Below are 72089 nucleotides of genomic sequence, written 5' to 3'. Positions count from 1 at the left end.
GGAAGCCAAGGTTCAGGGCCTTGCACAGGCAGCAACTGCACCTGTCTCCTCCCTGCAGATGTGAAGTCAGAGTTTAGATGCGCAGAGGATGCCTCCCACCAGAAAGTGAGGCCACCCATTACATGTCTGTCAGTTTCCCCGAGTCCTTTCAACCACCGTCCTCCACCCTCCCTACTTGAGGTATTCCAAAAGAACAGGATGAGTCAAAGGACCTGTTTAATCTTTGCGGTATGAAACAGATCTGCGAACCTTCCTGCTGGGACTTATTCTGAAGAGAAAGGTTACAGTCACCTTAAGTCTTCATCTGTATAGGGAAGAGGAAGGCTGTCAATTAGGGAACAGATTCCTCAGGATAAGACAAAGGGGCCCGGTTTCTGCAGTCAGGGGAAGTCCTACTCTACAATTTAAGTCCTTAGGAATGCCATTCCGAGTCATGGTGTTTGAATTGGGGACAGATGGGCCCAGGGCACTTGGTCGCCAGACAGGGGTGGTGCTGTTTAACCTTTGCCTTCCACCCCTCAGGAGAGCAGGCAACACCTCTGTTTTCAAGCTTTCTCAGGAATGATTTCCTGCCTGGTGGATTGACAGGCACTCTGATTATCCACCTGAGGAAAATGAAGGGATAAACAGCCGAGAGATGAAGATCGACTCTCAAGGACTCCGTCGAGGAGTGTGCGTTACACTTGGATAAAGACAAGAGTAGAAGGGGACATGCAGAGAAATGTCAGATGAGCAGAAAAATACATTTCGAAGAGGAGCAGTGTTTTGTCAAAATGGTTGCTTCTTGAATTGTAACGATGGCAGATTGTCACTGTCACAAGCCCCGAGATCTATCTGAAAAGATAAATTATTTTCTCTTTTTGCCGTCTAGAACAGCGCTCCCTAACAGAGGTCTGAGTCATCTCATTTAGCAATTTCTGGTCATGGCCAAGGGTCTGCTTTCTCCTGGCAGGGAATCTGACCAAAGCCAAAGTGGGGAACAAAAATAATATAAAAAGAATGATTTTACATTTAGAAAGAAAGGAGGAAAGAAAGAAAAAGGTGTGCTTTTTTTCCCCCCTGGCATATCAGTACCATCACAAATCCAGACTTGCTGTTCTGTTTGGGCACGGAGGATTTTCATCGGCTCCGTTCTGGTTGGTTGAGGCACTTTTCCCACCTTGCATCCCTCTAGACAACAGAGTCTGAGATGGAACTTGGAATGCCAAGCTTAGTCTTCTTAGATTTAAAACATCTTGCCTGCAGCCATCTATAGCCTCACCCCTTTCTCTCACCTGAATGACCTCTGACGACATCATGTAGTCAGTTCTTGTTAACTTGCATTGGTAGGCATGCAGGCGAGAAGAGGTCAACTTAGGAACAAAAACGGATGAGGCTAATTATAGAAACAAGGTGGATTTTCACCCAGCTGTTACCGTTTGAATGACGATGGTCTCTGTGCTAAAGGTTGAGGCCCCCAGGGGAGACGTGGGTTTTAAAAGGAAGGGTCTAGAGAGAGGTCCTTAGGCCTCTGGGAACATCTTTGAAGGTGACTGTGGGAACCACGCTTGGCCACTCACCTTCTTGCTCTGGTTCAAAGCATGAGTAGATTGTCCGCCACAAGCCTCCATCATGGCTCAAATCCAACGTGGTCACCAAATGCTGAACTTGAACCTCCAGAACCATGGGCCAGCAGCTCACCTCGGGGATTCTCTTGCAGGGCTGTGAAGCTGACTGACGTACTGGCTTTTACTTTTATTTTTAATTAGAACAGATACCTGAACAAGCTGTAGGACTGATTAGTGTCTTCCTTGAAGTAAACAATATTAAGGAAATTTTCAAAAGAAATTTTAGATTTTTTATTTGTTTATTTTCGAGCAAAAGGGCTGTGGAAAGGAACACTGTGGCCATGGCAAGCAAAAAAAACAGCAGCTGCAAGAAATACATGGGTGTGCAGTCCATCTGCTCTAATAATACCCAGCTTAATCATTGGGGGTGTCAGACAATTTCAAAATTATTATTATTATTATTACATGTGTGCGGGTGTGTGCATGCACGTGATATGTCAGGGTCTATGGAGGTTCAGAACACCTGGGGAGTCGGGTTCCTCCTTCCATCTTTCCGTGGGTGCTTGGGATCGAATTCACTTTGTCAGGATTGCAGCCAGGACCTTTACCCTCTGAGCCGACAACTTGCTGGCCCATGTGGACAAGTTTTCTGTCAAAACTAGCCGTAGCGATGAGCGACAAAGTCTTTTGAAATTGCAGAGCGTTGTCTCCTGGCTGAGTTAGAAAACGGAGTCATGAGATCTTTGAGTTGTGTAATGTCTGCTTGTTCTTTGCTACGTCAAGGCTCGCCATGGTGGAGAACTCATCTGTGGCATGGGCAAATGAGGGCATTAAGACTTCTTTTTATCCACCCTTGGCCAGGGACCAACTGCACTAACCCCTAGCTCCCATTGCCACTGAGGAAGGGCAATTTTTTTTTTTTACACCATTGAGGGGATGCGCAGTCTCATGTGCAAGTGAGAACAAGCTCTCCCACTTTACTATTTCAGCATTTACCCTGCAAATTAGAACCCTGGATACCTGTGGCCATGAAAAACACTCTGAGTAGGCATTGCTTTAAAATCTATTACACAGCTGTGTGGTAGCTCTTGGCATTCTATGGAGCTGCTCACTCCATACAGGGCTTGGAGCAGCTTGGGGCTGGGAGATTATACTGCCCATGACGCCGGGACCTTGCATGTACTTGACCTGTGTGGACTGGCTCAGTCTTTCCCCAGCTCTGCTCATCTTCACAGCTGGTTCTCATTCCTTTATGCTTTTTCCTTTCTGCTCCAGAGAGGGGGAATCACTTGCTATTTTTCCCATGGGGAGAGTTTACCATATCCAGGTAGTGTAGGGTGAGGAACACCAAGCTTCACACGAACTTGTGTCAAAATCAACATTTTAGCTTTTTCTTTAAGCTGCATCCTTCAGAAGGGAAAATGTTTAAAGGTCTAAATAGATCTTTGTCTTTTGACTTGAAGACAATGGTCCCAGACAGGACCACTCTGCTGTGTTTATGTGTTGAAGGGGCAGAGAACAATGTAGTCCACACCGTGCAGAAGACAGTAGTCACGCCGGGGGCACTCAGTATGTCTGTCCTCTTGTTAATAGTTCACGTTGCTACCTGCTTTAATGCTGTTCTGAAATGGCTTCTATCTCTCGTCCTCTCCCCTGGCTCACTCCACCTGGTGTTATCGAGGCTGTGCCTCTGGGGTCCTTAAAGTGGTTCTTCTGTGTGAAGGCTCTACTCACTTGACTGGTCCTCCTGCCTCCCTGCTGTCCCTGGCCTTCACACCTGCTGGGGTAGAGGGAACATCATGTGCAGCCTGCTGCATTCCAGAAAGGATGCCAGGCATGTCTTCCTGCAGAGAGATGCCAGGACAACGCTTTCATGACCTCCTCCGCATTCTCTGTGGCTTTATTGGTGCAGGTTTTTCAAGTGCGGAGAAACGGAGACAATGCTGACTTCAACCCTCCCTTTGAAGAGGCCACAGTTATGCTTATATTTCCAAGAGGGAATGCAATCTGAAGCAGAACCCGAGAGAAGTTTCCCCAGGGGTATGGAGTGCCCAGGAGGAGGCCCTAGTTGGCCCCTCCTTACCCCACCTCCTGCTTTTACTAGAGGACACTTGCGAGAAAGCTGACTGCAGCAGCTCTGCTCACCGGCCAGGTCCTTGGCAAAGGCTGCTGCTGGCTGGAGCCAAGAGCTGTGTGTGGCTTCAGGATCAGCAGAAGTTTTATAGCACAGCCTTGGGTAGCTCAGGCGCCTTGCTGTGGCTCCGCAACGCACACGCACCAGGAGCAAGGCAGCTGCCCCGCTCATCAGTTTCCAAGACATAGCTCTCTCTGGAGTGTGGCCAGGGTCCACCGTGCCAGGCCTCTAGCCGATGTGTTAGGAAACACCTTCGGTGTGTATGGGTAAAGAATCATCTAAAGGCCCTTAAGGTGACCAGGCAGCCTGCTGTGTGGGCTCCGCTCCACAAGCCAATGCAGAATTATCAGCACATTCTCCCCTCATCTGTTCCTCCTGGAAACTGACGCTGTGCGTCTGTCCGGCCCTCCCTTGTTTGCCGTATCGACTATGGATGCAGCCAATGGATTTCTCATTTTACAGATGAGTTGCTTTGAAGGCCGGAATTAAAACATGAGAGGCTCATCAGATAGTAGCCACGAAGGTGGCCGGTAGTGTAGGGTAGTGTAGAACTGGACCTCATCTTCGTTCCTCTCCCTTCCTCTCCCTTCCTCTCCCTCCTCCTCCCCTGTTTCCTTCCAAAGGGTCGCCGTTTGTTCCCTTCACCCCTTTAAGCTGATTCCCACATGGCTTTTGTCTGAGCGTGCAGATTCATTTTGGTAGGAAGTGTGAGCACTGGCCACGCCCCGCTGCTGGAGGAAGCCGCTGCTGTGATGTCATGTCTGCTTTACGGCTCTTGGGTAGCTCTGTGCCCCTGGTGCCTATTGTGGCTGATTAGACGATGTGGGTTTTCAGACTTTGCCTCGTCTTAATTGTCTCAGTTGAAACAGAAACTTGTTACTACGTTTTTTGGGATGGTAAAGTCTTATGGACCAACTCGCTCATTTTGTCCCAGGAATGTGAAGCTCAGGGAGGTGACTTGGGCTCACCACAGCAATTTATCCAAGTCATCCAAAAAGTGAGTGAGCAGCTTTGGCCTCTAAAAAAAATACCTTGTGGTGGTTGTTGTTATTTTAGCACAATGTTAGGAAACTTTTTTTTTTCATTTTTCATTTTTCGAGACAGGGTTTCTCTGTAGCTTTGGTGACTGTCCTGGAACTAGCTCTTGTAGACCAGACTGGCCTCGAACTCACTGAGATCTGCCTGCCTCTATCTCCCAAGTGCTGGGATTAAAGGCGTGTGTGTGCCACCACCATCTGGCTAAGAAGCATTTTTCATTACTAGCATGTATTACTTGTAAAACCAGCTTCTCTGTGACTTCATAATGCAAAGCCTTTTGCCCCATTGTCTTCTCTTCCTCTGATCCGATTCCTTTCCCGGTTTCATTTTCTTGTTTTAGTCCCCTTGGCTATTTTTGTATCTTTCCCCCACCTAGTTTCTATATATAAGAAAAAAAATACCATCATAATGTTTTTAAACCCTCGTGTTTTAAAGAAAAATGAGTCAAACCAGGGACTCTATAGTGAAATCACACATTGGGCTAGGTTAGCCCTCAGTATGATGCTTTGCACAGAAAAACCGACTCATCTAAGAAAGGTCTGTTATTCCTCAAAGGGCCCTAGGTGGCGCTGTTGTATAACTTCTGAAACCTGCAAAATCCAAACTTAAAAATCCAAAAGCAACGAAAAATCCACTTTTCTTTCTATTTCTTCAGTGTCCACCTCTAACGGCTTATTCTTTTAAGTCCAGATCTTTGAATATCTCACTTCCCGGTAGAAAGAGAAATAAAATTCCCTCCGAGAGTCTACAAAAATAGAATTCCTTGTATGTGTAGCGGGAAAACCGGAGTGCAGTTGTGCTTTTAAAATATCTCGAGGGCTTCATGCAAATGGAGTTTCCAGATATATTTTCCTATGTGTCCAGGAGCTGAAGGTAAGGTACAGCGGAGGTGTAGCTCGTCAATCCTCAAGGACTGTCCTCTGAGAAGACATTTATTGCTAAACACCATTTCAGATCCCTGAAGTCACAAGGCTTGGTCAGAATGTCACTTCCCTGAGAGGTTGCGGCCACACTCTTTTGCAGACTTCGAGGGCAGAACACATTCAGGTTACAGGCAAGGTCATAGACTATGCTTTCTAGTAGTTAAAAGGTGCATTTAGAGAAATGTGTGTAAGCAACCCAGAAACTTAGCACGGGGACCCCAGACGGAACGTCGTTCTTTCTCCGGAGAGGACACTTGGTATAGACATCCAGTGACGCCGTGTGCCTTGCAGTTCCCTTAAAAGTTAGTGATCGGGTTAGAATTAATTTTAATAAATGTAAACTAATTGCTGTTTGTCTCCCGTTTTTTGAGGAACAAAGGCACCCCGCTGTCTCTGGCGGTTGTTGTGAAAGTGCTCACAGCAGATGGCGCTGTTGTTCTGCATATGCCGCAGGCGAAGGCCTGCAGTGGCTTGGAGAGAACATTCCCACAATCCTTTCCGGGAGAACGACACAAAGAGATGCACCCACAACTAAAACCTGGGTAGACACAGAAAGCACAGCCTGGGGAAGTTTCCAAAGTGAACTCAAAATACGGGAATAATTTCATACTTCTATGATTTAGTTTAATCAAATTTTACTGATATGCTTCAGAACCGCATGTATAAATGACATGGCCAAAGATTTTCAAATAATAGTGCTCTCTCCGTCTGTCTGTCTGTCTGTCTGTCTGTCTGTTTGTCTGTCTGTCTCTGTCTCTCTGTGTGTGTCTTTCTGTCTCTCGGTGTGAGTCTGTACATGGTGTGTACAGAAATGGGGAGATAGGCATACATGTTGCTATAATATATTATATGTTATATATATTATATATATTGTCTATTCATCCATCCATCCATGGCTACCTAGCTGTCTATCTATCTCATATATATTCAGAGGACGGCCAGAATTGCTGTTGCACGTGTGGAATCCCTAGTTACAGGTGCATTGATGAGGACCTCAAGTCTATACTTTCCTCATCTAGGTTGAGGAAAGCCATGAGCAAAGGGGTCCAAGCCCTACCTCCAGCTCTGACACTGGTCCAGTGTGTGACTATTTCCATATTTTCGGGCATTTTTTTTGCACCTTCAGAGTTTACAGAATAAACTCTTGTCCTGCAGGTCACACTGACATGGGCGAAGTCACAAAGCTGGATTATGCTCAATGTCATATCTTATTTGGCTCTCGGATGCTATTTAGCAAGACTCCCGTCCAAATGGCAGGCAATGGTGACCAAGGCAATTAGGGAGATTGATTTAGCATGCACGATTTCATTTTCTGCTCCCTACAGTGAGAAAAGAAGGAACCAAGATAAGCAAATTTGACGTAGCCAAATTTAGACATCAATTTTTCAGATTGTTTTTGTGTTGTAACAGCACTTAAAATAAATTTAAACTTCATTATTTTTTAAAATAACTATTTCAGAAGACTTCTGTAGATATGTGAAATTTACTTCTCTTTTCTCAAGGTTTCTTTGTCCTTTTCCCAATAGCTTATTGTTTAAAAAATTTTTAAAAAAAAATGCACCAACTTTTCAAATAACCCTATTTTTGAGCATCTTTGCGTATTTGGTGTTATGTTACATCAGTTTGTTCATTAATTTTAGGTTTGTTCGCTGCATTGCTGTTATTTTAATGTCATATATTAAAATGCCACCAGATAGTAACCTTGAACAACAAAAAAAATGTATGACTGAAGCAGCTCCGATATTTGCTGGATATTGATTCCCTAATTGGATTAAAGTCTGTCTTTGACAGGGTTCCAAGAAAACAAGAAACAGCTCATGATTCACCACTGACTGGACCTCATCCCAGTGACCATGGGTGATGCTCATTCATTCAGCAAACTCTGATTAAGGGTTTTTGGTGGGCCTGGCTCATGCTGTTGGCATTGCCTGTGCAGCTATATTCTTGGTGTAGTTATAGGACAAGGAGACAAGAAAAGAGAGAGGCATGAGTCTTGGAATTTGTTCCAGTCTGGCTAATGTCTTTCTTAAGGAGAAAAAAAAAAAAAACCCTTCCAAGCCAGTGGGAGAGCCGAGGTGGCGCTGGTTCAACTGGGGTAGCCAGTGGCTCAGGGGAGGGGGCATACTGCTCAAGGAAGGACACTGAGGGGCTCCTCATGATGTGCACAGAAGCTTCACGTGGCTCCAAGGTGACAGCTCTGAACATTAAGAGAACTCCTTGGCCCAGCTTCAAAGACTTTGTAACTGTCTCATGAACTCCTGTGACGGTGACTTCTGAAATGGTAGCCGATGCTTTGTGAGGCATTGGGCAATGTCAGGCACGTTGGGGGTCCTTTGTTTGGCACGGTCATTACAGGTACTCAGAGAGCACGATAACAATGTTTAGTTCAGAAGAGATGAACTGCTTGCTTTTGCTTTCTTACTGCTAAGTTGCGTATGCTTTTCTTATGCTTTAATAATATTTTTAGCTTATGTGGTGTGTGTGTGTGTGTGTGTGTGTGTGTGTGCATGTGTGTGCAGGTGCTTGTGAAGGGTGTCTGATCGTCTGGAACTGGGCTTATGCGTGGTTGTCAGTCTGTAACTGTGGTGAGAACCAAATACAGCCTTCTGCAAAAGGGGCAATCACTTTTAACAGTTGAGGCATCTTTCTTGACACCGTCTACTTTTTTTTTTTTTAATGAGAATTCTTGCAGACTGAGGAAGCTAAGTTAACGTGGAAGGGTCTTGTGTTCTTCCATGACCCTCCTGCCCGCATCCCAGCTGGGTCTTCTGCACCAGGGAACAACATTTGTGACCATTTATCAAGTAATGAGTGTTTTTCGGTAGCTTGCTTTAATCCTTACACCAGCACTGCAAACTAGACATACTATTGACATTTCATCAAAGGTCAGAGAGAAGTTCCATCTCAGAAGCAGAAAGTGTGAAATTCTAAAGTGTACGCGACTGTTGCTAAATGAAACCATCCCCACAGGGATCCCCATTACACGGGTGAGAGGTCAGTTGAGTTCTTCTGTAGAGCCTATACAGAAGCATGGCATTCTTTCCCTGGGCATTAACTGCGGAGAGCGTGCACAGTGGGTCATAAGACTGGAATTTGAGCATCTCCAGCCACCTCCACATTGTTAAGATTTAGAAATCTGCTAATTTTTTTGCCAAGATTAAAGCACAGCATCGCAGCTCTCAGTCCTTTTTGAGAAGCAATGGCGCTGGGCCGCTCTGGGTATCTTGGTTTTCTTGTGGTGTGCTAACTTTCTTGTTCTTTCTGTGTTCAAGAGGCTGAAGGAGCATAGGCGTCTGGTTGATTTGCGGGGACAAAGTGTCTCTTAGAGGTGCGGCCTTAAGGCTTGACTGTCATTTGTGGTGTCTGCAGCATTTGCCAGAGTGTTAATGTGATTTAAAATGGAAGCTTAAAGTGACGGCTTAAAGGTAAATTGTTTCAGAAGAGTAAAAGAGGCATTAGAGGCCACATCTTGTACGCCTTTCTTCATAACTAGAAACAGCAATGGAAGAGAGATTGCCATCGTAGGAATTACCGTTGAAGTAAAAGGAACTTATGCCCACTGGTACCTGACCATTTCCTTCCTTTATGTGACGATCGTGAGATAGCATAGGAAGAAGAGTAAAATTACATTCTAATGATAGTTCCTTAATTCGTGGGTGAAATCTAATATTTCATCTATCTTATTACGTCTTTTAGCACGCCGTGAATAAAGTTGTCAAATTAACTGTGCTTGTTGAAGCTGTTAAAATGAGTATTTCACATGGTTTCTCTCCACTTTCAGGATACACAAAACAATCTCGTCTCCATGATCTCCCTTGCAAGGTTGTGTTTGCGCCGTCACGAGAGGACTAGGGCACTTTCAAACTGTAGGGACATCTTTGAATGTCAAGTAGAATGGAAAGAAGCTGGGTGGGATTTAAGGCTAAGATGGCAGATTAGAAGCTGCCTCTGCGTGACGTGGTAAAGAAGAGCTACCAGAGCAAAGTAGAGAATCTATTTCAAAGATACAGAGAGCTAGAGTTCCAGAGATTCCAGGCAAAGAGGACAGCAGGAGAGGGTGGGGGGCACAGAAAGGATGACTTAGCAAACAAGAAATCTGCATCACAGTGTCCTAGCCCAGGGGTGCCCCAGCCTGGGAAGGGGAAGCAGAGGCAGCAGCTGTAATCCAGGCAGCCCTGTGAAAATAGGTTGGTGAGCTTGGTGAGCCCACAGCCCTCTCAAGTCGTGACTCCAGTGTGGGTTCTGGTGAGACAACGGTATCTCCAGCAGGACAAATGAATCTGCAGTAGAGAGAAGTTCAGTTTGTCTTCTAGTCTCTAAGAGCTGTACCGGGGTGGCATTTGACAGGCATGGAGTCACTGTTGCGGGGGAGGGAGGGTCTGAAAAAAGGAGTAATCACAGGTCTTGGAACCTGAAGTCACTTGCTGCAGCCTCAGGGTGAGAGAGCTCTGGGAAACAGTTGTGGAAACTATAAGGCTCAATGTTGAGAAGCTGAAAGGTCAGAGGACTAGAGGTTCTACCGAGGCAGTGAATTGTACACCACAGAGCAAACCTACTTTTGGTGGCTAGTGGCTGACTTCTGAACCTGCAGATGAGGTTGGAGTTGGATAACACCGAGTCTGAGATCAACAGGAGGAGACATATTGGGTGCTGCTTACCGGACCGCGAGGTTAGCGCTGTGCAGTCGAAGAACTCTTTGACACCCCAAACTGCTTACCTCTAACAGGGTTGTTTATTTATTTACTTTATATTTATTTATTGAGTTCTGAAACTGCAAAGATTGTTTCCATATAATATATTCTGAACATGGTTTTCCCTCCCTCATTTCCTTCCAGACCTCGCTCTCTCCCCATCCTCCCAACTCCAGGCCTTCTTTTTCTCTCTTAAGAAAACAAACATGCAAACAAAAAAGAAAAACAAACAAGAATAAAACAAAATTAATAGACTGACAAGCAAACAAAATAAAGAGCAAGGAAATAGCATGAGAAACACACACACATCCACACACACACTCACATGCACATAGACATACAACACACACACACACATATATATATGCACATGCACACTTATAGACATGCATACCATAAAAACAAAAATCTGAAGCTATAATATACAAAAAGCCAAAATAAAGCACTATGAGACAAAACCAAAATAAAACAAAACTACCTAAGTATCATTGAGTTTTGCGTGTTTGTGTTGGCCATCTACTGCTGGCTGTGGAGCCTGCTCTTAAGTGTGGTACGTATATGCAGTGAGACTCTCCCGGAGAAACCCAGTTTTCCTTTCTCCCTTGTGAGTGATTATCAACTAAAGCTCCTGGGTTAGGATTGGGGACACCTGTGTACTTCTCTGTGTCAGCTCTGGGATCTCCTCTGCTTTGGACCTGGACAGGCCCTATGCATGATGCCCCAGGCTCTGTACATACATGTATGTACAGAGTTCATACATCTGTCAGTCCTGTTGGGTGTGGAAGACACTGTTTCCTAGGTATTATCCATTCCCTCTGACTCGTACAATCTTTCTGCCTTCCACAGTGTTTCCTGAGCCCTGAGGGCAGGGATCTGATGGAGACATCTCCTTTAGATGAATGTTCAGGGTCAGTGCTTAGTGGGTTTTCGAGTACAGAGACAGGTCTGCCCAGTCAGACCACAGCATCATGTTTCCTTGTTCCTTTCCAAAATGTTTTGGAGAAACTGCTCATCTGGAACATGAGCTACCATGTAGTAACTGTCATGTGAACTGATGAGTCTAGAAGGGCGAGAGAACCATCAAACCAAGGACAAAGCTAAAGGAGTCAAGCAGAAGCTCCTCCTACGTGGAAGGGAAACTTCAAAAGAAAATACAGCTCTGGCAACATCTGGTACCTGTCCAGGACAGGCTCAGCACCAGTCTCAGTCTTGGGAAGTCAAGAGGCTACAAGTTCAACTGGTCCTCCTCTCCATGCCCCCTACATCTGCTGCTCTAACTCCAGTTGTATAGGGCCCAAAAAGAAGATATCTAAATACTCCATCCTTTTCTCCTTTTGCTTTTCTTTTTGTTTATAACCAAAGTATGATTCATTCTTATTTCAAGAAAAGATTTTGCAATTTTAGTTTTCTATTTCCTTTATTACAGTTACCTAGTTTTATTTGCACTTTTTTCTTTCTCAGGTCTGTCCTCTCTTCCTCCTTCCTACTACCCTCCCTTCCTTTTCCCTTTGCCTTTGACTTCACAATATTTTTCTCCACTTCCTTTTCCTTTTTCAAAAAACATTTACTTTTCTTCATTTTCCCCCTTAAGTCACACTTCCTGTATCTCATTTATTTACTATTTCCATGTTTACCTTAAATAAGCTTTAATGAAATACTAAATTTCACACTCTATATTAGTCTTTCCAATTTCTTTTCTATGGCTGTGAGTGATACATTAGTGGACTTTAATTAATGTTCATCATATTCTATATTTATATGTGGCATTGTTATTTAGCATAGTCTGTTTTCTCCCCTGTGACTTTTGCTGGCGATTGATTGAGCTCTAAGTAGTAGATTCATTAGACAGATCTGCAAGTAAACCAAAAAAGATATTCCACCAGCAGATGCGCAAGTTGCAATGTAGAAATGTAAGAACCATCAAAGAGCTAAAGATAATATGATTCCTTTCAAAGGTCATAATCCTTCAATTCAAAGATACTGAAATTTGGTAAAACACTAGGTAAAGAATTAAAAATTGACCTGTACTGTTATTGCCATTGCTCTTGGTTGCTCGCTAGAGCTTGGCTCACACTTTTGTCATGGTGCTTGAAGATACCAATCTATTACTGACCTAAAATTTTCCTCCCTTCTGGATAGCTTTAACAGTATGGATTAGTGTTATCTAGGCTGCTAGGAGAGGAAAGCCACCAACAGCCTTGCTATCTGTGAACTCTGTCTTTCCAGTCTGGTAAGACAATGCCCATTAATAAAATAATGGCATGAATGTCAGTAGGGTAGCCAATAGCTTTCTAATGGGAGTTACGGCTTTCTCTAAAGGAGAGAACTTATGCCTGGTTTGGAAAACTTGGTAAAGAACTCATGGCTGGGGTTACAGGCATTAGGGGAGAACCTTTAACTACTATTTTACTCAGTGGACAGAACATCAAAATGCCTTCTAAATACTTGTCCTTAAAGATTAGTGCAATTCTTATCCCTTAACCAAGAAGCTTCATCTTACAGAGGACAGTGACCAACAGAGAAACTCATAATAAGTCAAAGCACAGAGAATAAATGACTGATAAAATAATTTCTTGTATACTATCAAATTTTACTGCTGTGTTTTTATCTAACTTGAACAATCAGGGTAATACTACTTAAAGAAGACTTTGGTAGTGTTCTTTCCTTCCTCTTCTAGGGGCAGTTTGAAGACATTGCTGCTAGTTGTACTTTAAGGTTTGGTAGGTTCAGTACTCCACCTATAAGGTTCAATGATTGCTGCTGTTAGGAAACTCAATCAGTAATTTTACCATCTTGGTTTAAGTTTAATTTGTCATCTGGGTCTAAGAAGTTGTACATTTTTACTCTATTTTTCAGTTGCTTAAAGAAACATAGTTATTTCAAGTGTTTCCTATGGTCCTTGTAGACTGAAATTTCCATCCTGCCAAGTTCCACAGCCATTCAGTCCCAAAGAAACACACAGAGGCTTATATTAATTATAAACTATTTAGGCTATTAGCTCAGACTCATTATTAACTAGCTCCTACAACTTAAATGAACCCATAATTCATAATTATTGTCTATGTTTGGTACCATTTCTCAGTAGGGCAGTCTCATCTTGTTTCCTCTGTGTCTTGCTGGTGACTGTATCTCTGTCTTCATTTTTTGAGAGAACAAGACAAAGAGAGAAAGAACGAGAGAGAGAGAGAGAGAGAGAGAGAGAGAGAGAGAGAGAGAGAGAATGAAGTTGAGTTGGTAGGGAGAATCCAGTAGGAGTTCAGGGAGGGAAAAGAATATGATCAAAATACACTGTCTGCATTTTTTCAAATAAATAAAAAAGAGACAGTCTACAGAATGGGAGAAAAAGCTTTGTCAACTATCCATTTGACACATATTATTATCTAGAGTCTATAAAAATGTCCAAAATTTAAACACCTAAAATCCAAATTGTTCAACGAGTGAATTGGGAAATGAAAAGGTAATTTTAAAAGGAAGAAATAAAATGGCACAGAAAACAGTTTCCATCATACTAAACCATCAGGGAAATGCAACTTACAACCACATCAAGATTCCTTCTTACTATTCTGAGTGGTTCTCAGCAAGGTGTGGAATGACAACCAATGCTGAGGTTCTGGGAACCATGGCTGGGAATACAGACTGTGGAGTTGCTGTAGGAGGCAGCAGAGAAGTCTCTCAGAACTGCAGATAGGACTCCATACGACCCACTTGCACCCCCCTTGGGTTTATAATCCAATGCATCTAGGTTAGCTACTACAGAATGTGAGCCTCTTTATCTGCTGTTACACTCAACACAGTAACAAAGACGCACAAGCAGCCTAGGTTCCCACTAACACATGCGTGGTTTGGTATGAGCATGTAGTACGTGTACTCTCTAAACATTCTACCATGAAGAAGTGTGGACTTACATCACGTACCAAGAGATAGAACTGGAGATTGTTACATTAAGTGAAGTAAAGTACTGGAGATCATTGCTTAAAATGAAATAAGCCAGACCCAGAGAGACAAAGATCATCCAGTGTTTTTCCTTGCAAGCAGAATCTAGATTTAAGAAGAAAATGTGTATATAGGATATGGAAGGAGACGGAGATTCTGAAGGAACTGAAGGGGTCTAAAGGAAGGTGGAACAGGAGAGGTTGATAAGACCAAATCTTAATGTTTTATTTTTCTCACCTGTAGAGTCCTAATCTAAGCATAACTCCCCAAAGACATATGTGACATGGAAGCCAAGGGGAACTCTTTTGGAGGAAGAAGCAATTGGTGAGGGAAGGGAGCATTTGGAGGGTAGCTGTAGGACAAACATGAATAAAATACTATGATGTTTACACATGATAATGTCATAGTGAAGCTTTATTTTGTATGCAAACTAAAGAGGCATACAGGAGAAAAACATATGAACAACATCCTTACAATGTCAAAGATATGTATATCCTCGTCAGAAAAATTGTTGCCCGAGAACACAGCTACTATCAAGGTTCTCCCATTGGCATGCCAGTTGGATTTGGTGACTTTCTTATTTTAAGCCTGTAGCCTCTGGCATTTCTTTCCTTTTGAAAAGTGTTAACATTAAATGGCAAGTAAAAAGTCATATTGACTCTATCACATGACTGAAATTCGAGGCTGGAGCCCAGCGTTGGCCCAGAGTTCCCCGTTTCTCCAGAGAGAGCTGGATGACAGCATTTTTCTGTGTTTGTGTTTAAACGCGTGGAGCTGCCTTAAAATCCAAGCCCTGTGACTTTGGGCAGATGCTTCGCTGAAATTTCAGATTGCAATATAGAGATGATAAAAGAAGCAGAGAACTTTATCTCTTCCTGTCTGCGTAAGCCACAAATGTACTAGTTCAAGTAACTGGCAGGAATTTGCAAAGTCACACAGGGCGCTTTGGTAATTTATAAAGTATTTTCAAGTACACTGTCATCCTTATTTTAATATTAGACAAGATGCCAGGAAAATGTGCAATTAATTAAGCAACACTTGGCTTAGGTTTCCATTTTACCTCTAGATTTTTTTGCGCATTAATTGTTTATGTGCAGCATGGCTAACTTTCCCACCTGAATAACTTCCGGGTTGCCTATTTGGATATGGTAATAGTAAGGTTTTGACTTGGCAATTTAGAGAATGATACAAAATGAATGGGATTTTGTCAAGAAGAGGATTAAGATTTTTGCCTGGGGAAAATTGGTATTTTCTCAGTCTGTGATCATGCTGGTGAAGCTTAGAGAGTAATTCTGGTCTCCTGAATACATTTTCGAAGCCATGCAGCGTTATGCTCCCTCTGAAGAACGTGGGCACTCTTACGATGTGGATGGACTGCACAGGCAATGTTCTGATAAGTCCTTTCAATTCAAGATGGCAGAGTGGGAGCTGGAGGAAACGCCCTGTGGACTGCGGGGTAGGAACAAAGGTCACCAACCATGGCCAGATATGTGACGAGGCTGGCGGAGTAGATTGTGGGACATTCTAAGATAATGCTTTTGTTCTCCTGAGGATTTACCTTGTCCTATTTAAAATTAAGTGCAGGAAAAAATATGTTGTGTTTTTCTCTCCCTGACAATGTGAAAGGAAGTGCTCATAAATATAAAAATCATGATATGGTGAACCGGGGCAATGGAGAGCACCAGGCATGGCAAGGATCTATATTTCTGTTGGCCCCTGCATTGTGGCTGTATTTGTTAACTGTTCGAATAGGGGTGTTGATTTTCTTATTACCGTAAAAAGAAAAGATTTGTAGAAGTCAGTATACAAAATGTCACTGTTTTCAAACTTTATGTTTAATTCTAGAGAAATGTCAAATTTATTTACATTTGAAAACAAGCACATTCCTAGAGTTGAGAGTTCAATGCAGGCCCTTTACCTCATAGGACTAGCTCTAATAACAGTTAGCTTTTGACACTGGTTGCCCCAGGCACATATGTGCTTTCCTCTGTGTGTATGTCAGTTGTTTGTATATGCCTGTGGGGACCAGAAGAGGTCACTAGAGGCCCCAGAGTCAGAGCTACAGGGAGTAGGAAGCCACCTGCTCTGGGTGCTGGGAATTGAGTCGTCTGGAGGATCAGGAAGCTCTCGTAGCTGCAGAGTCATCTCAACATATTATTATTTTTAATGCATCCAGTTTGGGTCCAATATACACCATCTGCGGATATTCTTAGATACAGTCTGATTCAATAAAAGTGATGTCAAATCTCAAGTTGTAATTTTGATCTGAACTTACTCATTTTCTCAACAGAAGACTGTGGGTGAAGTTTTATTAATAAGTAGCAAAAGTAAAAAGATGATGCAGATTCATGACATCTGAAGAGGCAGGAGGAGCGTGGCAGAATCAGTGTGGAGGAAGGAGCAGAGCGGGGCTTTCTCATTTCCTATGTTTTGATTTTTAATTTATGAAATTTCTGGAGTATGTGTCTGTCAAATATGTTTTGACAGGCATTGTGTGGCAGTGTGAAACACAAAGGAAGTTTTGACATACGTATGAGATATAGCCCTAAGTGTCAGTGTGTAGAAAAAGTAAATGAAAATATAGACTCAGTTTTCCCCGTGCAATCAGAGTGTGCTTCTTAGGCCTATTTGCAGCAGACATGCTGTTGTGGCAGACGCGTAATACTGTCGAGTTTTAATGCACTGTCTCCCAGCTTAGCTTCATTAAAACAGGCTGACAGACCCTGTGAACCTACAGAGAAGCAGCCCGTTTGCCTTGGACTCCACGTTTTATATCTTATAAATCCCACACATCTCATCAGATTTACCTGTCGCTAGGCTTACTGGAATATATGTGATCTGTATGTAAGTTCAACACAGAAAAACAGTTGTGGGCTTGCTTTTAAGTATGTGGGGGAAATGTAACAACATGAGGGAAGGTTGATGAAGTAATTCATCACTGGGAATGCTATATTAGTGTTGATTGATATAGGGATTAGCTGTGATTGGATTTGCGAATGGGGTAAGAACGCAGGGTAACTGTTATAGTGGAAGTTACACCTATCCTGAAATCGAAAATGAAAAAAAAATTAAAAGAAATGAAAGGGAAAAAGACAAGGGACTTACTAAACTAATCTGTATTGAAGATATTTATGGGAGGAATGAAATATTTAGTGTAATGGCATGCCTTTGTAGGGTAGGACTTAACTTTTCTGTCCCCTGCTTTCCTCTTGTGTTGAATAGATACACATATTCAGAGCGCTAGTCCTTGTCTTTTTAGACATTAAACAATGACTTTGACTTTAAAAAAAACTAGATAGTACTGCACTTGGTTCTTCTGTAGCAAAAGCAAACTTTAGTAACATGTCTGGGTTTTCTCTGTACTTTTGTGTCCAGTTTCTACAGTTTGGAGGTATAACAGCTATAGGACGCCATTGAAGTTAACTTATTTATCTTTATTAATACATTTTCTGTGTTGATGATTTCACCATTGCACATAATGTGTTCTTCTTGCTTCCCCCACCTTCTTCTTCTCCCTCCCAGAGCTGCTTAGCAGATGCCTTGATATTGGGTTAGCTCATTTAACAACGAGAAGTTCCCCTTAGTGTCTCAGGCCTCACAAGTTATAGGTTTTCGGATGGGCTTACAGCAGCAGGCATGGATTCCCTCTTGTGACACAGGTCTTGAATCCCATCCCTATAATAGTCCTGTCACCATTGCTCATTGGGCACATTGGTGATATACAAACTTCCCACATCTATGATAAACTCCTGTGGGAGGTTCACATGCTATAGACCATGTCACAAATTATATTTAGATTAACAAAACGGCCTCTAGACATACTGTTAAAGCTTAATTTCATTTAATACCTAAAATTAAGAACCCAAGAGATCTAGTGAGGTACCAGCTGATAGCCACCGAATGTGTGGTTGTTGTGTGTCAAGCCGTGGAAGATTAAAGGCCTGGGGAAAGAAAGGAAGAGAAAAGTACAGTGTGTCCCTTTTCTTCCAGGCCAGGTTCCAAAATGATGCCGCTAACTATACAAAACTGAAAAATATACACTTTTCTCCCCTCTTTATGCATATAATTATGAATAATTTAATTAATAAATAAGGCATGGTAAATGATTTACAATAATGATAAAGTAGAACAATGGTAAAAATGTAATGAAAGTTATTTAAAACATGGAAGATTTTTTAAAAAAATTTCTCGAAGTTTCTATTTGCTATTTTTGGATCCAAGGAAACTGAAGCTGGAGGGACCAGGTCCTAGTGTAAGGGGACGGCTGTCAACAGATGTGATTGGATTGGAAATCCTTGGGGAACTGACTGCACCCTTTACTATCTGCCTGGCAGAGGGCTGTGCTCTGTAGGGTGCTGAACGGGGGAAGTACTGGTTGAAAGAGTCACCAAGATGCTTAGTGGAGACGATTTCTTCCTTGAGTATGTTGTTGAGAAAGAACGAAAGTTTATTATTTGAATTCCAAGTTCTGCTCTTAGTGAAATCAATCTAATAAGATGTTAAAGACAATCAAAGGAGCCGACGACCCTGCCATGGTTGCTCTGGACCAGCCTGGTTGGAGGGCTGTAATGTTGCCCTCTTCAAAGTCTGTTCTTCAGCAGAGCTGGTGAGCAATGACAGCCTCTACTCAGAGACCCTTATGGCAGCTCCGTCGAGTAGTTTTATGTCTCTTGAATTTAGTAATGAAAAACTCAGGGCATTCATTTTATGTCTCTACTCTTAATTGGTTCTCTTCAGCAATTAATTTTATTGAAATCTATAATTTACAATCTTTCCATGATGGAAAAACAACAACCAAATTGTGCCTTCCTTGCTTATCACTGGAGAAGCATCCTTTAGAGAATTTAATCTCTGAAAAATACCATGCAATTCCCCCCAAACTACACACAATCAGGGAAGGAAAGTCCATAAATTTAAAAATGCACTTTTTTGGGGGGGGGTGGATACGACAGAAATCCTTTCTAGATGTTTTGTTCAATTTTCATCTTTCAGGCTTCAAATATGCACTCAGTTTGCCTCTCAGCTAACCCATCTTGGTGGTGAGGGCTCCCAGCAGATAGGATGAGAAAGGCAAGTGGTACTCGCTTCTGACTGGCCGCAGTGTCTGGGTGTGTCTCCATGGACACAGGGAGAAGCATTCTCACCCACATGGTTGCCTGTCCTCTGTGTGACTCTGAAGTGCTTTCTCCTTTTGTGGGGGTCTGTATATTGGGACACATCAGGGTTATTTCTTGGTAATGGTTCCTATTACCAACATGCTCCCCAAACAGGGACTATTATTGTAGAAGGGAGTAGACAAGTGTAGAAAAAAGATAATTTAGAATGCAGCTGTGGGCTTTTTGTAATTTTCAGCTCAGGGCTGAGTAGTCTGGACTGGAGAGATTCTTTGGATTGCTCTGTCAGATAGCATAAATCTTTCTGCTTGCAAAATGAACAGTGAACTCAAATGAACATCAGCAGTTTCAGCGCGGGTCCACCCCATTCCACACTTCTGACTCTGTTAGCGCTTGCATTGATTTTAATGATGATGTTCAAAGATTCACTCTGTCACACCTAGATGAGAACTGTCCTCATAAAATGTGCCTGGAGCTGGTGGATTTTATCAGTAGGTATGGTACCACCAGTCACCTTGGGAGAAAATGCTTGTAATTGGCCTCTCTCTTGCTGTTTGTGATTAATCTTCCCTTCTGGAATAAGACGAGCCGGTGTAGTCTGCCTTACCAGACTGGTTGCACAACAAAGAATAAGTGTGAGTTGCTTATTCTTGTTTTTCCTTTAAAATTAGCAAACTCTTTGATTGTGTATAAAGTAGTTAAGGACAGTCTAAGAAAGGTAACATTCTGAGCTAGTAAGGTCATACTGCCCCCAGAGATTGGTTTTGCAGCATTATTTTTTAAAATTTAAATTTATATTATGTAACAACTACAGTTTCCCCTTCCTCCTCTCCTCCTGTCCCCTCTCCCATCTTTCCTACCCCACCCCATCCACTCCACAGAAAGGGTAAGGCATCCAATGGGAGTCAACAAAGCATGACATATCAGGTTGAGGCAGGACCAGGTTCCTCCCCCTTGCATCAAGGCTGAATGAGTCATCCCACCATAGGAGACAGGGATAGGGTTAGGGTTAGGGTTAGGGTTAGGGCTTAAAAAAAACAGTATGACCCTGCTGCCACTGCTAGGGGCCCCACAAACAGACCAAGCCACACAACTATTAGCCACATGCAGAGGACCTAGGTCTGTCCCATGTAGGCTTCCTAGCTGTCAGTCTAGAGTCTGACAAACCTGGGTCAGCTGTGTCTGTGAGTTTCCCCATCAGGATCTCTATCCCCCCTTGCTTATATAATCCTTCTTTTCTCTCTTCAACTGGACTCTAGGTACTTGGTCCAGTGCATGGCTTTGGATCTCTACATCTGCTTCCATCAGTTATTGGGTGAAGGTTCTATGATGACAATTAGGGTAGTCACCAATTTGATTACAGGAGAAGGCCAGTCTAGGTACCTCTCCACTATTGCTAGGAGTCTTAGCTGGGATCATCCTTGTGGGTTCCTGGGAGTTTTCCTAGCACCAGGTTTCTCCCCTAACCTCATTACGGCCCCCTCTGTCAAGATATCTCTTTCATTACTCTCCATCTGTGTCTCTCTCACAACACAGCCATCTAGATCTCTCATGTTCCCATTTCCTAGCCCTTCTCCTCTACACCCCCTCAGTTTACTTAAGAGATCTCATCTAATTCTCTTTCTCAGGACAATTCATGTACCCCCTAATTAGGGTTCTCCTTGTTACCTAGTTTCTCTAGTACTGTGGATTGCAGCCTAGTTATCCTTAGCTTTACATCTAATGTCCACTTATGAGTGAGTATGCACCATGTTTGTATTTCTGGGTCTGGGTTACGTCACTCAGGATGATTTCTACTCACGGTTATTGGCCAAAGGGAGGCACCTAGATATTCAACTGTGAGAGGGTGAAGAAGTGCGGTCTCCCATCTATGTGAAGGGAGAGGAAAACGGCAAAATTTTGAGCAATATTTAGTATAATCGCCAGGCATAAAATTGAGAAAGATCATAAGGAAGTAATCTTTAGTCCCTGTTGGAATTGGCTTGTCTTTATAGATAGGCTTCTAAACTAGTTGGTAAAATATAGTTTCTTGAGCCAACAGCTGGTAGCATCAACTAATATTAGCTGGACTGGTACTGTGCAAACATGAATCTGTCTCCTCTTGAGGTACTAAAATAATGAATTTTGTTGTGACATTTCCATGAATGACTGGAATATAATTTCATATGTGTCATGCCTACGATATATGATCAAGGAAATATAGGAAACAAATGTAAAGATTTTATCATATGTAAAAGTATATCAATGTCGAAAAATGATCCTAAAAAAACTGTTTTTAAAAACAACTCAGTCGATGTTAAAAGGTTATAGATGCTTTCTTTCTTTGATGTTAAAACTTTTCTAAGTTGCTTATATTGAGTATATGTTTTCTCTAAAATTTAAAAGGAAAATAAAATTAACTTATAATCATTTATCTTTTACTTTTGGAGGTGGTCAGGGGACGAGGATTGAGCAAAAGCTTATGGAAGGAAAATGAAGCTATTTTCTGATTGGCAATTCCGTTGCAAAGTTGATGTGAAAACAAAGCTGCGGACAGTGTTAGTGTAAGGTAGTCAGGTCACTGCTGTGATGTGTAGGTACAAAGAGGCCCAGGAGACTTTCAGGGATATTTACTGTGAGTGCCAGGTAGTTTCCAAACAAATCACAGAGAGTGGAAGAAGAAACTTTTCTCTTCTACAGATATTAAAATATTTCTGTTGAACAGAGAACTTGGAGATTAACTTTGGCTGGCTGAACAAAGAACTTCATGCCAGGAAAATATTTTTGGTGGTTGCACCTAGTTTAAGCATTCATCTATATTTTTCTTGACTTTTAGTTGACTGCAATGTAAAGCTTTTCTATGGGAAGAAAACACCTAGTGACCCATTCGTTTCTATAAACCAGCTTCTCTTCTCCCTCTTCCAATACACGTCTCAAATAATCAAATTTCTTGATACTTTTTATATGTTATATAATTATTTTTGGAGAATACATGTGAAATAATTATTAAGAACTATTTTCACTTCTGGAATGTGGGCAAACTTCTGACATTCAGGTGGAAAGAATTTATGCTTGTTATTGATCACCCAGCCAAAACATTTTTTTATGTCAAGGGTACTGGATTCAGCTTGGACTTTCTTATTTATTTAGATACAGGCCTTTCAACTGGGAGTTGAAATCTCATGCAGGTTCACAAAACTTTTTTTTTTTGTATTTTTAAACAAAAACTTGAAAAACCTGGGAGATTTTCCACCATGGAATTGGAATTTCTAATAAACTTGTACTGCAACATTTATTAAAACGCTGTAGCTCAGACTATTTTGTGTATACAGTTTTTAAAAATAAATTTAAATAGTATTCTGCTACAAACAATTATTATCTAGGCTTGTTTCAATTTAATTATATACTTTTATTAGATTTTTCTTTTTAAAATAAAGTTTTTAATTTTTTTATTTTTCATTGAAATATAATTACATCACTTCCCCCTTTCCATTTCTGTCTCCATTTCTTAAGTTTCCTCCTTCCAACTCCTTCCATGTCAAGTTGATAGATTCTTCTTCCTGATTATTATAGTTACAACACACACACACACACACACACACACACACACACACCACACTCTTTAAAAGGAGACTCTCTGAAACAAAGCTGTTTGTTGATCAGGTCTGTGTTGAGCCTATTCAGCTTCCTTGACCTAGAAGAAGACGCCTTTTTGTTTTTTTATTAAGTGCTGGCCTTGAACGTACTTGTCAATTCAGCCATTAACTGGTCCAAAGTGGAAAAATACTGAGGACATAGACACACACCTATTGAATGACTACTGAAGATGGAGAACAGCTGATGGGACTGGATGATTAAGAATAGAACTGATTTAAGATAAGTATATGCATAAGCATACATGTGATTGATTTTAGGAAAATACAAATTAATGAGATTCCTTGAGGCTTTTTCACATAACTTTGGTGTTGTTTGTATAATATGTATACATATATATTTATGTATATATATATGTTGTTTGTATAATATACATACATACACACACATATGTACTCAAATATGTAGATCGAAGTTTTTGCCCTGCCTGATCCCACAGCTATTCCATTCCAAAGAAACACACAGAGTCTTATATTAATTATAAATTGTTTGGCATATTAACTCAGGCTTTTATTAACTAGCTCTTGCAGCTTAAATTAGCCCACAATTCTTATCTATATTCAGTCATGTACCTTTTATCAGTGAGGCATTCTCATCTGGCTTTCTCTGCTTCTGGCTGGTGACTGTGTCTCTGCCTTTCCTCTTCCCAGAATTCTGTTAGTCTGGTTGCTCATACTTCCGGCCTGGCTACTGGCCTGTCAGCGTTTTATTAAACCAATACAAGTGACAAATCCTTACAGGGCACAAAAGCGTTATAAATATATGAATACAGCATGCTGAATCCAGCTTTGTTTGTGTGTAAACGGTTCAGAGCTGAACACTTTCTGTTGGATAACCAATTAGGGGGCTTATCTCTGGGAGAGGAAATTCTCCCCACTTAGCAGTCACCACTTGCTTGTAGTTCTTTGTCTTGAGGTGTGATTTCACGAGATTTTCCCTTTTCTGCCTTAACATCTCTATTATATTGCCATTGTGCAGACCTTGTTCATGAAGCCATGTCTAGGAGAGACTATTTCACTTCTTATAATCTTATAATCTGCCCCTCTTCCATAATGTTCCCTGAGCCTTATGTGCAGGAGCTATGTTGTAGACGTATCTATTGGGACTGGACTCCCAAAGATCCATTGATTACGATTTTCTGTCATGGTCTCCATTCACTGGAAAAAGAATCTTCTTTGATGAGGGGTGATAATTAAACTTATTTGTGAGCATAATGACACGATTTAGAATGTCGCTTGGAAGGTCTAGCAAATTGGGGGCAGTAGATGCCCTTCTAAGATCCATGACCTCACTAGCCTGGGGAGGTTAGCTAGGTTTCCAGTACCAGGCCTGGTTTTCTTCTTGTTAAGGGGGCCTTAAGCCCAATTAGACAGTTGTTGGTTATAACCAACATGTGAGTACCACTTACTGTAACTTTACGGATCTCTTGCTATCCTGGTCATTGTTGTGGTTTTTGGATGTCCTGCCTAGGTGGGACTGTTAATTGCTCCCCTCCATTGGCAATGTTATGGTATTTTCTAATCCCAAGGAAGCAGGATTGCAGGAAGGAGGATTTTAGGTTGGATCCAGCTAGACTAATTTGAGTCTTGTGTCCTACAGGTGTGGTATCTTCAGCATTGGAGGCTTACCTTCAACCTCTGAGAGGCAACCAAAAGCAATAGCCTCAGTTTCTATTGTCTTGGGAGTCACTTGAACTACCTTGACCAGACATGCTAAAGGAGTTTCTTGTGCCTGGTATGGGCTTTTGTTAGTTTATGGTTCCTGTGGGGAGCCTTGTCAGAGCTAGGGGCCCAGACAGTAGGAGAAGAAGGGAGCAAGTACAAACAATATCAAAGTTGTTTGAAAAAGCCTCAAGGAATCTCATTAATTTATATTTTCCTAAAATCAATCACATGTATGCTTTTGCATATACTTATCTTAAATCAGTTCTATTCTTAATCAGCTGTTCTCCATCTTCAGTAGTCATTCAATAGGTGTGTGTCTATGTCCTCAGTATTTTTCCACCTTGGACCAGCTAAATGGCTGAATTGACAAGTATGTTCAAGGCCAGTGCTTGCTTAAAAGAAAGGCGTCTTTTTTCCATGTCAAGGAAGTTGTATAGGCTCAACACAGAACTGATCAGCAAACAGCTTTGTCTCAGGGAGTTCCCTTCTAAGGGTTCAGTTGCAATTATTGGAATGTATCACTGTTCCTTTTCTCCTCCCAAAGGAAAAATGAAAACGGTCCAAGGAAATGGGTGAAATATTAAATTGAATGTGATTTTTTTTCTATTCCAATTTTAAATGTGCTCAAGGAAAATTAAATGTTGCTGCTTGCCGTTCCAAGTTTCCATTGTGCTGCAGTTCTAAATAATAAAAATGAAATATATTTTCATAACCCAATGGTGTGTCAGAGCTGCGGTTGGCTAGACCACATAGGAGGGAGCCCTGTTTTGGCTGCACTTTGCTGTGGATCCAGTCTCTATTTATAGGCCCAATTGTGAATTCTTCTGGGGAATTGTTATGTGGTGTGGTCTTGTTTCTGTCAAAGGATTTATAGAAAATAACAAAAGGAACTCGTAGTATAGAGTGTGCTGATCAATATGTAATAATAGGGCTGGATCAATGAGTTCTAATTTTCTTGGTGTGCAAAATGTCAACTTATGAATATATTGGCAGATTTTGAAAAGTTTCTAAGTAGAAGAAATGTCAAATCCAAGAGAGATTTATTACTTATTTTATTCATGAGCATCCCATTTTATGACAGATAAAGTTCATAGTCAATAGCATCATCATTCTGCAAGGGCGTAGCATGGTCCAGATGTTTCAGTTCCCAGAACAGAAGTTTCAATTACCCTTTTCACAGTAGGGCTTTTCATCCATTTTCAGAGTCAAAGGTAAACGTTTCTGACACAGTGACAATCAGTGATGTATCAGGATGCCTTTAGATGGAAAGAAAGCCAAGTTCATAATTTTAGAGTTCAAATATAAAAGTTACATGTAAAACACTGTCAGGCAGTTGAGGTCCAAAACACTGAAGCTTGTGTTCTGGGTCTGCTGTCTACCTCCTCCAGCACAATTTGGTTCCTAGGAAACCTGATTGAGGCAACAAGAGAATGAGAAAAGGACAGACACACAGACATACAGAAAATCTTGGATTGGGTGGGTCACACTCCCTTTGAAGAGACGGCACCCAGCTATGAGACAATCAGGAACCTCAGCATGTTTACTGCACACAGCATAAGGAGAGGCTGGTTCTCTGTGGGGAGCATTCTCAGGCTGCAGTCCTCTCATCTAGGAGGAGGAAGCTGCAGTTGCTGGTCTCTGCCAACATCTGCACTCGGCCTGTTCGCATGTCTCTGAGGCATCCTTGTCGATAATGCACATTCACTCAGGGCTTTCTCTGCTCCCCACATGTCTACCTCTGTGTGGAGATTTCATACTTCTGTGTAAGTGTGCACATCTTTCCTTCCTTCATCCTCCCTTTCTTATCTCATTCCATATTTTCCTTTCTACTTCTCAACTTCTTTCCTCTTGAAAAGTTTGATGTGCCTACAAAATTAATTTGTACTTAGCCTGGTAAATTTAATAAAAAATTTAAAAGTGGAAGATAAAAACTGGTTTCTCAACAATGAAGACCTTAAGAAAGACATACATGGATTTAATCTACATGGGAAGTAGAAAAAGACAAGATCTCCTGAGTAAATTGGGAGCATGGGGACCATGGGAGAGGGTTGAAGGGAGGAAAGCAGAGAAAATTTATAGCTCAATAAAATCAATTTAAAAAACTGGTTTCTCCAAAATCACTCATCATAATTTTTTTTGGTCTATTTTGCTCCAATCTTACCTTCAATAAGCATTTTGTTTTTTTAAAGTTTGTTAGTAATCTACACTCAATATTTCCTTCAATTTCTACATACTGAATGGAAAGGATCTTGTAGTCTCATTACAGGCTTTCAAAATTGTTACTTAAATTATTTGTCTCCATAAATGCCATTTATTGGCGGTTTGGAAAGGCTACACCTGTTCTGCATATATTTTTTTTTCTCTTTATAGTCTTACTCTTTCTTTCAGACCCTGTAACCTCCACCCTCTGACGTTCATGTCACTCCCTGGTATCTTAAGCATATTTTCTTACCCTGTGCTCATTGTAATTGCTGCCCTTGGCCCTTCTCTTGAAAAGAATGTCCCATTCTGTTTTAAGTCAGTTCATTTGGACATTATCTCTATTAGTCTACAGCTTGTACTGGGAAAGTGTGGCACTGTTTGCCTATTGGCTACTGGCTTGTCATAACTTCTTGGTGTGACTTCTGAAGACTGCTCTCTCTCTGGTACCTGCTTGTGGTGTCTCCTGGGGCTTCGTCATCTTTGCCCCTCGTAATAATTTCATCCTCTCCTCTCCTCCATTGAAGACTGCCAGGTGACTGTTCCTTTTGGTACGAACAGGAGACCCAAGTTTCCATAGGCTTTGATCACTTAGATGCTCCTCAAAATCTTCATTTTTTACATCTCAAAGTGATTTTTCCATATCTGTGCTTTCCTGTTGGACTCTTGCTTTCGCTCTCTTCTTTTTCAAATCAGAATTATGGAAATGTTCTTTACTATGTCATCGTCACTCACTGTGGCCCTTCTGCTCTGAAAGAGCATCCCCTCCCTACAGCACTGCTTCAACACGGGGTTCTAGTGTTTCTGGCTGACTGTGCGGGGTCTTTAATATCCCTTTCCTTCTTCTCACAAGGGCCCAATAGTATTCCGACATTTCCCAGGTATCACATAGTCTCAAGACTTTAATAGAATATCAACCTATGCTAACTCTTTCGACATTTTGCACCCCACAGCCTCTTATTCAGGGCACTTCCAATCATGTATACTCACATATCATCATGTATCTTTTGTCCTGTACCTTTTTCTAGGCAGTAGATTATAGCCCTCCATAAGGTAGAAATGGCATGGGCACAGTGTGTCTGTGGCTTATTATTTTTGATGTTCCTTTTACCTATGACATGAGTGATATGTAAGTGGTAAATGAAGGGGTCTCTGGTTTTGTACCATTTAATGTTTGATTCAGTCAACTTAAAAATATTTCTGCTTTGCTGCTTATTTGTAGTGCTAGAAGATATATCCTAAATCTCCTTTTGAATTTCGCATTCATTTCTAAGGATAGAAACAATTCTCAGAAGCAGAATTTACTGGGACAAAGAACACGCACATTTTAATGATTCCCAATATGTGTATTGCTTAACTATGTATCAGAATGTTTGATATTTTTAATATTCCACTCAAATTTTAATAAAACTTTGATTTAAAAACAATATTGTGGCGAAGTCATAGTTTTTATTTTCTAGTTTTACAGCTGGTGAATCATCTCTGAATTGGATGATGTTCTGCTTCCATTTGTGAACTGACATAGCAACACACTGAAGCTGGCCATATTAAATTACTCTCAATCTCCTGGTGCTATTGAAGATATGGAAGGCAACACTCAATATAAGCCACATAGGCAACACATAAAAGCTTGCTTTTTTTCTTTCTTTTCTTTTCTGTCACAGCCTAACAAATTCCTTATGGACTTTGATTATTAAGACACAGCGCAAGGCCTACCTTTTTAACCTTCTCTTCTGAATAGACTATTGATTCCACTTAAACTGCTTTTTAAAAATTCAATATGCGCATCTGGGGAGTTTGCTACCCTGGTGCTTTACAGGAAGGTTGTGAAGATTAATACATTTATAGAGCATATGCGCTTCTTGGATGAAAGGCCTGCTCTAAAATACAAGCCTGGTATTGTTATTTAAAAGCAAACTTTCTTTGGGGGAGGAAAAAAGGTCTCCACAGTAACTTTTGATTAAAAGTTATAGATGCTGGTACTTTCCCCTCACCCCCACAAAGGCTATCTCCAAGGAAGTCTTGAAAATTGTATGCCTCGCCATCTGCTAGCATGATGTGGCATAAAGGAGAAGTAAGGAGGAGTCATTTCTGTCCATCTATTTCAAGATGGTGTGGTCCAGATTGGGCTCCCGCCTATCTTAGTGACTCTGAATTTATTGTTATACTGTACTTACATTTTAAGTCATTATCTATTTTAATTGCTCAATTGGATCTGAATAATTTTTTTGGCAGATCTTCTCCTATTTATATTTTCTCTCCCTCTTCCCCCCTTCCTTCACTCTCCCAGTCCTCCAGCCCTCAGTCTCACAGAGGAGATCCCATCTGAGCAGGGATGCATGGGGTTTTGGTAGCTATGGTAACCGCATCATAAACCGTGATGGATGGCAGGTGCTTTAAGCACTTCAACTATTAGAACCTTATGGGCACTCGATGTGTTCAGCCAAGAATGACATTTGCCCGCAGGGATCATAAAACAAAAAGAACCTTTACTCTTGATTTGGCAGTGAGGAGATAACGGACATGGGCTAATGAGGATGTAATGAATCGGGATGAGGATTGCTCAAATAAACACTGTTAAAGGAGAGCGAGAGTGGGCGGAAGCCGAGTGCTCGGTCTAAGTGGTGAAGCAGTGTGAACACTCACTATACCATAGGTGCATCTGATAACAAACACTTGGTTCTCAATTATTGTCTTTAAGTCTAGGCATCCTGAACTGTGGATGGTTCACAAAAGAAACCTTAGGAAGAAACTCTAAGTCTGAGACTTCTGAAAATGATCTTCGTTTGAAAGGTGGGGAGAAAGACACACTTCTGTTTTTACATGACTTGGGAGTGTGAAGGAGGAGCTGACAGGCAGCCTGCCAAATAAGAGAACAAAGGCTCAGAGTTGTAAACCAAAGTGAGTGTTACCCACGGAGCTACAGTTGGTAGGATGTTTTAAGAGATGAGCTGATGGCCACATAGGAATGAAAGCATATTAGAAAGACGTTAACTGTAGAATGGGAACTTAACCAGGGATTTGTAACAGAATATGTTTCAGAGATTAAAATTCTGAGTACTACTTAATAGATCAAAGAACTCAGAACCAAGCAGACTCAGGAAGAATAGCAAACAAAGCATGACTAGTTCTTACAGAGCACAGGATCAACGGGAATGCAGAAAAAGAAAAATTAACTGTGGCTTCCTAGGTCATGTTTTTGTTACTCGAAACTTCTGGTCAGTTGTTCCAAGACTGAAAGAAATCAACTAAAACCAAGTAGAGTGATTTATGCCAGTGATGAAGATATATCTCCAGGCAATCGATTTGAGTAAGAATTAGAAAAGTCTTATTGGGGGAGGGGTTTTAAATTGTCATTTAAAAGAGTCTTTAAAAAATAAATGATGATATTGTTTTCATTAGAGAGAGGCAATGGTTTTAGCTCCAGTGGGCTTCACAGCACCAGGGATAGCTTCCATGGACTTTAAAACACATTCCCATTTCTAATTGATAAATTGTAACATTCTGATATGCTATTTCACAGTAGGGTGGCTGTAGATGACAATCAGAGACTACCAAGGCTTTTGGATGTTTTCCCCATAAAGAGATACCCCTGATAAGTATGTTTTGCTTGTTTTAGGCATTGTGTCAAGTACAAATTTATTAACACAGCAGATGGCTTGCCATCGATATGTGCATATTTGTTGAATCAGTTAAAAATAAATTTAATTCAAAAAGTCCTCAAGCTCCTCACAATATTGTTGATTCTGTGCAGTCTTCTCATTAAAATTGCTGGGGACTTGCAAATCCATTTCATTTGCTTTAACATTTACTCAAAATCCCACGTTTCTGTGGTTTTAGGGGCCCCACCATTGAGTCAGAGCCCTTCACATATTCTTATTTGGTGCCCGTGATGGACCCTTCCTTTTCCTTCTCTTGCTTTCTGGTGCAGTTTTTCTTCCGGAGTTGAGGTGCCCATGGAAGACATCAACTCTTCAAGCTATTCCATAAGGTAAATAATCAAAACAGTTTTGCTGACGATTCAAAGAATCTGAATATAAAACACCGTGGAGTTGCGACTCAGGAGGCTGAGCTATAACAATCTTTACAGGTAATTGTGAGGAACACTGCCCACCAGACCTCTGAAGGATAACCGCTGTTTTCAGTTGTTTTTGTCATTTTTGATTCTTGGTTTTTCAGTTCTGAAAATTTGTTACCCAGGAAACTCTCTTAACCTAGAACACTATCCTGGGTTTAATTCCTATTTAGTAGGAGTTTTGGGAGCAAATTCTCAGACAAGGGGGCTCAGGAAGTTTCTCTTAAAAGAGAGCATTAGGGTGATAGGAAATGATTGTAAGTTGTATTTATAAAGGAAACTCTTCTAATGATAACTATGCTTGTGTTTCCCCAATTTGCTCCTAAAAATGAATTACTTATGAAAACTCCTCTCTCTAAGATAGCCTGACAGTCTGGGTATATACCCTCTACCTATGATTTTTTTATGTTTTTAAAGTATGCCTGACATTCCGATGGTTACCATATAAAGAAGATTTGCAGAGTACTAAGCTTTCAGATGCTTATATTTGTTCACTCCAAGAATTAAACAGGAAACTGCCCTAATTAACCCCGCCATAAGGCTGGCGAATACACAGAGTTACAGCATCTTCCGTTTGGAAAATACAAGGTCAAAGTAACGTATTTATAAATAAATTTCAACTTATGAGAGCTAGAATTTCACATCACAGTGCTCAAGCAAACTGGGGAAGCACTTTGTTGCCATGGATAGTCAAGCAGATTCTATTATTGAACTTGCTCCGGGGACAGGTAACGTTTCATTGTTTGTTATTTCCAGAAGTCAGAGACTCAAGGGAGTTATCATTCTACATTAAATCAAAAACCTCTAAACACCTTCATCGTAATGAAAAAATCTTTCACAATGGACAGTTTGAAAGATGTAGAAGTTATTCTCTGTCGCTGTCTGGGATTTTATGGGAAAACTGGCTCTAAGTACTCCTTTCTAAGCTTCCCAATAAATCAGCACTATTGAAAACATTTAAAAGTGTCAGTATGGCATGGAAATTATTGCCACAGAGTTATGACTTTTCCCCTTTCTATTGCTTCAAGAACAGTGCAATATTACCAGCACCTGCCACTCCTACAAACCCTCTAGTAGACGTGAATAGCATCACATATTGGAAAACATGATAACCATGCATTTGTAAGATATTCTTATCGAATGGAATGTATTAACACTTCCGAGCCGCACTGGGGTTTAGAGTAAATCACTGAAAATCACATTCTGTGAGATATAAGAGTCGTAGACTCTTAAGACTTAAAGGGAAACTACTTTAGGCTCTTTATGGTCTTCAGGTTTGCTAATACTGGAAATGTGATTCTAACAAGTCTTTATTAAGCAAAATAAAGAATACTTGCTACTTTTCCAGAGGGGAAACTTAACTTACAGAAAGATAGTGTTATGTAAAGATTTAAACTTGCTTGAACATTCCATTCCAATAAAGAAACTGACTACACACACACACACACACACTCAACACAGACACACACACACACACGAAATTCAAATGACATATTGGCGTAGGATCATTTATTTCATTTGATTCATGAATTAATTCTGGAGGAAACAAGGTATGGAAGTAAAATTTAGATCGACTCACGGATTGCTATTGCACTAAGTCTTTGAAACATCGGGAATGTCGAAATCTCAGGCAACTACATTTCCTACAAGGAAACTGCTTACATAGTCCTGAAGTGTTTTAATTGTGTACGTACTTCGAAGCCGAGGCCCCCAGAGGAACTTCCCACCTAGTCATTAACTTAGGGAGTTGGCAGGAAATTTAGACCGTGAGGTCTGACTTCTTAATTTTCCACATGAGGAAACGTGAACCACGTCTTGATGAAGGTTTAGGGTGGAAAGGGCTTACTTCTTGGGGAAAATGCCTATGGTTGTATTTGACCTCATCGAAAATGACTTACAAATTTTTTTTCCTGTTGTTGGGAAGATGACGAAATTCAGAATTTAATAGTGGAGTATACACAGGTTTGGTAGGTTTGTTTCAGATACATGCAAAAGAGAACCGCTCAGTTTGGTTTCTGTTGATTCTTTGCTACCCTGTTCACATCACTGTTCTGTTCACAGGTCGTTCTCCAGGACTCGCTCCTTCCTCCCTTTCCCATAGTTCCGTGGGATAAATGTGTGGAGTAAGGGAACTGAAGTGGAAGATTAGACTGGTTGTGTTTTTCCAAATTTTGTCTGAATTTTACAAATAAGTCCTATTTCACCACCGGTGTCTAGAATGTGACTTCTCTGCTCTCCTATTAGGGGGGATGTTAAAGACAGATGTGGTTACCCTACTCCTGTGCCATCCGGAAAAGTTTACACCGCAGCGGGTAGTGTGCTGTCTTCGCCTTAATGCGCATGCCTCCAGTTCCCTTTCAAAGAGGGTTCTCCAGAGCGAAAGCGCGCACGCCACCTCTTCCAAATCTGAACTTCGCGTTCCGTTCACTCTTGAAACAGAGAGAGGAACCAGTCCAGGCAGTACTCAGGCGGTCTCCCCTCCCCCGCCCAGTGGCGAGCGGGTTGCATTTCTGTTCTTTATGGTTCTCTGTTCTCGCTGTATAGTATCAAGGTCAGATCCAGAAATTCTCTTCTCCAGCCTTTTCCTATAAAAACCAGGCATCCCTGGAACTGACTAGCCCTTGGATTCCAGGTTGCCCCAGTTTCCTAAAGAGACAAGCGTCAGCATTTATCCTTTGAAGAGGCATGCTGGGATGCTCGTCCATAGGAACATGTTCCTTTTCCAGAATGCTGGCCCCAGTACCCACGTATCTTCACATCCTGGACGATGCCAAAGGCCCATGGAGCTGTCCTGCTTCACTCTCTTCTATTCCGGACTTTGAATTTTAGCCTCAAGTGGTACATCTCCTTCCCATTCTGTTATTCTAGGTACCAGTGTTAATGTTATATTCTGACAGGAATTTCTGTGGTGATCTATGTCCTTTCAGGTCAGCCATGAGAGGAGGGGAGTAATCCGCAGGAAGGCTGAGAGAATTACAAAGGAGATTTTTGTTGGTATTTTCTGTCCCGTTTTCCGGTGGATTTGGATAACCCAGCACACAACAGAGAGAAGGAGCAGTCGCATAAAACAGTTGCAAAGGTTTTTATGGTCTCGGTGCTTAATACCAGTCATCGACCAAGCAGTTTAGAAATCATTGGGAGAAATAAATAATTTTTGATTGTATTTCGTGGACCATCTGTGAAAGATGAAAATAGATATGTTTAGGTATTCAAGGAGTATCTTTTAGACATTAGCAAAAGCCTCAACAGAAGACTCAATAGAAGAATAGCTTTCTGAACAGAAAAATGTCGCTCATAAGCCATGGGCAGCTTGCAGATCAACAGTGCAGGGGACCCAGGGTTGCCTGGGATAAAATGTCTGTTTAAGGAGAGGACAATACCGGTGTGACTCCACCTACAGGAAGTGGGAGACAACTGGAAACTGATTGGGGGTCACATCCTATAGGACCTGATAAGCTGCAATGTCGGGTGTAGAATTAGTTCCTAATTCTAAATGAAATGGAACACTACAGAGGTTTTCAAATAGGGTTGACACCACCAAATTTAGTGTCTCATGATCAAATGAGATCCAGGCAGATTGTGCACAGGTAAAACATCTTTGCTGCTCTAAGAGAAGATAAGTAGTTGGACTGTGTTTCCAAAGATCCTTACATTTCTTTCGCTTATGGGTTATCTCATATTTTCTGCCATCTCATGTCATTCTACCACATAATGGAGACAGGTATTTGAAAATTCCTTTTGTGAAGCACTTGACTGCTCTGTGCCAGGCTCTGAGATTGCTCTTCAGTGTTCGAAACAATGACAAAACAAAACAACCTAACAACAGAACTGGGCTGAACCAAGAAATGCTACCCTTAAAAAAAATAACTTATTCTAGAACTTACTCTGTAGACTAGCATAAAGTTAGTGGCTCAACAATAACACTGTTTTCCTCATTTAGGAAGGTCTGACACAGGCCTTTCTGGGTGTCCAGGGTGTAAGCAGGACACTTTGCTCCATCCTTAGGAGCCTTGGAAACACTCTTTTCCTTGGCCATTTCCAGCTTTTAGAGGCTACCTGGCTTCCTCAGCCCCCGGTCTCCTTAACCTCCCTGTGTGTTTTCATGGTCACTCTTCAGACTTAGTTTAATCTCCCTTTTACTCCTTACTGGTAAACACTCTCTGCTTTTTAGCATATGTGTCTGATTAGACTGAGCCCACTCAGGAGGAGTATTCTCCTCCATCTCAGGATCTTTGATTTCATCACACTGGGGAAAGTCCCATTTGCCATGGGAGCTACATAGCCACAAGTTTTTGAAGATTAACATGGCCAACTTAGGGGGAAGTATACTACTCCATCTGCGAACCAACGCTTTGCACAAAGGCTTTCACATGCTATTAGGGAGCTGGTTTAAATCTGGCACGCTGGCGATTGTTCAATGAGGTTTTCTCTTCTCTCTGTGAGGTCAACAAAAATATTTCACCATTTTCTGAAACCTTTACCAGGACTGTTATGCCTTAAATGTGTACAGAAGCTTTTATATTACACATAAATTGTTTCTCTTTCAATTGTTTCCTCTCCTCAAGTATTCCTTCCTTTTATTATTGCGTTATCTTTATGTCAAAGCATTTCTCAACTTGACGTTTTCTTTCTGATGCTTTCACCTCCATTGGGCCAGCTTTGTATTGTTTCCTGGGGGAGGGTCATCATGGAAGTTGGTTTTTTTTCTTCCTGATTACAAGCTCTCTGACACGAACACCGTTTTAATCTCTAAAATGCACAGGTGTGTCGTATTGTATTTATTAGAAAGAGGCGGTCGACAAAGACAATTAAAAGTTTACTGATGTTGTTGGTTTCCTTTCTGATAGAAAACTGGATAATTCTATGTCCTTCTGGTTTAAACAAATACACTAGCACACAGCTCAGTGGGAGAATGTGTGACTATAATGCAGAAGGCCCTGGGTATGATTTCCCAATGCCACAAAAAAAAAAGCAAACAGCTCCCATAATTACTATATACATAGCTATGTTTTCTTAAACATACACATTCAAGTGTTTTATGAATTTCCACTTGCAATTTCTGGCCATTGTCTTTAAATCCAACAGTTAACTTCTGCAAGATAATTGCCAAACACTCAGACTTCTCTTGGACCTTCAAATGTGGGGAGATCGTGCTTGCAATGAGCAATGACAAGAGTTCACAACCCTCCTGCTATCCATTTCCAAAGACCACGTTCACTGCTGGCAGAGGGTTGCTATTAACTCCTGCACATCGGCAAGTGAATTTGGAGGTGGAACTCTTCAAGCAAGGTTTTAACTTGAGGATTACATGACAGCCCATTTGTATGTCTATTCTACTTAGCAGGGAGAACCAAAAAAAAAAAAAATCTCTTTACAGGTTTGTCATTTAATTTGCTTTGTCCCCACATTCTTGTAAATGTTATGGCTGTTCTTTGACAACTCTCTAATTTTTCAAATAGAATGAGTGTTCATGGGAGGATTTCAATTTCCAGCTCTTGGCTTTTTTTTTTCTCCCTCCTCCTTAAATATGCAGCTTAAATTGTAGAAATGCCAGTTTGAACTTCAGCTACTCAAATTCAAATATCAACGAAAGTCTCCTTAAGTCCTGTGATATTTCATCTGCACTCAGTTCCCCACGTTCTTAATGGAACCTTTAGGGAACTCTGCCCTCCTACACTTCAGCTAGAGGGATTAGAGAGTCTAACATCTAGAATATTCTGACGAATACATTTTTCAGATTTTCCCCTTTGTTTCCAGGTTTAAATTATAGTTCAGCTCCCTTGCAGACTTGGAATTCATTTTGAAACTTCATAGACAGAATGTATGCCTTGGAAAAGTTGATAATGAACATTAAGACTGACATCACCTTTGGGTGAGGCTGGAGGGGAGCAAGGTGGATGAGACTGACTTTTAGAAAAATCTGCTTTTTAAAATCTGTGAATTAAAACATATGAATCTTTTCAGAAGTATATTTTAATATAGACTAACCCAATTTAGGAAAAAAATATTCACGACTTTAAAATGGTTAGCTGGGTAAATTTGAAATGATGCTACTTCTTAGCTTGTGAAAATATTCAGGTCAAGTTACAGCAATTTGAAAATATTGTATTTGCAGACAAATGGCACAAATATATCACGAGCCTAAAATTGGTTTATAAAACAATCTCAACACTACATGCAGAGTCAAGACATTCTAAAGATGTGCTCGGGGGAGCGCAAACCGTCATTTCATGGGAAAATAAAGAACTCAGAGCTAAGAAAATTGATGTTATGCTAGAAAGTCCCCTATCTAAAATATGTATACAAACTGTGAAGGAGAAAAGAAAGCCACATACACACACAGCTTCCGAATACTGTATTAAATACAGTGGTTGAGAATATCATAGGTGTAGGTGCATATTTTAATTCTTTACTAAAAATGTGTGGTAATTAACCCTCAAATACTTCACTGTTGCTTGGGTGAGAGACTGTGGCTCGAAGTAGAATATTTAAAATTGAGTACAATGTGACCTGTGCATTCCAGCCACTTAGCTGAAGTGAAAAATTATACACTAAAAAAATTAGTGAAGTTAGAGTGTTTACTGTCGTATAAAAGGGTGAGTCCAAATATTATAGTACACCAGAGGACAAATGGATACATTCATTGGAGAACTGGAAAGTAAAATGGCCCTTGTAGGCCACACACAAATCTGGACATTTTGAAGGAACACACAGGGACAGTATAGAGGAAGGGACAGGAGAGGACACAGTTCAGAACAATGTATGGTGCTGTCCCAAACGAAGGTTCCTTATGCTGTATCTGTCTAAAGATACAATTTTTAATATTTAAGAAACGTTGGCTTCTTTTTGAGTAAGTTTTCTGCCTTTCAAAATAAGAATATTTTATATATAAAAATACAGGTGTTCCGGTTTTGCTTGAGACAATCAGGTCCATATTGGTGCACGGCAACCAGCAGCTGCAATGATTACCTAGGTGCTCCTCTTCTCAGAATGAGTCCTACCCCTAGCCCCCCTAAACCTAATCCTGCATATTCATCTGCATGTCTGCTCTTGGCTGGTATCTGAGATTTCAGTTGTTGACTCAGAGTGAAGCATTACTGTAGGAATTCCTACTCCCAGTAATCTTAAAGTTACCCGCCTACTTGGGCGTGGCCTCTTATACTAAGTATGGTGATGTAAAAGCACGCATCCAGTCTCTTTTCCGGCCGCGGGATTTGATTGCTTTTCCCTGTTTCAGCAGAGGATTGTGATCTGTGGGTCTACCCCTAAATAAATAACCTTTTATTATACTCAGTTATGAACTAGTGTGGGATTTCTTTTTTAGTGTCTTTTTTTTTTTTTAAAGAAAGGTCAATGGTGACATAGCTGCTCTATACTGGATGGGTTGAGGAATTTGGGCTGATGGTTCGGTGGATAAAAGTGCTTGCTTCATTATCCCAGTATCCTGAGTTCAATCTCCAGAATCCAAATAAAGGTGGGGAAAAAAGGAACTGACTTCTCAATATTGTCCTCTGAACCTCTTCAAGTATGCCCTCACATGTGCACTGTCTCCCCATGTTGTACCCACACATGACAGTGATTATTTTTAAAAAACTTGAAAAACTCTATACAAATAAGTTAGATGAGGAATAAGCATGGAAGGCAGAAACATGACCATAGAGACATCTTGAAAGTGGAAAATTTAAGGATGTGTGGCTGCTGTATACGAGCAGAGAAGAAATAATTAGTTCCACATCTCTCTGCCTCTAGAGCTTAGTGTTTACCTAATATTCAATTTGCATCTAAAGATATCAAAGGAAATAATCATTGGAGGTTTAGCTTTTATTTATCAAAGAGTGTTGAGAATATTGTTTATTTATGACACAGATTTTCCCTGGGATGTCCTGTGAGCTAATTCAATATTTTATTTAAGATTTACACCTACATATAAAGCCTTTGGATCCAATCCATTCCCCATTTCCTCCACTTCAATTTCTACCCTAGCCCCCAATTCTTCTCAACTTCACATTAAATTTAATACTCACTGAGTTCATTTAGTGTTGCCTTTAAAGGTTTATTTAGTTTTTAAATTATGTGTATGCCTGTGTATGTGCACCTGAGTGCAGGTGCTTGTGGAGGCCAGAAGAGGGCAGCAGCTGCCCTGGAGCTGCAGTTTAGGGTGATTGTGAGGTGTTGTTAGCCAAATTAGAGAGCCCTGTAAGAGCAATACCTGCTCTTAACCCTTGATCCATTTCTTCAGCAACAGATAATTTATGATTAAACTGGAATGGGGTGCTTTTTTTTTTCCTTGCAAGGAATACTGGAACTGAATGGTTGTTTGCAACTATTTCTTTCTAAAGTTGATACAGAAATTTCAGAACTATGAGTTTATGATAAGTAATTTCTCTGTGTATGCTTTCAAATTAACTTTATTAATTTCTTTGTTGTGAGTGCTGCTTATTTCATTTTTTAAAAGAAAACAAATTATCTTTTTTCATTTTACATACCAATTCTCATTCCCTCCCCTCCCCATTCCCTTTGCCTATCTCTCTACCCCACTTCCCAAAAATTATTTAGATATTATAATCTCATGTTTTAATTGAGCCTTAAATTTTTCATTTATAACAAATAAGTGGGCAACTATATTTGGTAAAAAGTAAAATATGAGAAATATGAAAATTTCCAAGGTTTGGAAAACCTGGAAAATTCACAGACCTAAAAGTAAGACCACACACACACACACACACACACACACACACACACACACACACACTATCTTTTTAAAAGAACTTTAAAAGAACACACTTAGAGTCCTGACCATTGCAGGTTCTTCTCATTCCTCCTCATCACCCTCTAGAACTTCAGAGTAAGTCTGTGGATGTGGGGAAGTCAAGCTGGTCCTGGCCTAGAAGCTTCATTCCTATGGGCTCGCTTGTACAGTGCTGGGAGGTTCTATGCAAGCTACTTGACGAGAAAGAAAATAATCAGTCATACTCAGATGGGAATCCTGCTGGGTACAATGTGACTGGCCAACAAGACATATCCACTGTACTACAGCGGAATGAACAACATGAGAGTAGCCAACCATTTTCTGGTTGGTTTTAAATCCCATTTCACTGGATGAAACTGATACTCAGCATTGTTACTGGGTCAAAAACCTGTGGATAAACAGGACATAGATTCTAGGAGAGTCCATGACTACTATTCTGCTAACTGAACATAGTATTGAAATAATTCCTAAAGATTTGTCTTATACCGGAAGATTAAGGCATCTCTCAGTCCTCATCAGAGGAACTTCTATTTGCTGTAGATGATGATTAACACTAACCAAGATATAAAGAGTAAGAGATGGCAGAACTCTCTGCTCTAAATGAAACAGATATACCAGACGACTCTCTGCAAAGGCTCAAAGATCATTGGAGAAGAGGAGGCTGAGAGAATGTAAGGTCTAGGGGTGGTGGGTGACTACAAGGACCAGGGTCTTCTGGACAACAGGGTGGCTACACCTACAAACTCTCAGTGATTGTGGCAGCATGTGTAAGACCTATGCAATCTCAGGCTAGACGTAATTTCAGCGAGGGGATGGAAGTTCTGCATGAATTCCATTTCCAGCCACAGAACTATTAGTAATTGTTAGCTGCTGGAAGAGGGAGAGATAGTTTTTTATTAGGCATAGTCCCTGCTAAGTCAACCATTCTCCAGTGGTGACCACACATCAGGAAACTTTGAGCAGCACAAATTGATCTTGATTTTTTTAAAAGGGGTCACAGAGTTGGGTGAGCAGGGGAATGAGAGCGGATCTGGAAATAATTGGGGTAGATAAATATGATCTAAAGACATCATCCAAAACCCTTAAGTAACTAATAAAACTTTTTAAAAATACACATGGTTCAACATCATTTCAGATACCATTCCCTTTGACTGAATGCTAAGCTAGGTCTAAAAAACATCTGTGCTTGAGAAGTGAATCCGTACTTTATCCATGACCCCTTAAGGACTATATTCTCTTGAATTCAAACATCTTGATAGCCAGTGAACACCAAACTGTTAGATTTATTTCTCATTCATAGATTTTTTTCAAACAATTGCATGTGTTTAGTCAACATTGTCTTTGCATTCTGAGGATCCTGACATAGGCTCTAGGTGCCTCTACTCCACTAACTGAACAAAAGCAAAGTTTCCCAGATGCCGATTAAAATACTTTTTCAAAATGTCCCACAGAAAGCAATGATACAGCAGGCTATTTTTGTTTATATAATGGAGAAGGCGTGACTTTTGAGGTCTGGGAAAGTGCTGTACCATTTGTTTGAAGTTAATATTTATCATACTATTCTAGTTTAGAAGAGAAAAAACCACGAGACTGAGAGTGAGGGTTAATTTGGATCTGACACCAGATTATTTTGGATTTGGCTCAGGAAGGTTGGGCAAATTGTTTAATCTCTTTGCAATCCATTTTCTTCCTTTCTAAAACAGAACAGATGTCTTTGAACTAGGAAATATCTAAACTCCCTTCCAACAGTAAAATTACATGATTTTTTTTTCTTTTTGGCTTCACACATAATAAAGATCATTTGTACTAAATAAGCTCTGGGTATAAACCAAGAGAGCCTTTTATTTGAACTTTCAGCTTTTTATGATTTTCCTTTTGGTTTTACCCCCCCCCCTCCTTTCTCTCTCTCTCTCTGTGCATTTGTAGGCCAGAGGTTGATAAAGGGTCTCTTCCTCAATTGCTATTCACCTGTTCTTTTAAGATAGGGTCTGTTGCAGAACACAGCTATCACCACCAACTAGCAAATTCCAGGGATCCTTCCATTTCTGCTTTCTCTGCATTGGGGCTACAGATGTGCATTGCCTTGCCTGAGTTTTACGTGGTTGCTGGAGGTCAAACTCAGATCCTCATGCTTCTGCCGTGAGCGGTTTGTCAACTGAGCCTTCTTTGCCTTTGCTTTTCTATTTGAAATCTCACTCTGTCATTGCCAGCTTCTTGGAAATAGATCCTGTTGAACCGAAAGGAGACTATAAGAGAGAGAGAGAGAGAGAGAGAGAGAGAGAGAGAGAGAGAGAGAGAGAGAGAAGAAGAAGAAGGAGGAGGAGGAGGAGGAGGAGGAGGAGGAGGAGGAGGAGGAAAAAGGGAGGGAAGGAGGGAGGGAGGGAAGAAGGGAGGGAGGGAGAAGAGTAAGTTTGGAGAAGACAATAGAAAAATGTCTTAGTTTTGGTTTATATTGTTCTGCTATGGAATACCACGACCAAAAGCACGCTGGGGAAGAAAGGGTTTATTCACTCACAGTTCGAACCGCTCACCATTAAAGGCAGTGAGGGCAGGAACCTGGAGGCAGGAGCTGATGCAGAAGTCATGGAAGGGTGCTACTTTGTATTATTAGCGTGATCGTCATGGCTTGCTCAGCTAGGTTTCCTTACAGAATCCAGGATCACCAGCCAGGGCTGGCACCACCCACAATGGGCTGAACCCTCCCCCATCAATCACTAAGAAAATACCTTACAGCTGGATCTTATAGAGGCATTTTCTCAATTGAGGTTCTGTGGTGGTTTGAAGGAAAATAGCACCCATAGGGAGTAGCACTATTAGGAGATCAAGATGTAGGACTCTTAGCTCCTCCAGCACCATGTCTGTCTGCATGCCACCATGAAGATAATGGACTAAACCTCTGAACTGGAAGCCAGCCTGAATGAAACGGTTTCCTTTTATCAGAGTTGCTGTGGTTATGGTGTCTCTTCACAGCAACAGAAACCCTAAGACATGTTCCCTCCTTTGAAATGACTCTTAACTTGTGTCAAGTTGACAAAGAATTCTCCAGCACAAGAGAAAAAAACAAAACAAAACAAAACAAAAAACAAGCAAAACGTTAGAAAGAGACAGTAGAGAAACCATAGCCTCAAAGTTCTTAGAGCGATTTCTGTGACGTTTTTATCACTCTTTGGGTTAGGTTAGAGGACAGCATCAGCTGTCAGGTTTTCCTTCTGCCCCGAGAGCTGCTGTTTGCTGTTTGCTGCTATACTACATAGGCCAGGTCAGCTGGCCCCAGGGCTTGCTGGGATTCTCTTCACTCTGCCTCCCGTCTTATCCTAGGAGCCCCGAGATTACAGGTGCATGCATCTTTGCTGACTTAATGTGGCTTCTGGAGATTCGAACTGATGTCCTCACGCCTGCGCAGAAAGCACTTCCCTTTGCACAATTTTAAAACAATTTACTTGCTTTTGGGTTTTTTGAGTTCTTTATGCATTTTGGACATTAATCCTTTCTGAGATGTATGGTTAGTGAATATTTTCCCTGTTCTGTAGGTTTTCTTTGTTCTGTTTCCATTGTTGCACAGAAGGAGTTTGCTCTGATATGGTGACATTTGTTTATTTTGCTTTTTTAAAACTTATGTCTTTTGAGATCTTATCTAAAAGTAGTTTCTTAAATCGATGCAACGAAAACTTTTCATATATCAAGGGGCCAGGTTTTATGTTTGTGATGTTCTGTTTTGATTCTTAAACATGGTGTAAGACAAGGGCTCCATTTCATTCCTCTGCATGTGACTGGTTTTGTCAACACAATTTGTTAGAAACAACCCACTTCGAATGATAGGTCCTAACTCTCTCTCTCTTTCTCCCATATATATATATATATATATATATATATATATATATATATATATATATATATCCCAGGTCTGTAGGGTTTCTTTTCTCTGTTTCTGCTGTTACAATGGTACAATGGCATTTATTAATTTTGCTTTTTAAAAAAACACTTATACTTGTGAGATCTTATATAAAAGTCATCTCTCAAGCTTTTATATATACAAATAGTATATATAAAACATGTACACATATATAAACTATTGCATGCCTGGATATCTATTTACATATGTAAACATCGTTCTGTAGCTTGCTTCATTTGTAGTGATAGCTTTAAAATCAGTTATCCCTGAATTTGAGAGACCATGGCATTCACTTTCTGGGTTAACTTGAGAAATTTTTTTTCAAACTTCCCAATCATCTATAAAATATACCCTAAATGTTTAGTTCCATGTATATAACAAGAACTTGACAAGTTTTACCTATTAAATACTTAGGTCACTTATTATTACCTAGTGTAAAAAAGTCACAACTAGCATTCTTGAACAATGACTCAATAAGTATTTTTCACTGCTGTATATTGCAAGATGTGATAGTATTAAAATTTTGACAGAGCATTAAATGAGAAGATAGGGTCATTTGTAATACCATAATATGAAGTACAATTAATAAAAACTCAGGGTCAGAAATTGGGGTTCAATCTGAAGATCCAAAAAGCAAAACAGCCAGCCACTGGCTCTTACCTCACTAAACCTGGTTCTTGTTTGCCTAGAGTGGCTGCCCAGGAGGGGTGCACGTGTCCCTGCATCCCAGCACTCGGGTTGCCTGTAAATTTAATGTGGCTGCTGAGGACCCAAATTCAGGTCCTCATCCTTGTTCAGTAAGCACTTTATCCACTAAATCCTCTCCCTACCCTGATTTTCCCCTTCTATCACCATACTGATAGAGCTGTAATGTTTTCAGATTATACCTACAAGTCACCTGGGGTTCAGGCATGGGATACTTGACCAATGTTACTGGGCAAATATCACAGAAATTTATACACCATTAGTGTGCTTTTCAGAAGTTAAGACATGTTTTTTTTTCCCCCCTGCAAGGACAGCCAAATTATTTACAAAATTCTTTACCGTAAAGAAACAACTTTGTTCACGACCTTGATCATCTGGCTGCCGCTGGGTGAAATACTGTGGTTACTTTAATGAGATGGGGAAGCTGAAAGCTGTGGTCTGAGGAAGATACTGTGGCCTGCACGACCAGCCTTTAGAGACGGGCGACTCGGGGCAATCCTGATTCACAGGAAAACAAGCGGCATTTATCTACACCGCTGCTTTTAGTGGTACCTTTTATTGGCCAAGAGAAGCTGAAAGTAAAAGTGTTTCGGGGACTCTGCAATGATGGGTTTTAGAACTGTTTTCAAACAGTGTGATTGGACTCACTTTAACCTTCACGTTTTCTTACTGGCGATTTTGTTCATCAAGGTATTTGAGGTTGTGTGCCACTTAAAGTTACCTGAAATCAACCTGCTAAACTTCTCCTGTGTCTGGTGTTCAAGCGTCTCTATTCAGGTGTAACTTTTGATGTAGAATTCTGGAGGATAACCTTAACAAGTTACTAAATTATTCTCTAAAAGCGATAGTGTTTTCCCGAATTCTGGTACAATTGGAATAGCTGATGCTTGCCAATTGACACTCTCTCTAGCATGGGATCTGTTAAACTTTGGAGTAAGTTTTAGGCGTTCTGATGCAATCCACAAATATCCTTGGATTTTGAGAAGCTTCTTCTGTGCACCAAAGGAAATCAAATCAAGGCGAGCAATATTTATTTCTCTTGTCATTTGAGATAAACAAAAATCCTCAACAATGCCTTAATGTACAAGGATACAAATTCCACTGAAGTCATGACTAAGTAAAGCCACTAACGAGCAAGAACACCGAGTTCAGTGTTCCAAAAATTTCTTACTTGAAGTACTTGCAGCTTACAAGTTATTAAAGCTAAACCATTACCTTTTATTATCTACTCAAAATTTTATTATCTGTTCAATATACTGCATTAGGGCTTGTGGTAAGAGTGGATGGATTTTATAGTTTAATAAATTCTTCTAGTTTTATTTGTCAATATTTACTATTTCGAGATGTAATATTTTTATTAGTCTAGTGCAATTAGCTTTCAACAGGGCCCTTAAATTATAGTGTGTGCTGCAATAAAAAATGTAAGATTTTATAGTTGTTTTCTACTCTATCTATTAAGTTTATTCAGTATTTAAATACACGGCATCTACGAATTCCTTGGGAAAAATATCCAACTTCGCCTCCACTTTATCGAATGGATCTGACTATATGATTCCCAACAACTTGTTTTTTTATGTTTGTGAACTCTTTCCACATTATCTGTCTGACTTCAGTACCTAGGAGCTATGGACTTATAAAGGAGCAAAAGCACTATCTATAGCTTTGACCATGAGTTGGATGAGCAAGTCAGGGAACTGCGGCCCCTGAGTCAAAGCCAGACCAACGCCTGTCTGTGGAGTGAGCGCAAACACAGCCATGCCAGTCTGCTTATATGCTGTCCTAGTTTCGTTCCCTGCTGCTGTGACAAAACACTGACCAGAAGCGACTTGAAAAGGAAAGGAGCTGTTTCATGGCACATATCCAGGTAACAGTTCAACACTTAGGGAAACCAAGGCAGGAACCCTAAGATAAAACCTAGAGGCAGGAACTGAAGCAGAGACTGTGGAGAAGCAATGTTGACTGGCTTGTTCCCCGGGCTTGCTCACCCTACTTTCTTACTCAGCCCCGTCCTACCTTCCTAGGGATGCTGTCACTCTAGAAGGGCTCCTGCACTCAAGACAAGCTGTGTCCTTCATCAGTTAACATCTGAGGAGATACCCGCATGGACAAGCTGGCAATTCCTCAGTGACTTCTGTCTTCCCAGCTGCGTCGTGGTCACCAGTAAAGCCAACCGTAACAGTTGTTGTCTGTGGCTGCTTTTGTGTGGCTTTGGAAGAACTGGGACAAAGGCCTGTTTCCCACAAAGTCAAAAGTGTTTACTCTCTTGATCTCCAGGGAAAAGTTTGTCAACTTTTTCGGAGGGAGTAGGAGGATAGGACATTTGACCGCCAAGATTACACTTGATGAACACATTAAACTTTTGTTTATTGTAGACATACTCCTTATTTCTGTCTCCCTCCCCAACTCTCTCTTTTTTTTAAGGTAATGCTTCTGTGGTTTAGAATATGTCAGTTGGGGAGTATAGGACAGATTAGCTTTTCTTTCATTTGCTTGAATTTCTAATGGATCACATTGTTTTTTTCTAGATGTAGGCTGTGTCTGTTGAACATGAAATGATTATAAATCATATTTTTGCACAGCTAAAGCATTCTTTCCTTCAGTCTACTTTTAAAGTGCTATGTGTCTTAGATCAGATTAATAAAACCTGTGGAGCTGCTTCTTATTCTCAGTAACTGATAGGTTGTGATAATTTCACTAGAACCTTATTGACGAAGTTTTGTGATTATTTTTACCATTATAAACTCCCTTGACATTTTGGGCTGCATACAACATGGTTATTTTTTTTTAGTAGTGTTTATATACTGGACATGTATGTGCTTTGTTGATTTTTTTTTTTTTTTGGCTGTTCTTGCTGAATTGTTCTATACAAAGTACCAGATCGCACCTCTGCCTTCTAAGACATAAGAATGCCAGCTACTTCAAAAGCATGCTTTATGGACTTTTCTTCTACAGAAACTATGTTTTCATTTTGTGGCAGGTCTTATATTAGTTAAGGCTGAGCTGAACTTCACTACAGGTTGGCACCAAACTCCCAGCAAGCCTTCTGCTTCAGACTGCTAAGTGCTGAGATTCCAGGTGTGAGTGCCCACACTCAGCTCTGATATTTTGTTTGATAATGAAAGCAGTCTGCATCATTGCAGTTGTAAAGTGACCCTAGCCTACTGTGTCTGACACTCAGGACCTGTCATCTGCTTTCTGCTTGTTCACTCTTTTTAGGTGGTCAGAGTTGAAACGAAGGCTTGAATGTGCTACACCAGTGCTCTATGACCGAGTTACTAGCATACTTTCATGCACCGAGACATTCCTTCTTTTTTGTTTTCAAAATTTATTTATTTTATTTTATGTGTGAATGTTTTGCCTGCATGCATAAATGTGTAACATATGCATGCTTTGTGCCCACGGTGATCAAAAGAGGGAATTGGATCCATTGGAAGTAGATCTATGGCTGTCTGTGAACAACCATGTGTGTGCTAAGAGTTGAACCTAGGTCTTCTAAAGAGCAACAAGTGCTCTTAAATATTGTGCCATCTCTCCAGGGCTGGTAGTGAGCCATTTTTATAGGAGTTCTCTTTATCTTCAGTGTATCTCATGCGAGACCTACAATGGGCATTTGAAACCACACATATTACTGAAGCCTCTGCTACTAGGGTTTTACAGGCCATACACACTCGTGATGAAGTTTAACATGTTAGACACAGTGAATTAATAATAATAACTAACATTAAATAGAAACAACTGTAACAATATACGATGGCAATTGTTTACTATTTATGACTTGCTTATTTCTGGGATTTTTTGCTTAATATCTCAGACACGGTCAACTGTGAGTACCTGGAACTATGAAGATTGGAATTGAAGATGAGGGGGTGACCATATTTTTATTTCCTGCAACTAGTGTGTTTATGATGCTCCATTCATAATAATTAAAAAGATATTGCTATTATAGCTCTCTTCCTTCTCCCCTACTTTAACAAGACAAATGCCCACTCTGCTCTTAGAAGTCTAGGGGCTTGTCTGTTCCCGTCTCTGTCCCTTTAAAGGGATGGCTTGTGAGCTTGTGAGGGCTGCTAACGTTCCTAACGTTCTGTCATTTCTTGCTCCCATAAAACACATGAGCTCCCTTATGGGGACATTCAGTTTTATATATCTCTCTCACAGTCATTAGGAAGGAGGGGATCACTTTCAATAAGTGGCAGTAAATTTAAGCATTTTTTTTAAAAAAAATCATGGAATGACTTCTTCGTACAAAAATCTCATGCACATATCTAAATATATAAAACAAATTTGTTTTAAAAATGGATTTTAGAAGAAACCACTTAAGATCTTGTCAAGATGAATACTATAAACTCCTTATCGACTCTACAAAGCTCAAATAAATCCTTATGGGAGGATTAGCGCATGACTGCCAGGGCGAGGCCATTCCTATCATAGAAGATTCTACTGCAAGTTCCTCATGAGAGACTTCTCACAGATGAGCCTGAATTTGGCATCTATGAAGACCATTGAGATGCCCTTAATTATCAAGAGCAAAACACCCAATCTTTTAAGAATGGAGATAACACCTGATTACTTTCTGGTTGTAGGCAGGTTATATGCTGAGTAATGTTGCTCAGGATTGTGTGCCCCGGTCTCCACCTGTGAAAACTGATCATTTATGACATTGTGTGCGTATAAGTCCTGATGATTCAATTATGTAGATGTATAATTTCCAGCTAACTTATAATTAAAGATTCATCGTAGACACTTCTTTCTTCAAATGAGGCAGAGAACCAGAGGTAGGTGTAATGAAATCGCGTGGGTCTTCACCTAGGAAGAGCCTTCCCTCAGGCTTACGTGCTTTCAAAAGAGTTTGACACTTCTGTTTGGAGCATTCATTTTTTTTTTCTTGGAAAGAAGCAAAAAGTTAAGTATATTAATTGCGGCACTATATACTTAGCAAATATAATTATTTATATGAAATTATGGCTATGTGAATATATCTGTCCATTTTCTGTGTCCGCTTTCATGAATATAAATAATAGAAAAAGAAAGGAGGGGAAAATAAGAAAACATTAGCGAGGGGTATGTGTCCGTCGTGGATTCTCAGCGGGGCCGGTGTTGCCCCTCAGAAAATGAAAGTCCTTCTTAATGCTTACATATAAATGATAGATATACATCTCTTTACAGCATAGAGAAGCATATACATGTACACATACACGTAAGACATCTGCAGTGTTAACATTTCTTTTGATGAAGGTTGGGGCTTAGAAAAAATACAGCCAGTGTGGCTCATTTTGAATATGCTACTGAGGCAGATAGGATAGGTGATAGCTCAGCGCATGATCCTGAGAGAGCCGGGCTGCCCTCTGCCTGGGTGCGAAAAGCTGCTTCTTACATTGCACAACAGTCAACGGATAGAGCTGCCCCTGGCCAAGGTGCAAGGAAGAGACTGAGGGCTAAGCCCTTGATTTTTGTTTTTGGAGGGGGCGGGGAGCAGTGTTTCGCTTTGGAACCTGTCCTTGACCTCGCTCTGTAGACCAGGCTGGCCTCAAACTCACACAGATCTGCCTGTCTCTGCCTCCTCGAGTGCTGGGAGTAAACGCATGCGCCATCGCTGCCTGGCTCTAAACCCTAAATATTGTGTTATGCTCCTCATCACCAAAGAGGAGTTGGAGAATAAGAGCTGAAAGATGGGAAAGAGTGCTGTGAAATGCCATCTTCTGGACATGGCATTGCTGTTCCACTCGTGAAATCACGGAAGCTGTGGTTACCTACACGAGACCCATACACGATCAAGCCAACGAAAAGCCCAGCAAAGACCAGGTGCTACCCATTCCCCATGCTTTACTATAAGGAGTCAACCGTTGATAGTTAACTGCTGCTGGAGAAAGCAGAGCCATTTGTTATAGAGGATGCGGCCGTTGGTAGGCTTCCCACACTTTGGTGGATAGCTTTGCACCACGCACAAAAGGGCAGCACTAGCTGCACTTAGATATATAAAAGACACGCAGTTTGGAGGAGGCATAGCCTCTGGATATATCCACTGCAGATTCCAAATAGCCCGAGACTCACACCCTGCTTGATGGAGTGAAGGAGCTGAGCTGAGCTCAGTCTCTATTTTACTCTTCCCAAATCAACGTTTCCTTCCTTTCAAACCAGGTGTTCCCGCCTTCTTGTGATTCCACGTTGCCAACCTGTGTCTCAGCGGTGAGATGTTTTCTTCTGAAACTGTACCCTTTGCCTGCGCGAATGCGGATCTACTGAAGCCCTTCTTCCTGTGACGATTCCTGGCGGATACAACCATATCCTAAAATTCTTATTTAGATTTACTTTCTTAGAGCCTATTGCTTAGAATTTTCAGCAGGTAATAATATTTAAGGATGAAAAGTGTCTCAAAGTGTCGGTCAGAGTCATTAGAACAAAGAGGATGATGGGAAAAGATTCAAGCCGCAGACTCAGGAGGGTGAAGTTTGGCTGGGTACTGTTTATAAAAATCCGCAAAAAGGCATAAGATTGATAAGCATGCCAGCACCAGGCCAACAAAACTTCATATAAAGAAGAGTATATTTTATAACGTAACTATTCTGTGGTGGGGTTACCACCCTAGAGACGCAGGTGAGCCCTCGCTGTGGAGCGCTCATTCACAAAACGCAGGGAGGGTTCTAGTCCATTCCCCATTGCTCTGACGTTTACCGATCACGAGTATTTGAAAGGTAAACCTGCAAAGAGAACTGTCTTTGATAGAGAGAATATCAGAGAGAGCCCAAACAGAAACAGAGAAATAAAGGTATTTTTAAGTCCCTGTGGCCAGTTTTAGCGTCACCTTGAAAGGCGACGGGAATCACTGTGTGGTAGAAATGACTGAATCTATTTTAGATCAAAACCAGACAGCCAAACTGGAAAAAAAAAAAAGTTTGCTCACAGAGCCCCCTTATTCTAATATGTTCAAAAAGCATGCTTTCAATACGGATGGAGCGGTACTGAAGCTCACTTGGCCAGATAAAAGCAGATAATAATAGTTTGGCTTATTTTTAAAAATTGGCTGTGTTTGCTGTATTCATAACGACGTCTCTGGAGAGAGGTTATTTTGCGAAGTGCTTTGTAGATAAATAAATTTCCAGTATGGGAATTTTAATAAAATCTGTCCGGCTATGTGGACAGATGGGCCACATTTATTAAGGGAGGAAAATGTACCCTAGGAGTTGGGAGAGCAGCCTCCCCATCCTTGACCACGTGCGCCCCACCTCAGCTGCCTCCTGCTCCTTCCATTGTGAATCAAGGCGAACACTGTGTGTGCGACGGGGATGAAATGAGCTTTTGGTATCCTGTGTGTGTGTGTGGGGGGGGAATTATTTGATGCCAAGCTTTGTGGGTAATTTCACAATAAGAAAAGTAATGAGGAAATCTTATCCTTCCTTCTTTAGAAGGAATTTGTCAGAATTTAAGCCTCATTGTGGCACATACTAAAAAGCGACGTAGTAAAACTGTGGGTATCAAACCCTTACGGAATCATGCAGCTGGCTGGGGCATGGGGGTCATGAGAAATATTGAAACAACAGAGGTTTCTGAGTAGACGACTACAAATAATCAATTAAAAATCTAATACTTAAAACCCTGAGATAGTTCTGACCACCCTCACCCATGTGCACTGTACAACCTCACGGCAGCCCATCTCTTAAGATGCAATGTGAGTTCCTTCTGCAGTTCACGCTGCCAGGCCATGCAGGACCAATGCACGTTGTCCAAGACACCTTGTCTCAGATTACAAACTAGTTTACCTTATACGTTGCAGGCTTTTTCTTTAAGTCCAAACATATGTGATCTTATGGAAAAATAGTGGTTTAGTGTTGGCAAAGACTTTGGCCATTCTCTCGCCATTATAACTCAGCAGGCATCAAATTAGCATATGCTTGAACTATATAATGTTAGAGGATTTGGTTTTAAAAATTGTTGTTTGGATTGGTGGCTTGAATTCCATAAAAAAGATCATGACCCATGAAATGCATTTTGGCTTGAGATGCGGGTAGAATTTCTATTTTAGAAATGACCCTAAAGATACTGTTCCCATTCTGCACTATGCCTTTCATGGCTCTGTGGTAGATGAAGCTATCAGGGTGTTCATTACTAGCAGGTAAAAGGAGGTGTGCTGTTCAGAGAAAAGGGGACTCTACTTAGCTTTCTCTAGCTTGCAATAATTGAATGAAAGTGATACGCTCAGCAATGATTATAAAATCAAAATATCAATCAACTATGAAAAATGTTGAAGGTGTCTACATCCCACAGCATCAAATGTTCAGCTAATAATTAATCTTATATTAAAAGCAAACAAGCACAACCATCCCATTAGTATGTCAATTTGCTTCCATCTTTAATAAATGATAAAAGAGATGCATACCAAATAATTACTGTAAAATAAATTTCTTTATGATTTATTATCAGCAAATGTTTGATTTGTGTACCTGTTTTTATATACTCATATACCTGGAGTCCCATAAATATTTCTTAGTCAGAAAGGAGTCATTTAACAAGTCATGGTCTAGAGGAGAGACGACAAAACGAATGAGCGAATCTACTATTTATTTAATTTAATGCCAAGGAAAACACCAGGCCAGCAATTGCTAAGAAATGTTGTTTTTCTGCAAGAATAAAAGAAGTTTGAGAGTTCGGTACAACCACTTAATTATAAGAGCTATGAGTTATTTGAGATCCCAGAATTGCTGTGAAAATTAATGAATATAAAATTAGATGCCCAGCACAAAGTAGGCATTCAAAAGGATAGGTTGTTCATCTTATGCATGTTGAAAAGCGAAAACATTAATAAAATAAGGGGCATAATTATTCATCATCGGTAAAAAATGTCAAAGCATGAGTGCTTTTCTCTGAGGTACAAGAACATCCAGTGGATCCAGTGACCTGGCTCCTTGGTAGATGAAGTTGTCAAAACTTCCAAAACTGGAAACTAAAATTGGGTTTGCTGTGTGGCCAATAGTGGGTTGGAGCTAACTGTTCCCAGTTTTCCAGAATCAATTGTAAAGTTTTCAGAAAATTTTGTAGGCTAACTGGCATCACATTGGCAGGCTGCATAGGACACAGGGCAGATGTTTGCATTGTGGGACCTCACAGTATCTGTGAGGTGTGTTTGTTTTCTCATCCTGTGTTCAATCGGTGGCTGCAAATTTGTTACTTCTCCATTGCATGCAGCCTTGTGCCAAATTACAGATGCTTGTCCTGTAGGTGTGTTCAAGAATGGAAGCTGGAAAGTCAGGAGGACAGTGTAGCAGTCCTTGAACTAGAGTGATGTAAAGAGGGAACGAATAAGTAGATCGGGGAATTTGTAGAACTTGTGGTGTGTGCACATGTGTGTATATTTGTGTGTGGTTTGTAGTGGTGGTGGTGGTGGTTTGTGTGTGTGTGTGTGTGTGTGTGCATGTGTAAAACTAAGATGAAGGGGCAGGGTCAGACTAAAATTATATCATCTTATTGGGTTCTTGGTATCAGGAACTGGATGGCATCATGTGATAAAGTGACAATGGTCCAGGTGTGGCACATATGCCTGAGTGCACACATGAGGGTGAACACCGATGCTCTCTTTTGTATATGCCATGTTTGATAACTGTACTTAAATATTTAAAACGAAATGCCAAGATGAGAAGCCCAGGGTAAAGACTGGCTGGCCGTCTATGTTGGAAATATCTGGAATGTAGAAAGGCTACACAGTCAAGAGGTGAGGCAGCATTGCTTCTGGAGGAGGCATGGATGGAGCACACGCTGGTGTTCTGACAATTTTTCACCAGAATTTGATTTAGGGTTTGCACTGTGGTCCTGCAGCTTTTGCAGTGATGAGCTCTTTAAGGTACACATTCTCCATAGTCGAGTAAAGTCTTCAGGACAAATTTTGTACTAAGTTTTTAACATGGCATTTCCCCCTGAATTTACTAAGAGCAAGGAATTTTTGACCAGCGGTATTTTAAGGTAATAATTCTCCAATTTTCAAAGTCATAATTGTGCAGGAATGCCAAAGGGCCCTCCTACCTCCTTACCCTTTCAACTATTACTTTTCAAAGAACAACTCCATGAACGTAATCACTGAAGAAAAAGAACATATACTGTAGTAAATCTGTTGCTGTCAAAATATGCGAAATATTTGCTTACCTTAACAACATTTCATTAAATATCCTTTTTACACTTAAAAAAGCAACTAAATAGCTTGGTTAAGTTAGTCCATTTGAAAGCTTGCCCAGAAAAGAAATTTATTCTATAAAGCTCTAGTTGATTTATTAGCAATTGAAAAAAAATACATGATGTATAAAACCCCTCCTGGTGATGCAGAACCCATGAGGGGGGTTGGTTTCTTCCTAAATGCTAGTTTCTCGGGTCATGTCCCTCCTTTCCAACTGTCTACTGTGCATCATAATATCTCTGGGCTGCTCTGATTTGGGGGTTCTCTTCCTTTTCTCCTTGGGAAGGGCTGAAAGAATCACGTTTAGGACATTAAAATTTGTCTACTGAATTAAGTGCTATTTATCTAGTCCTGTTTTATGGGGTAAATACTTGTAGCTTCATCTTTGTGACTAGAAAAATAACCTTGAAAGGTGCAAGTGTTCCCAAACAAAGTCCTACATAGAAATACTAAAGTAGACTTCTAGAAGGTGACATAGACCCAAAGCCAAGCAGAATGTCCCAGTCCTACCTCCTGACTGAATATTTCATCATGTTTCAGTCCAGACTGCTGATGACTCTCAGGTCTTTCCCGGCAGTGGGGTTGCTCTGTATAGATGAGATGTAACACAGACACGGAGACTGATGGGAGAGTGAGGACTTCTGACAGGTTTTCAGACAGCTGGAAGGGAGAGGGAGGAAGGAGAGAAGGAGGAAGAGTGAAGAAGAAAAGAAAGACCCCCCTCCCCCCCACACACAGCATTTGCACTGGGTTATGTAGCTGGGAAATCAGCAGAAGGGCCAAGATTCCCTGCTAATTGGGAAGAGCTGTTTCCAGATGCAATGTTTCTCCATTGTCTGTTCTTGAAATTGCCTGAACCGTGTTTGACAGAATTAATTTATGTGAATGTTTCCCGGCTGGTCGTTTGCTAAGGTTGGGGATGAAGAGAGTGTGTCTCAGTGCACACTGCTTGGGGTAGGATCTAAGACAGCCGGCGCATGGAGAGCTGTGTGATGACAAATGAAAGACAAGTGAACTCGGGAGTGTCGGAGGGCAACGGGAGAGGGAGACACAGATGGAGAAACGAGAATTCCGGGCTTCTTTGGCAAGCCACTTCTCTTGCCAACTCCAATTACCAGCAGGTCTTCTGTGTTTTATATAATTTTCCCTTCTGGGGTTCTTGGAAGAGTGAAACCTCCCTACTCACCTCAGCTCAAAGGGAGGTGGACGGTGCCATGTTGTGTAAGTTTACCGAGGGCTTGGCAAGTAGACATGTTGGAGTTTTGTCCAAATCTTTACTCAGCAGAGGGAGGCCCAGAGCTGAGTTGACTGTTTGTATCGAAAAAATTGTGAGCAGAATTTCTCTGTTGTAACAAGATGCTAAATTATTTTTTCCTTCAGAGGGAAGGATAGCAAAGATAAAATGGAATCCACTGGAGTGGATTGAACATCACCTTAGCATCACAGTACTCAAAGGCAGGGAGTTCCAATCACACACACATGTATCTGAAGAGAGTAGAACACTCAGGACTCTGCACCCCCTCTCAACACTTCCAGTCTTCCAAAAGTTTCATAAAGACTGTCAATCACAGTATGGTGCTGTGCCTGAGTTCTGTGCTTTTGTGAAGCAGAAAGAGTTAAAAAAAAAATCTCCCATTCCTTTTGGATTTTGGGAAAGAGATGTCATAAAGAAAGCATGCTAGTTGCAAGATAAGCCCCTCTTCACCCTTCCCTCGCCCCCCACAAGGCTCCCATGATTTTTTATTTATTTGCTCCTATAAAACCTAAGGCCCTTTTCTTCAAGATTTTTCTTACTAATGAATGTGATGTTTATAGAAATAGCTTGAATATAATCATGTCCTTAATTACCCCATACATTTTTGTCTGTCGTATCTCTGGTGCTGTGACTTGGGCTGACGTGGTCCTTTGGGTAAGTTTCACTCAATGCTCACAGATAGTGAGTGCTCTGTGAGCTCTCTGAGCTGCAGCCTGGCTGTAAGGGGACACAGTGGTGAGTCCTGCTTCTGGTAGGGTGCTATGGACCCTGGTTCGCATTAAGGATGATACAAATTAGTGTGGATTTTTGTTGATTTCTCTCCTGTTTTCTGGTATCAGATTTTTTTGATCCAGTGGTCTGAATACTTGGAGATCTCTGCCAAGATTAATAGTTTATAGAACTCTTACCTCTTTTAGGTAAGAGATGGAGGGAACTGATTGGTCAGTGTTTTCATTTAGGTAATTATGTACTCTACTTTGAAGTCAAGTGAATTTGTATCCACTAGGAAAAGTTTGCCCTCTCTTTTGGGCACATTTTGTGTTTCGTTTGTACTCAACCCATGACTGAAAATTAAAATCAAAATTGCAAGCCGTTTCTGTGTTTTGTTCCTATGATTGTATATCTGAATTTTAGGAAAGCCTTTTGCTGTGATAATATGTCATTTTTTTCTCTCTGTGGTGGTATCCAATTGGATGGAAAAATGTTTCCCTGGCTTTAAACTCACTATATAATCGCAAATGACTTTGAGTTACCAATTGATCCCTTGGCTTCTGCTGCTAGCATGTTGGATTCATAGTCTTATACCATTAAGCCCAGTTTTATGTGGCTGGGGTTGACCTGGGGCTTCTGTGTTCTTGGCAAGCATTCTGAGCTACATTCCCAGAAGAGTTAATACTGATTGGCTTAGAGTACTTATATAAATTTAATATTAATAAAGTTCCCATAAGTTAGGAAAATGAACTGAATATTCTTAATATAAAATTGGCACTTTTGTTATTTTTTAAACAATTGGAGGTAATCCAAAAATGTTTTCAGTAATTTGAGTTCAGGCAGTCTTGGTAAACCTTTGGCAAACAAAGCTTAGATAAATCCCTTTCTTGATAGTCTTGATGTAGTTTTTAAAAGATTTATTTATAATGTATATAATATTTCCCCCGCATGTATGCCTACAGGCCAGAAGACAGCACCAGATCTCATTACAGATGGTGGTGAGCCACCATGTGGTTGGGAATTGAACTCAGAACATTTGGAAGAACAGTCAGTGCTCTTAATCTCTGAGCCATCTCTCCAGTCCCATCATGATGTATTTTTAACTGGATTCTTGGTACAGTCAAATTCTTAGAATCAGAATACATTACATGGAAAGACATTTGCTTTTGGAGAGTCATAGTCATTTTTACACATCAGTTTTCTATGACATAGAAATACCCAAACTTCATTGTCAATGACATCATTCTCTCAACGAACTCTTTCATCAGATCTTCTTTTGGAAAATGTCAGTGACATATCAGCCACAACTAATGTCAACATTTTTTTTCTTTTGCAGAGAGTTTTCATTCTGCTTTCCCCAGAGCACCCACCATGAAGTACAGGACGGAGCACTTTGTTTTCAATGAAGAAGGCTGTTTTGTAAGGGCTGTGCCCTGCACACTCTTGGTGTACACATCTGATAACACTGGGCAAATACCTTTGAGACCATAAAAGGGAATTCATACATTTCAGCCAAGAAACTGATGGGTTTGGGAGATAGTTAACTCGAGATGAGCAGAATGAAAATTAACTGCTTAAGACTATGCGAGCCTGGAGGATTGCTGATGCTTGAACTATTATTTATGGTCTAATGTTATTTTTTTCTAGATATATGAAAAAAATTCCCCCATTCCTCAAGTTGCCCAAAATCTCTCAGTAGTAACCTGAAAACATTTATAAATAGTGTCTTTTTCTCCCTGCCGGACAAAAACTAATTTCAGGATGCAATTATTTGCAATAGATTTCATAAGAATGTGTTCTTTTTTATGAAGAAAGACTTGAAATCATTGCTTTTGTAACTAAGACCTCATCTGGAATGCTACACTTGCTAGCAATGCTCAGTGAAGTGGATCTGAATACATTCTTTTGCTGTTTTGAGGTCGTAGCTTTATACACAGCCAAGGTTGCCCTTGAACTCAGATTCTCCTGCTTCTGCTTTTCAAGTGCTTATAGGCGTTAGCACTAGATTCCACTTGATTGGGTAGTTTTAAAGATCTTGGCTGGTGCCATGAAGCAGATTCTTACAAATTACTCTTTGCAAGCTTAATGCGGACCCTGCTAGCAATTGGGTAAGAAAGTCTTAGCTTTTGATTGACCCAGTTACTTGCAAAGGATAAACTCATCAAGTTTAAAACGCGTGTTCCTTTTCAAGAGAGCTTGTATGGGCCTAGCTTTACTCCCGCCTCTCTCAGATAATATCGCTCTTGCTGCCCACCCTATGCTCTTTGAGCAGCAAAGCTTGGCACGATGTGGAAGAGCTCCAGCTCATCTTTTGGAGAGCTCTAGGGTGACCCCCGCTGACACCAGGTTATAGGGTCCTTGCAATGGTGCCAGTGTATGTTAGGACATAGCAGTTTCAGAGACACTGTGGCATTCAGATGACTCTCACAACAGTACTGGGAAGGAGAGCAGACGAGCAGCATTGTTTCCAGGAGGAACAATGAGTAACTGCAACAAGCGGTGTTGACTCCTTTCAAGCCTATCTCATAATAAGTAAAATCAGTCAGTAAGAAAACCCGGATTCCCAGGTAGCCAGCTCAGTGCACTGTATCACAGAAATTTAAATCTCATGAGCTGGAAGAAATTTCGCATGTTGTCATTTTGACAGCTATAATCTCTGTAGAGTTCTCAGAAGTAAGGTAGTTAACTCTCTGCAATTTTGGGGGTGAAGATGAGTATTTATTTTAGCTTTGCTATGCTCTTGAAAACAAGTATGAGAAATTGGTCTTTGTAGTATGATATCAAGAATAGTTTTAACAGTTCTCTGCACATGTAAAATTATGTTGTCTCCAAAAAAACAATACTTTATCATCTTGGCTTCTTATATATGTGTTGCTATCTAAATGCAGATTGGTCCCCCCACACCTCCAGTTATACCTTGCCGTACTCAATTATCCAGCCAGGGAGCAGGTTGTATAACTGTACTCATCTCCAGGATAACTTCCCATTAGAGCGCATGAGATTGAGTTGATGGTACAGGCTGAGCCTTCCCAGCACAGACTACACTTCTGAATTCACAGCCTCCTGTTTCATGGGAGATGACTTAATTACAGGGGAGCTGCAGTGCAGCTGTTCCTTCTGGTGTCCCTCTACTTGGGGACCTGAGACATTCACCCTGACCTGCACTTGAGACATTAACCTCAATGCAAAACAATTCCTGACATCCAGATTCCAAGGCATTCAGGAAGGACCCTCTGAATAAATCCAATGAACAGAAATGAAAGTTTGGGGCACATAAGTCCTCCATCCTAATTTTGAAATGGCAGTCCCAATGATTTCACTCATATGCCCCACCCACAACTTCAAACAGAATAGAAAATGGTGAGTACCATGGTAATACTTGTTAATAAAAGGGGATCGAATTGCAATACACCCAAAAAGAAAAAAAAATAGTGCAGATACACTTAATTTTTGTGGCCCAATTAGATGAAAAAAATGTGTTTAATTATATATTGGAAACAACATAATTTCTTTTTCTACATAAAGATGAATGTGTTTGTATGTGTGTGTGTATGCATGCATGCATAGATACATAGAAAAGGTCAGCTTGAATGCATCTGGGGTAATAGGAGTTAATTTTTTAAAAAAAAACTCAGTTATGATCTTTTTTTGTAGAACAATGGTTTTACCCTGTAAACATTTGTTTCTTGTACTTGTTTAATAAAATGCTTATTGGCCAGTAGCCAGGCAGGAAGTATAGGCGGGGCGACCATGCAGGAAGTAGAGGTGGGGCAATGAGAACAGGAGAATTCTGGTCAGAGGATTTTGCAGTCTGCTGTCGTGACCCAGCCGCAGAGAAGCAAGATGTGACTGCCTCGCTGAAAAAGATACCGAGCCACATGGCAACTTAGACAAGAATTATGGGCTAATGTAAGTTATAAGAATTAGTAAATAAGAAGTCTGAGCTAATGAGCCATTTGGTTTATAACTAATGTAGACCTCTATGTGATTCTTTGGGACTTAAAGGCTGTAGGACCGGTGGGACAGAAAACCTTAGTCAACAATCTTCAATATATGGACACAAATAATTGAAGGTTCTCTTCGTACATCTCTGTTTCTAAATTTAGAATGGTTTATTCGATTTAAAAAATCTTTGCTTGCTTGGCATCATGCACATTTAGAATTTAGAGAATACAAAGTTGCTCATTTGTTCCTGGTTTAAGAGTCACACTGCAAAGCCTCAGCAATTACACAATACTACTTATTCTAAGTAAAATTTCAATAGCTCATCCACACTGCAAATTAAGCAAAATTAAGGCACAATGAAAAATATAACCATGGGGCATTTGCTTTCTTATGATAGTTTGACAAAGTCACATTGAAGAAGGAAAAGCAAACCAGTGTCTATAACACTAATTGTCATTTGTTACCAATTCAACCATTTACCCATTATTTAAAAAAAAATCTTTCTTCTGTAAAACAGACTGTTAGACTCTGCTAGGTCACTAGAAAAATTGTGGAGATACAAACAATTTTATGAAGTTGCATCACTCTCTCACAGAATTTATGGTCTATAAATTTACCTGGCCATTCAGTATTTAGCCATCAAACACTGTCTTCTATGGTCATTTCAGATTTCCACTATCTTTCAAGCCAGCTTAACTCCCAGCTTGGTGGTTCTGAACGGTCACATGATTCCTGGGGACTATTGTGGGCAAGCATGAGCAAACTTTGCATAGTTTTTATCTTTTCCCTTTCTAGATTGTCAGCTAAGGACCTGACTCCACATTTATGGTGCACATTTTGATTTTTGTATTTCTGGTAGGACCACTGCAGCATCCCCTGAGATCATAGTTCTGCCTTCCTTCTCTATGTTGGAGGTTATGTTTTTCCTGTACTATTTGGCAATGACTATGACCTCTAGGATGCTTAATGTTGTTCCTGAATTCAGTGCAGCCTCTCTTAATATTTCATTATTAAATATGATGCTTTCTCTAAGCTAATTTTCTTCTACCTTATTTATGCTTATTTGATTTTTCTTTTATCTGTTTTTCTTCTAATTGAATTCTGCCTAGTGCATAAACTTTTTTCTTTCTTCCTTCCTATTAAATGAATTTGAGTCTACTTATTTTCCTCAATATTCTTTATCTACAACCTACATGTTTTGATATAAAATATTTTCATTGCCATTCATCTAAAACTCATAAGTTGATTTAGAACAAAGTTTTCTAATTTCCTAGTACATAGATACCTTGTGGGTGGGAAGATGAGTTATATTTGGCATGATTATTGATATAGTTTGGTGATTAAAATTTGTGGATAAACATGTTTGCAACTTTTTGATAACTGTAAGGGAAGATGGGATTTTTCTCTTTCTGCTTGCTGAACTTTTGGGTGAGATTGAAGCAAAAGAGTAGATCAGAGAGTGAGCTCCAAGAGACCCGTGTACAAAGGTTGCAAAATCAGCCTATGGAAGAAACCAGTTTGCAGAAGGTGGCTGAGAACCCCCAGCTGAGGCTCACTAAATCTTGCCACCTGTGATCCATTATAATACTAACCCCGCCCCCCGCGCAGATTTAAGATGCTAATGAGACACACAGTGCATGATGTTGGGTGTGGAATTCTATATAGTAGGGTAGAGAAAACACGTTATGCAAATGACCCTCAAAGCCCACTTTAAATGCCACAAAAGCCTGCACTCTTTATAAAGAGCGCCCTCTGAACTGCCCAGCTCTCTCTTGCTCCAGCAGTGCCTTTTTCTTGTAGGTGTATTCTTTAATAATAAACTGTCCCTTCTTCTGATACTACCATGTCTTATGCTAAGACACAAGACCCTGGAACTGAGGGTGATCATCAGACTTTCACATCCACCCATATCAGAACTGTATGTAACAAAGACAGAATACTGAGAGAAAAATAAGTTTATGAGGTGTATCAGGTGTATTTCAGGCATATGTGGCATCCTGCGGCTCAGAGCCAAGAAAGAAACTTTCCCTTCACTGTGCGGTGGCTTCTGACTCAAACTCTGGAAGACAGTCTTACAGAGCACGCCTCCCAAAATATTGATACCTTGTACCTCTCACCATTACTATTTTTGATGTATTGGAGAAGTTGGCTCATTCTATTCTACTGAAATTTCTGGAGCTAGAGGTCTTTACCTTGAGATGCTTGGAAGTGTGACACTAGCTAGGCCTGCTTCCATACCATCCTGTCACATTGACAAAGAAACCCACAGGCATTCCAGGTAAGCTGGGCTAAACGGAGGAGGTTAAGGATGCTCCCAGTCTTCCTGTCCTCCAGAGCTGGAGACAGTTTGACAACCAGCATTTCTCTCAGGTCACATATTGCCAATTGATCTCCTCCTTCCCTGATTCCTCCTGAGCATCCTTCAAAGAAGACACCTTACTTTGTCTTATCGTGGGTAGCAGAAAATTTACTTCAGAACCCTACCACACTCTTGGCATTAATAAACCTCTTGTCTAAAGGACAATTTGACTCTCTCTCTTTCTTACTCTGTTCGCCCCAGCCCCGGCCTCTAGAAAATCTCACACATTCTCTCTGTGGTTTATATTCACTTCAGGGTCATGCCTGCTGTCATTCATTTCCCATAGGTATTCCCAGGTCCAAATTATTTATTCAAAGCTCTAGGCAATGGGCTAAGTCTTTCTTTTCTATTATTGCTGGGGTATCACTGTGGCCTTCTCTTGGTCCTGGCCTTGGTGATCTCTGTTGAATGAGTTTAGAGAGTTTAGGAGGCAGAGTTTGTTACTGACTGACATGGACTACTCTCAAGGCTAGAGACATCATTGTGTAGGAAGACACTGTCATGGAGTGGGAGCCCACAATGGTCAAAGCTACCACTGTGTCCGTGTACATGCTTAGGTACGCTTGTTGCCATTTCTTAGAGTTTCTGGGAGAGACAACTTTCCTAGGGACATAGTTTTCCTGTCAGGTGATTGCCAGCCTTATTTGAGCTGATTTCTTAAGGGCGGGGATGTGGCTAAGCCTTTTATTTATTTGTTTGTTTGTTTATTTATTTGTTTTTGCCAGATGGTCTCAAGCTAGATAGTAATATTTCTAATTAAAAATTACTTTGAGAATTTCATACATAAGTATTGTATTTACATCATTCCATACTCTGTGTCCTCTCAACTCCTAGGGTCGCCCCAGCTGCCTCTCAAATTCATTACCTCTTTTTCTTTGATTATTATTGCCACTTTTTGTACACGTAGGTATATATAAATACATTCTGCTGACTTTATGAGCTTTGGGGAAGTTTATAAAGTCCAGTGTCCATTTATCACCAGAGACATCACTTCCGTACCTTTCTCTTGACCATATTAGGGCAATTGAGTAGATTTAAAGGAGTTAAATCAAGAAGAACAGAGACAAATCTATAAAACAGCCATTCTCTGCCTGTCCTTAATGGGTTTCAGTGAAGCCCTGCTACCTCACCTTCCTGTGTTGTGGTCTGCTTTGTAGCTGTCTTCACGTTTTCTGAATCTGAAGAATGGACAGCCCTTGTGATTGCCTTTCCTTTCACACAGTATTTTAAGTCTCAAGAAAAGCAATTTTGACCTTTTCACTTTCCTTGAAATGGGTGTGTTGACGAGGACACAGGGAGCGACATTGAAGGTAATTATGAGAGAAGAGGGTCCATCAAGTCCAGACCTCCAAGCTGTTAATTTCTAACAATATCCACCTGGCATCATCTTGATCTCAACTCTCACATTTTGGAGTGAAGCTTTAGAGTCAATCATGCATGCTAAGAATATATATCATTTTTATAGGACTCATTTTAGAAGGAAATAATTTAATTTTCCTAAAGTTTAAAGGAAGACTGAAGTGACTGGGTTTTTGATCCTAGCACTTGGGAGGAAGAGGCAGGCGGATTTCTCTGAATTCGAGGCCTGCCTGGTTTACATAGCAAAATCCAGGTCAGCTGAGACTATACAATGAAACCCTGTCTCAAAACCCAACCCAGTTCATACTAAACTAACACAACCGCTCCCGACCTGAACAAAGAAACTAATAAACAGACTCCCCACACGAAATAGAACAAAGGAATACTGAAGTGAGTGGAAACAAGAGGGAAGATGTTTGGGATGTCTCACTTGGTACAGTCCAGACTGGAATATCAAACATACATGGTCCTATGTGCAGTCCCGGGGCACTGTAAAGTCCCTGCTGCGTGGTGGTGCTCTTGAGGAAATGAAATGAAATAGCATGCTGCTGCCCAAAGTCTTGCATTTACTCTCCTGCAGTTAGCAATGGGAGCAGGAGGAAGAGGCAAGGTCAGAGCTTCCAGCCAGCAGAACAGGCAGACCCTCTGCTACACTTCTTTAGAACAGAAACTTTCTTCGCTGAGTGCATCTTTAGCTACTCAGTTGCCATGATAGCTGAAGTTTCAGCGTCTCTGGAATACTAGCTGTTAATGGTCACGCTCTCCTTAAATCACGCTTTGGTGTCAGGAGTGAGGACGGAGGATGGACTTAGAGCACGTTAGACCCCACAGGGTCTGGTTTTCAGGTCCAAGCGGTACCTAGGGTTAGCAGGAAAGAACTAGGAGGTCATAAAATAGAGCTCAGAAATAGGGACAAAGATTCAAGCGACAGCCACATTCAGATGCTACGGCAAGGAAAAGCAAATATTTTGATTCCTCCACAAATTTCTTCTCTGGTCAGGAGCTTTCAGTGTGTTTCTTGTGTAGGTAGTGTTTAGTAGGTACTGAGACATAAGTTGGTTTGAAGGTCAACGAGGATGCCCCCCCCCTTCAGTCAGTTTCAGCCTTTACCTCTTGTTTCTTGTTAGCATACCTGTCTGAATGAAGGGGAAATGTTGAAATTATCCCTAATCAGAATTTAAAATATCGTACGAAAGGAGGGACAAAGTATCACAATTATCCCCTCTTTAAGGTTTATGATACATGAATGGAGAGCGGCAGATTTGACTACAGGGAGAGAAACGGAGGTCAAGGCTTTACAGAGGACAATGAAGGAAGCCTATTTTTTCCCCCCTGGGAAAGCATGGCTACTTTTGCTAGATTTACTTAATTTCTTTCTTCAATTGTTTTCATTCTACTCTGTTACTTCCTTCTTCTTGTTCTTGTTCTTCTTGTTCTTGTTCTTCTTCTTTTTCTTCTTCTCCTTCTCCTCTTCCTCCTCCCCCTCCTCCTTTACTCTTCCTCCTCTCCTCCTTTTCCTTCTTCTCCATCTTCTTTTCAGAAGGATCAGAGCTATCTAAAAGTGCCAGAAAGATTGTTAAATTAGTGTCTAGCAGGAGGCTTTAACATGGTAAAGAACAGGTATATCCTTGTTCCATGTTATGGAGATACTTCAAGTGAACCTTTTCATTTCTGGGACAGTAGAACAATTGCCTCTCAGCAAAGCTTCTATTCCTGAGACTTGAGCAAACAGTACATAATCTACTTAAATATCTGGGCCAGCATGGCGGTCTCCCTCACCACTGTCTGCTTTGACCCATGAGATTGTTTTCCTCCATTATGGACCTCTGGCTGTTACCCACTCCCACCCTTGGGATTGCCTCATGTTATGTAATAAACCCTGTCTTCTACCCTACAATGTGTGTTTCATCTGAACTTATTCACAAGGTCCTGGCAGATGTGTGTTTCATTTGAACTTATTCACAAGGTCCTGGTAGTAGAGGGAGGTCAGAGGTAGCTTCTAATTGTAGTAGAAAGAGGACGATATGCAAAATGTGCAGGGTGTGGAAGAATGGAGGGAGAGGTAGTGACCAAGATACATCTGCAAGTTTACACAGCAGTGGCCGAGTTTGCTCTGAGAGAAGCATTTCTCATCCTTATCTACGGTCTTTGAAACAGCTGAGGTCATTTTTACATAAATTTTATTCCCTTTGAAGGTAAAACTGTTGATGGAACTTATGAAGATATTAATTTTAGGCGTCTAACGTCTCCAAATAGCAAATCACGACATGTGAATTGGATTACTACACCAGAGATGACACTTTTCTCCCCTTCCTTCATTGAAGTAAACAGGATGCAGAAAAACCTCTTGTCCCAGCTGTTTTGCACATTAAAACTCATAGAGATGAATGAAGGTGGGGTCAAGCTGGGCTTCTGTTCTCCAGCCCTTCGGTTTCTCAGGGTTGCTGTGTTACTCCTTCAGGGTAGACTAGAAAAGTATCTGCTGACATCTGGAAAAAAGTGCAAGGCTTTGTTTTAAATCAGAGAAGCTGATTTCTTTTCCTTCTGTTCCTGAAAGCGAGAAAACAGAAACTTTCCGGGTTAAGATGAGATTTTACAGACCCAGATAATTAACAGTGAGGCGTGTAGGTCATAATTTCTCCATCCTTTTCTTCCAGGGTAGATGACAGTCATCAGCTTTGAAGCTGGACCGTGTTAGGAAAGGGGAGACTGCACTCCCTGGCCTAAGAATTTGACGGCCACCCAAAGGGGCGGTGCTGAAATATATGCACGGACCCTTCTGTGCCTGTTATAGCCTTTGGTGATAGAAATTTATAGGTCTCTTACACCTTTCTCCATTTTCTTTTCCAAACTTCTCTCATCTCAAGATGTTCTAAAGCATCCATAATCCTCGGGCTCAGAGCGATAATAGAGCACCATGGCAATTGAGATGGCAGTGGCTGCGGGGTGAGACACAGTTTTGGATTGGATTGTACCTGTTCATTTTAGAGGTTCAAAACTAGCCCCACAGACTGATTTCTGTCCTGACTTAGGAATTATTTTTCAAACATTTATTGTGTGTGTGTGTGTGTGTGTGTGTGTGTGTGTGTGTGAGAGAGAGAGAGAGAGAGAGAGAGAGAGAGAGTATACATGCCATAATGCCTATGTGGGGGCTGGAGAAGCCTGTTCTATCCTTTCTATATGTGTTGCTGTGTGCTCTGGCGAGCAAACTCAGTACGTTAGCCTTGATGACAGCATTCTTGCTGGTGGTACTGGTTGTATCTCCCAGCCCTCTGATTTTCCAGGTATTTTCCCCTTCTGTTTTACCTAGAATTGTATTATTCACTAGGTATTCAGAAGAGTACAAGATTTTATTTGGTGTCTATTTTGTATATATTTCCGATATAAAGTCTAAAAGGGTAAGGAAAGTAGTCCAGCCTCTTTTGTTTGTTTTTGGCAGTCCTGGGTATAGAATTTGGTCCTTAAGCATGATGGGCAAACAGTCTGTCTTACTTAGGGTTGCATTGTTGTGATGAATCACCGTGGACGAAGGAACTTGGGGAGGAAAGGGTTTATTGGTGCACACTTCCATATCATAGTACATTTTTGAAGAAAGCCTAGAGAGGAACTCAAACAGGGCAGGAGCCTAGAGGCAGGAGCTGATGTAGAGGTCATGGAAGGGTGCTGCCATGCCATCTGGACTGCTTCTCATAGCATGCTCAGTCTGCTTTGCTATAGAACCCAGGACCACAGTCCAGGGATGGCACCATGCTCAATGGGCTCAGCCCTTCCCTGTTTAGATCACTAATTTAGAGAATGGCCTACAGACTTGCCTGCAAGCTGATCTTGTGGAGGCTCGATTCAGGCTCTCCTTTCGGATGACTAGCTTGTGTCAAGCTGACATAGAACTAGCCAGCACACACTCTTTCATTAAACTATAGTCTTCACCCACAGGCTCTTTCTCTCTCTAAGAGTTCAGATAGACGACTTTTCCCCTACAGAATTCTCTGGGTTTTCTTGGCAAAAATGCAGTGACTTGCTCCTTGTGCATGAAAATCACTTGGAATGTGACTGGCCAGAGTCCTAAAATTTGTATAAACTACATGCTAACTTTTGAATAATTAGTATGGAAATTTCAGATAGTTATTGATAATTTTTCGTGTTATTATCTGATGAAATACTCTTTGGATAGGCTTTAAAATTAAATAATAGTAAATTTTATTTTGCCCATCACTTTACTGTTTTTGTAATGAAACTGCTTGAAAACCGAAGTCTCTGTTGGGTCGTTGCATTTGTGGCTCACATTACATTTTTAGGGTTGTTTTTGAAACATAAAAGAAACATGATTTTGACTTGTCAGTATAAGTCCTCAGTAGATCATTGAACAAGGAGGCGTAAGACCCCGAGTTTGACTCCAGCACCACAAACAAACAAGTAACAGAAACAAGACAGCAAAGACCCAAGTTCTAATGTTCCATTCTCAAAGATTCTAATTCAGGATTGGGGTTGGCAGCCAAGAAATTGCAGCTAACAAGCACAAGATGTAATCCAAAGACCACACTTTTAAAACTGAAAAAAAAAAAAATGAAGGCTCAATAAGCCAAGTGATTAAATAAAGCCCAGCAGGGGCTACCCGAGAAAGATCTCATCTTGGTCAAATCAAGCGATACTGAGATAGCAGCTGGCTTAGAGGTCGTGAGCCAGAGAAAGGGTTCCTGAGTCTGCAATGCTGAGCAGGCGTCAGGCAAAGATGGTATGGCTTTTCTATGTAGACGGCCCAACAGAGACTTGAAATTCAAACAAGATAGGTTAGTGTTTCGTAGCCCTGCCATTTATCATATGGCGGAGTGAGAGAGTACAGGCTGAGAGAAATGAGAGATGACTTTAGAAAAATAGGAGTCGGGCCATGAAGCATAAATCAATTATGTTAAAGAATGTAAATCTTATCTTAAGACAATGGAACCTTATTGAAGATATTTAAGGAGTTTCATGTCCTTATAAAACAGATTATATGAGTGGGTTTTTTTGTTGTTGTTTTTTTTTTTTCAGGTTGAAAGGGTTTATTTGGCTCACATTTCCAAATCACAGTTCATCATCGAGAGAAGTCAGGACAGAAAGTAGAACCCCGGAGGCAGGATTCATGGAGGAACACTGCTTGCTGGCTCATTTACTTGCGGGTCTATACTTAGCTTGTTTCCTAACCAAGAAACCTAGAACCACCCGGGTTGGGATGGTGTTGCCCACAGTGGGCTGGACCCTTCTGCATCAATTAATAAATAAGACAGTCTCTGCAGATATGCTTGCGGGCCAATGTGATCTAGGAAATTTCTCAAAAGGCTTCCCTCTCTGGTACCTGTAGACTGTATCAAGCTGACCGGTAAAGGTAGCCAGGTCACTTCAGGTATATCCCAGTTTAATGAGGAAGCTTCTGCCTGGATGACCAAAAAAGAAGAAACTAAGAAGTCTGTTTAGCTGCATACTGGAAATCAATATGGTCTATAATTTGGCAGCTATGTGAGACCCATGTGCTTTTTAATGGAAGACATATCAGTTGTAAAGTCATAATGAAATTAAGGTGGGGGAATATCTTCTGGAAGTTTGTTTTATATCGATTCTACAAATCTTATGATTTTCTTGCTTCTCTGTGATGAATGTTTGGAAATGTAAGCCCATTTTGTGACCTTGTGCAATATAATGGTTTACACTTCCTAGAGGAATTGCCATTCTATCACTCTTAATTTCTATTCACTTATGCCCTCAATTTATTTATTGTGTTCTATAAAATTTTTAAAAATTTCACTTTGTATTCTGAGTAAGGTGAGGTATAAATAAACATGGAAGGATCTGCTTTGGGAAAAATGATATGGAACACTGTGAAGATGTGGTTTTAAATGTCTTTTGGCTGCAAAGATTCTGAATAATAATAAAATTATTTGGAGACTCTAGATATTGCCTTACTTAGTCTAGGACATCCATTGTTAATACAAGAGTACCAGCGATACCACTCCTGGGTATATACCCAAAGGATACTTAATAATGCTACAAGGACACTTTCTCAGCGATGTTCATAGCAGCATTATTTGTAACAGCCAAAAATTGGAAACAACCTAGATGCCTCCCAACGGAAAAAAAAAAAAGATAAAACATGGGTGGTACATTTACACAATAGAGTACTACTCAGCTGTAAAAAACAATGGCATCATGAAATTTGCAGGCAAATGGAGGAAACTAGAGAAAACGTCATCCTGAGTGGGGTAACCCAGACTCAGAAAGACACAGAACAAAGGATAACCAGACTATAATCCACAGCTCCAGAGAATATGGGTAACAAGGAAGACCCTAAGAGGGACACATGGATCGCCCTGGGAAGCTGAATTAGATGGGCTCTCCTGGTGAACTGTCTGTTCTTGTTTGTTTGTACAATAAGCTTGTACTTTATCAACTGAGCCATCTCTCCACCCCCACAGGTTTATATATATAAAATTGAGGAGAAAGTTTATTACAGATATGTGGGAAAAACATAGCCAGAGGCAGGGTTATCTGGGAGAGTCCAGAGTGATCATGACCAGACTGAAGTGGGCCATGTAGGAGCGGAGGAGGGCAAAGGAGAGGGGAAATGGGGGAACCAGGTGCAGCAGCCAGGAGGCCAAATATCTAAAATGGAAGGGTAACCAAAATGGCTGAATTACATATGGCAGAGCCTCTGGGAGAAGAGTAGCCCAGCCCCTGAGCTGGCAGGTTCATGGTCAAGGGTATGCAAGTCATACTCTGTAACAGGTAGGGACTGAGGGATGCTGGGAAAACCTGGCGGCCATGTCCAGTTTTGATATGTTAAGTAGGAACCGTCGCCATTGTTTCCCAGCCTTTTTGTTGATAATAAATAAATGATGAGGGGCGATGAAATCACCCTAAGACTATTTCCTGCGGACATTGGAACACAATAATTGGGAACCCCAAAAGCTAGAGAATTGGCCACGTCTGGTGAAAAGCAGGTTGTTTCATTCATTATCCAGGCTCCGCAGGACCGTCAGTGCCCAGGGATCTGCAGGCAGCAGTTGAAGCAGTTGGCAGTCTTTAATTGATTGGAAATCTGCTGGAATAGATACGTATTAAGGGCAGAAGATAAAGTGAAGGAGTTTAGGGGAAAGTATTTTCTTAGTTGTGCATTTGATACTTTTAGGTCCAAGGCCTTGATAGCTGGGAGGGGGGAGTCCCAAAACCAGGGAATGGGTAAGAGATTCCACCCTCAGGAATAGGCAGGTGGGAAAGAGGCTGTTGATTGACAGTGCTTATCTGGAGTTCATTTGACGTGGGAGAGGTGGGTCCATGTCGATTTGCTGAAGCTTACAAGAATATATTGTTTTTAGTTCATAAAAATAAGTAAACGTTTTAGCTGTGTTAGCATCACCACCGTTTGTAATCCGTACCGAAATCCACACTGTAGAAAGGAGCAGTAGACTCATGCCTTGGAATCAGAGGAAAAGCTTGGGGACCCAAAATGATTCACCCTGCTAGGTTTTAATGGTATATATTTGTGTGGGTATCAAGGACAGGAAACTAAGAAGGAGCTCATGAGATCAAAGAAGAGATTTTAAGGGGAATGGAGAAGAAGTGAGGGTTTTAGAATACATGCAACGTAAGGACAGAAAAGAAGGTTTGGGAAGAGGGAAGACAAGTGGAGCCAGAGCCTAGGAAGGAGCGGGGGTGGGGGAGTGGGGGACAGCATCAAGTGGAGCCAGGAACCTGGGAAGGATGGGGGAGACAGCATCAATTGGAGTCAGGGGCCTGGGAAGGATGAGGGGGATAGCACCAAGTGTAGTCAGGAGTCTGGGAAGGAGCGGGGGTAGGGGGGGCTGGGGGGAGTGGGGGGAGTGGGGGGGTGGGGGTCAGGTTGGGGGCTGGGGGTGGGACAGCATCAAGTGGAGCCAGGAGCCTGGGAAAGAGGGGTGAGCAAGAATGAAGCATGGACAAAAATGTTATAATGCAATTCATTATTTTGTATGCTAACTTTAAAGCTAAAAAAGG

Source organism: Myodes glareolus, chromosome 20, assembly GCF_982192425.1.
Source record: "Myodes glareolus chromosome 20, mMyoGla1.1, whole genome shotgun sequence".
Lineage (NCBI taxonomy): Eukaryota > Metazoa > Chordata > Mammalia > Rodentia > Cricetidae > Myodes > Myodes glareolus.
This window is presented reverse-complemented; position numbering follows the sequence as displayed.